General features: G+C 45.5%; 2 protein-coding genes and 1 non-coding gene across 5 annotated transcripts; 1 reads left to right on the forward strand and 2 right to left on the reverse strand.

The window, feature by feature from the left end:
- Positions 1-324: 324 nt before the first annotated feature.
- On the reverse strand, positions 325-20,333 carry C5H1orf158 (chromosome 5 C1orf158 homolog). 3 transcript variants are annotated; one of them, XM_007663278.4, is made up of 4 exons: positions 20,048-20,333; positions 12,398-12,511; positions 4,616-4,789; positions 325-642 (listed from the first exon to the last, which is right to left on the reverse strand). In XM_007663278.4, the coding sequence occupies exons 1-4, from the start codon at positions 20,150-20,152 to the stop codon at positions 604-606; spliced, it is 432 nt and encodes a 143-aa protein (XP_007661468.1). In that variant the 5' UTR covers positions 20,153-20,333; the 3' UTR covers positions 325-603. The 3 variants fall into 3 exon arrangements, with proteins under 3 accessions (XP_007661468.1, XP_001519752.1, XP_007661467.1); XM_001519702.6 differs by having other exon boundaries at positions 4,612-4,789; positions 20,048-20,328; XM_007663277.4 differs by lacking the exon at positions 12,398-12,511 and having other exon boundaries at positions 4,612-4,789; positions 20,048-20,331.
- Positions 20,334-25,508: 5,175 nt separating this feature from the next.
- On the reverse strand, positions 25,509-43,039 carry LOC100090696 (arylacetamide deacetylase-like 3). Its single transcript, XM_029065963.1, has 4 exons — positions 42,863-43,039; positions 36,200-36,416; positions 31,635-31,698; positions 25,509-26,280 (listed from the first exon to the last, which is right to left on the reverse strand). Exons 1-4 carry the CDS (start codon positions 43,037-43,039, stop codon positions 25,509-25,511), a joined length of 1,230 nt encoding a protein of 409 aa, XP_028921796.1.
- Positions 43,040-50,357: 7,318 nt separating this feature from the next.
- On the forward strand, positions 50,358-50,495 carry LOC114812702. Its single transcript, XR_003760353.1, has one exon. It is a non-coding gene; the product is annotated as a small nucleolar RNA SNORA7 (small nucleolar RNA).
- Positions 50,496-71,492: the final 20,997 nt, after the last annotated feature.

Consider the following 71,492-nt stretch of genomic DNA (forward strand, 5'->3'; position numbering starts at 1 on the left):
GCCCCACCACATGTCTGCTGTGTGAACTTGGGCAAGTCACTCAACTTTTCTGTGCTTCAGTTATCTCATCTGCAGAGTGGGGATTAAGAACATAAACTCCATTAACTTGTATCTACCCCAGTGCTTAGAACAGTGCTTGGCACATAGTAAGTGCTTAACAAGTGCAATTACTATTATTATTCATTCTAAGGAATCAGGGACCTGGAAATGGTACCTGTGCTGCCTAGTTCTGTGCCCTACATACACTGGATAATGGAAGAGAGGCTTGAGTTTCAGAGAGTGACATGGAGAGTTGTCCAGACCTAGAGAAGAACATTCGAGGTATTCGGCTGAGGCAGGGATTGTTCTATTCTCGATCATGACCAAAGGCTTCACAGGGAGACAGGAGAGACAAGATTGCCATGGTTACGGTATCCTCCCACCTCCCGCCTCCCCCACGGAAGCAGATCGGGGAACCAGAGGGTCACAGGATGCTCTGCCCTTACAGAGAGGAGTGACTGGAAGCCATGAGGTTCCAGAGGGAAGGAGTGGAGTATGTGGGCCTGACATACGACACCGTGTAAATGCTTTTCATTGGGTCAAGCGCTGAAGAACTCCATCTTTTCAGCTGTTTCTCAAATAGGCCATAATTGTTGGGAGGTTCTGCAATAAAGCACAGAATCACACAATGTCAACATAGGGTAAAAGGATCGCCACAGTAGCCCCCCTAGGGTGGGGAGAGGGTGTAACCACCTAGTGGCTTAGTGGGAAGAGCACGGGCTTGGGAGTCAGAGGATGTGGGTTCTAATCCCAGCTCTGCCACTTGTCTGCTGTGTGACCTTGAGCAGGCCTCTAAACTTCTCTGTGCCTCAGTTACCTCATCTGTAAAATGGAGATTAAGACTGTGAGCCCCACGTGGGACAACCTTTTACCTTGTATCTACCCCAATACTTAGAACAGTGTTTGGCACATAGAAGGGTTTAACAAATACCATAATTATTATTATTATTAATTAAGCACAGTCCTAGAGTTGCTCCTGCTTTGGGCAGAGTCTGCCTTTAAAGCACGGAAGCAGCATTGCCTAGTGGATAGAGCACGGGCCTGGATTCTAATCCTGGCTCTGCCACTAGTCTGCTGTCTGACCTTGGGCAAGTCATTCAACTTCTCTGTGCCTCAGTTACTTCATCTGTAAAATGGGGATTAAGGCTCTGAGCCCCACATGGAACAGGGACTGTGTCCAACCTGATTAGCTTGTGTGATGATGATGGCATTTGTTAAGCACTTAATATGTGCAAAGCACTGTTCTGAACACTGGAGAGGATACAAGGTGATCAGGTTGTCCCACCATGAGGCTCACGGTCTTAATCCCCATTTTACAGATGAGGTAACTGAGGCACAGAGAAGTGACCTGACTTGCCCAAAGTCACCTAGCTGACAAGTGGCGGAGTTGGGATTAGAACCCATGACCTATGACTCCCAAGCCCAGGCTCTTTCCACTGAGCCACACTGCTTTCTCTCCACCCCAGTGCTTAGAGTTTGACACGTAGTAAATGCTTAACAAATATCATCATCATTCTCATCAAAACCAATAGTCCGTGAAGAGGAAAGTGAGAAGTTCACACCATCCTGATCCAGTTTGGGGGTTTCTGGCTATCTGCAGTTCCCACATTGGGAAGAATGCCTTTGGGGTTCCAAGGGCAACCAGGGGTCAACTTGTGGATGAACCAAGGAAATGTGTCTCAAATTTCAGTACAGACCTTTTCCTAAAGAGGGAAGAGGTGAGACTCAAAAGAGCGGGTTGGGGACACCTTTCTGGATCCCTGTGCATTCTCCACCTACCATCCAGTCTTCCCACTTCCATTCCTGTCCAAACTCTTCAAACCCACTGTCCTCATTTTCTCTTCTACAATCTGGTTTCCACCCTCTTCACTACACTAAGACCACCCTCTCCTAAGCCTTCCGTGACCTTCCTCCTTGCCAAATCTAATAGACTCTAACCTTACCCTCTTCATTGTCTTTGACCCTGAGGACCTCTCCCTTTTCCTGGAAACATTACCTAACCTTCGTTTTACAGATTATATTCTCTTCTTGTTCTCCTCTCACCTCTTTGGCCACTCCTCAGTCTCTTTTTTGGCTCTTCTTCCACCTCTCATCCTCTAACTGTAGGTTAGAAGCTCAACTAAAGGCTCAATTCTGGGTTTCTTTCTCTTCTGATTTTACACTCTCTCCTTTTGGTAGCTCATCAACTCCCATGGCCTTAACTATTACCTCCATGGATGGCTCCCAAATCTACCTTGAGAACTCCAAAATCTCTCCAAACCTACATTTTCTTGGAGTGTCACGTGGCACTCATATCTCCACTCTTCCAAACCCTCCCTTCACTTCCCACATCCTTCCAAATCAAACACTCCTCACACTCGGCCGTTAGTTCTCAACCAACTCACTCCAACTTATGTCTCCTTTCTTTATCCCTTCCCCCCAGCTCATTCTCTTTGTTTCTCTCAAGCTAACATTACTGTACCTCATTCTCACCTCTTCTGTCTTCATTCCCTTGAACTACACTGGTCCCCCCTGCCTGGAACTCCCTCTTTCTGTAAATCCAGGAAACATTGAGCTCACCACATTCAATATCCTCTTTAAATCCCACCTCTTATAACAAGCCTACTCCTTGTAGTTCCCAGCATCCCAAGTCATACATACCCACCAGCAATCTCCAGTACTTGTGCACTTATTTACACCCACCTTGAGCAATTGTGTATATATGTTATTCAATTGTGTATTCAATTACTTCCTTTGAGTCCTCTATTTGTAAATATTTTCACACCTTTTACTCTCTTTAGAATGTAAGCTCCTTGTGGGAAGGGAATGTGTCATTTGCTTATTTTACACTTCCCTAGCCCTAGGTTCATTGCACCTAGTCAGCTTGATAAATACCCTCACCACTACTACCAGTTTCACATTTCCTCTTGCTTCTGTGACATCTCAATATGGATACCCTGCTGACACCTTGAGCTTGAGCTAAATCTGCAAAAAATTGAATTCCTCATTTTCCCATCCAGGTCCTCTCCACCTAATTTCCCCAACACAGTTTATAGCAATACCATCCTCCCCATCTCTGGAGTATGCAATCTTGGAATGATATTTGACTCCTTCCTTTCTTTCATCCTCCATATTCCACCTGTCACTAAATCCTGTCAGCTTTTCCTCCACATTGCCCAGATCCATCCTCTCAATCCAATTATCAGTAGTCATATCCTCGCTTGACTACTGCTTCAGCCTCTTCATTAATCTCCCTGCCTTCAGTCTCTCATCTCTCCAATCTATACTGCTACCTGCATCCTTTTTCTTAAACACTGTTCTGCTCACTTCTCCCCATCCTCAGAAGTCTTCAGTAATTAGCTGTGTGACTTTGGGCAATTTATTCTCTCTCTTCTCCCACTTAAGTGTTCAATAAATGCTTTTCAGTTAATCAATCAATTGAAAGCATTTACTGAACACTTGCTGTATGCAGAGCACTGTTCTAAAAATAATAATGATAATGTTGGTATTTATTAAATGCTTACTATGTGCCAAGCATTGTTCTAAGCGTTGGGGTAGATACAGGGTAATCAGTTTGTGCCACGTGAGACTCACAGTCTTAATCCCCATTTTATAGATGAGGTAACTGAGGCACCGAGAAATTGTGACTTGCCCAAAGTCACAGAGCTGACAGGTGGTGGATCCGGGATTAGAGCCTATGACCTCTGACTCCTAAACCCATGCTCTTTCCACTGAGCCACAATGTTCCAAGTGCCTGAAAGAATACATTATAAAAGTTGATAGATGCACTTCCTGATCAGAAAGAGCTTAAAGTCTAGAAGGGGAGACAGACATTAACTAATTGATTGATATCAGTCAGAGAAAATCTTGGTCCAATCAAGGGGCACCCAGAAGAAGACCACCCCCCAGTCAAAAAAAGTCTGTCTACATGAATAAGATGAGATAGATATTGGTTCTTTGGTAAAATCTGCAATTAAAAGCTCCAATCAAATCGCTCCCTGTTTTTGGCTTGAGAATGTAAACACTCCTTCAGTGATCAGAAAATCAAACTTTGAGGTATCATGAGAAAATCTACACTGAGGAGTTTCAGTCATGGAGGGCTCCTCAAGGCAGCTCCTCAAAGCTCCTCAGAGCTCCTTAAGGCATTCCCCAGTCCCTTACCCAGATCTCCACCTCATCCTACTACTCCCACATCCTGCCAGGCCCATCCCAAGAGTGGCCACAGAATAGAGAAGCAGTCTGGCCAAGTAGAAAAAAACATGGGCCTGGCAGTCAGAGGACCTGGGTTCTAATTCTGGCTCCATCACATGCCTGCTGTGTGACCTTGGGCAAGTCATTTAATTTCTCTGTGCCTCAGTTTCCTCATCTGTAAAATGGGGATTTAATACCCATACTCCTTCCTTCATGTGGGACAAAGACTGGTCCAACCTGATTATTTTGTATCTCCCCCAGTGCTTAGTCTAGCCCATAGCAAGCCCTTAATAAATATCATTATTACTATTATTATTATTGTTATTACTGTCATTATTATGGGGAAGAAGAAGGGAAGCATCCCCCAGGACCCGCAAGGGAAGAACACAATGGGAAACACACCTACAATAGGGAAGTCTGATTTTTCCGGCAGCCATGCCATCTTTTGTACATTCCATTGACGAAGCAGCGGTAGATTGGGATTGTGGCCATGATGGTTGAAATGGTCATCGTAGGCACTGACGAAATTCCGGTGCTTTGGCTCCTCCTTGTGAACAATCAGGTGCTTGTATGGCAGGCCCTGGAATCCAAGCACAGAGCAAGGCATTTCTGGCCTCCACTGACCAATCCAGGGGTCCCTTAGAGATCAAACATAAGGTGGGTATGGGGTCTTCCAACTCTATTGTACTCTCCCAGTTCTCCGACCACCACAAGCACTCGGTAAATATGGGTGATTGACTGACAAAAGCTTTCCAGTTGCATTTTCAGAATCAATGGAATTAATAGGGCAGGAGTGGCAAAGCCAATGGGACACCTGGAGTGATTGCCCTACAATCCCTGGCATTTGGGAGATGATTGGAGATTCTCAGAGACACATAAGCCTATGGCATTTCTGATGAAGGAACTGTGGGTATTTTCAGAGTCATGTCAAATGCTCAGAGTTTGAGTAGATTCTAGCCTCAGGACCACAGCTGGATTGATATGCCCTGAGAGGTGGGTGGAGTGGGAAGGTTTCAAATGATTTGTGTGTTTGCTCAAGCCACTAAGGTAATGATTCAGGCAGAATTCCCCATCAGCTCATGGCTAACTTGGCTTGCTCAACCCCCAAACTGCCTCTTCCCAGCACCAGACCTTAAAGCACCTTCCCCCACTCATAGCCTTGTTTCTCTTCAGAGCAGCAACTAATTCTGAGAAGCATCATGGTCAAATGGAAAAAGTATGGGCCAATAGTCAGAGGGCATGGATTCTAATCCCACCTCTGCCAATGCCAGCTGTATAGCCCTGGACAGGTCACTAAATGTCAATGTACCTCCGTTTCCTCAACTGTAGAATGGAGATAGAATACAGAGACAGTGAGCCCCATGTGAAACGGGGACTGTGTCCAACATTTCTTCTTTTTCTTTTTGGTTTTGTTTTGTTTTAATTGGCATTTTTGAAGTACTTACTCTATGCCAGGGACTGTTCAAAATGCTGGGGTATATAAAAGCTAATAAAGATTGTACACTGTCCATGTCCCCCGTGGGACTCACAGTCTTAATGCTCATTTTACAGATGAGAGAGAAGTTAAGTGACTTGCCCAAGGTCACACAGCAGACATGTGGTGGAGGCAGGACTAGAGCCCAGGTCCTCTGACTCCCAGGCCATGTGCTTTCCAGTAGGCCACAGGACTTCTCAATTTGACAACCTGATTACTTTTTATCTATCCCAGCGATCAGAAAAGTGCTTGGCACATAGTATGCACTTAGTAAATGCCATTAAAAAAAATCTGGTGCTGGTGGATTAACACTGGTTTAGAGGAACACAAAATGAATCCTTATAAACTGACAGAGTGAAGGTCAACCCTCTCTACACTGAACACCTACCCTCACCACTCTTTTGGGCTCTGAATTCACATCTCCTGGGCCACTCATGGATTTTCCTGAAAATCAGGGCTGACAAAGGTTTCACTTAAGCCCGGGGGAAGATACTTCAAAGTATCTTAGCTTCTCCACTTGGGTTTTCAGTTGGTGACTGAAGACATATCTAACTCCAAGAGGCCTTCCCTGACAGAGAATCAGCTATGCCTAGTGGATGGCACACAGGCCTGGGAGCCGATAAGGCCTGGGTTTTAATCCTAGCTCCACCACAGGTCTTCTGTGTGACCTTGAGCAAGTCCCTTAACTTCTCTGCGCCTCAGTTACCTCATCTGTAAAATGCAGGTTAAGACTGTGGTCCCCATATGGGACATGGATTGGGTCCAACCTGTTTAGCTTGTATCCACCCCAGTGCTTAGTACAGTGCCTGGCACATAGTAAGCACTTAACAAATATCATTACCTATGCAGATGGGTCTGTTTCCCTCAAGTACTTTTATACTCATCCCATCCCTAGCCCCACAGCACTTACGCTATATATCCTCATATTCTGCTGCTTCCCCTTTCTGTAGTTTATTTTACTGTCTGTCTCCCCTACTAGTCTGTGAGCTTCTTGAAGGCAAGGATCATGTGTACCAACTCTAAGGTACTCTCCCAAGCTCTTCATACAGTACTCCGAACACAGTAAGTGCTAGGTAAATGCCATTCATTGATTGATTGAGAGGGGTAACCTTCTATAAATTGCCAGATGAGTTTCAGTTGAAATCAGGAGAAGGGTTGTTTAACAGAGGAAAATTAGTGCAGAAAAATTGAAGAAAATCAAATAAATCAACCCCTACTGGATTTGCCAGAATCTGTGAGGTTTCTAAGCAAATGTATCTTGGGCACATAATAAGAACTTAAAAAATACCACAATTATCATTATCATTATTATAGTCCTGCAGCCCAGACTCCAGCTGACTGCCTGCACCTGGGACTTAGCTCACTTCTCTCCTTTGGCCTTGGGGGATGGGAAATTGCCAAGAGTGACTGATTTGGGTAATGTGCTGAGGAGGAGATTCCCACCAACTGGACAACTGTCTAGGCTTTTGGACCAATAAGATCAGTTAGAAGGTAATAGCTGGAAGATGGAGGGAAAAGCCAACTAGAAGCAAGGAGGGGAGGATGAAGAGATGGGGAAAGTTTACTGTTCCAACAACTCCAGTGTAACTAGAGTGATGCTTAAGGATCTTAAAGATCAATCATTGGTATTTATTGACTTCTTACTGTGTGCAGAGTACTGTACTAAGCACTTGGGGGACTACAGTACAACAGAGTTGGTAGATGTTTTCCCTCCCCACAACAAGCTTACAGTTTTGAGGGGGAGGCAGACATTAATGTAAATAAATAACTTATGGATATGCCCCCAAAGATGCCCCTCACCCCCATATGATAATAATAAAAATAACAGTAATGATGATTGTGATAGTAGTTAAATGTTTAATATCTTTTAAGCCCTGCTCTCAGCACTGGGACAGGACAAAATAATCATATCAGATTCAGACTGAGAGCTCCATGTAGAACAGGGACTAAGAGGGAAGGAGGACAGAGATTTCCATTTTACAGATGAGGAAACTGATGCCCATCTGACTTGCTCAAGGTCGCATAGCAGGGAAGTGGTGAAACCGAGACTCAAACCAGATTTCCTCACTCCTAGGCCCAGGCTCTTTCCACTAGGCCAGACTGCTTCTCCAAGAAAGGAGGTGAGAAAGCTGGAGGCGGAAACTATCATGGAAACTTGCTTCACTCCCCAGCTAGCGAGGCGTTATCCAGAATCCTTCTGGATTAATGCCTGAAAATTATTGCTGACCAGTTATTCCCATGGTTGTGATTATCACAGCCAGCCAGATGCAACAGAAGTTCCCGGAACAGTATCAAGACTTCCCTAAAATCAGCATCTGTTGACCACTGGCTCCCCGAGGGGTTTTGTTTTTTGTTTTTTGTATTTTATAATGGTATTTATTAAGTGCTTACTAAGTGCCAGGCACTGTACTAGATACAAAATAATCAGGTTGGACACAGTCCATGTTCCACATGGAGCTCATAGTCTTAATCCCCACTTTACAGATGAGGTAATTGAGCCTCAGAGAAGTGAAGTGACTTGTCCAAGGTCACACAGCAGACAAGTGGCAGAGTCAGGATTAGAACCCAAGTCCTTCCGCCTCCCAAGTTCCTGCTCTTTCCACTGGGCCACACTGCTACCTAATCCTGAAACTATTCTGCAGTGGTTTGATTGGTTGTGTCAGAGTGAAGATGTCTGTTTTTCCCCATAAACCAGTAAACCAGCTTAGGTAATCGAGTCAGTATTACAATGATAACCGTGGTATTTTTAAGGATGTATTATGTGTCAAACACTGAGGTAGATGGTAAGATGCAATCAGATTATTCCAGCAGTCTCAAATGGGTTTCACAGTCTGCGAGGAGAGGGAGAATTAATGCTTAATACCTATTTAACAATTGAGGAAACAGAGGTACAGAAAAGTTATATGAATTGCCCAAAGTGACACAATGGGGAAATGGCAGAACTGAGATTAGAACCCAGACTCCCTGACTCCCAGGCCCGTGCTCTTTCCTTTAGGCCACGCTGCTTCTCACTATCCTGCCATGGCTAACGTGACAAAAAAGGAAAAATGTTGGTATTTGTTAAGCGCTTACTATGTGCCGAGCACTGTTCTAAGCGCTGGGGTAGACAGAGGGGAATCAGGTTGTCCCATGTGGGGCTCACAGTCTTAATCCCCATTTTACAGATGAGGTAACTGAGGCACCGAGAAGTTAAGTGACTTGCCCAAAGTCACCCAGCTGACAAGTGGCTGAGCCGGGATTCGAACCCATGAACTCTGACTCCAAAGCCCGGGCTCTTTCCACTGAGCCACGCTGCTTCTGCTCAGTAAAATGATGGAGTAATGCTCAGTAAAAATGATGGAGGGTTGGCATTTAGAGCTCTGGAAAACCCTCTCGTCTCAACAGGCTACTGGAATGGAGAGTCCTTGAATCAACCTGGGTGTGGCTTCATGCTCTGTGCTCTGAAAGCAGTCTCCTCTCCTCCCTCCTCCCCCGCTCCCACCACACGCAAAGAGATATGCCAGTGAATTGCAGCTAGAATGAGCAAAATTATCTGGACAGGAATAAGCCTGAAGAAAGCCAAGGTTATAAAACATCCCAAAGTTTAATGAGTGTATGAGAAACCACATGAACTGGAGGGATAATTGGCTTTGCTTCCCTGCATTTCAAGGTCTACATTGTTCTAGCTCTCTTGCCAGATAGGTATGTATGCTTAGTTTCTCAACAAGTGTTCTTGGTACATTTCATCTTAGGGCACCTTAATACCCACCCGATCTGCCTCTCCTGGGCTTGATTTGTTTATCCCGGTGCCTGGAGAAGTGTTTTGTTATTCACCATTCTTGATGTATCTTTCTCCAGTCTCTTCTCCCCACTTATACTCTTAGATTGTGAGCCCCCCGCAAGAGACGAGGACCATGTCTAACTCTCATTTGTGATTTCTCTTCCAGCACTTGGTACAGTGGTCTGCCCACAGTAAACTCTTAATAAAAAATATTACTATCACTTCTTAATAATGGTGGTATTTATTAAGCACTATGTGCCAGGCACTGTACTAAGCACTGAGATGGATACAAGGATAAGAAGAAGCAGCATGGCTTAGTGGAAAGAGCACGGGCTTGGGAGTCAGAGATCATGGGTTCTAATCCTGGCTCCTCTGCCACTTGTCAGCTGTGTGACTTTGGTTGTCACTTCATTTCTCTGTGCCTCAGCTACTCAGCTGTAAAATGGTGATTAAGACTGTGAGCCCCACGTGTGACAACGTGATGACCTTGTATCTACACCAGCACTTAGAACAGTGCTTGGTAAATATCATCATTTTTATTATTACTATTACAAGCAAATTGAGTTGGACACAGTCCCCATCCCATGTAGGGCTCACGGTTTCAATCTCCATTTTACAAATGAGGCAACTGAGGAACAGAGAAGTCAAGTGACTTGACCCAAGTCACGCGGCAGTCAAGTGGCAGAGCCAGGATTAGAACCTATGACCTCTGACTCCCAAGCCCGTGCACTATCCACTACGCCATGCTACTTCTTTGCCACTAGACTTTCTTTCTATCTTATCCTTCCTATTTTGCAGGCTAATGGTTTCTTTCCCCTTTTACATCCTGATCTAATTATTTCCCTTTGACAAGGAACAAATCAAAAAGGACATCTGCCCTTATTGATTCTTCCCCTTTCTGCCCTCATCTCAATTAAAAGCGCGTGCGGGAAGATGTGGGGCCAGCAGGCTGTTCTTCCCAGTCAGAAGCTTGGAGGACAGCGGGAGTCACTTGGAGACTGGTTCAAAAATGGAAGTGTCACACTGTGACCCAGGACTCTCCTACCTGGTCCGAGAGGCCACTTGCTTGCTCAGAGAAATGTGGCCAATTGGAAGGAGTCAGAGGACTTGGCTTCTAAACCCAGGTCTGCCATTTGCCTGCTGGGTGAACTTGGGTAAGTCGTTTAAGTTCTCTATGCCTCAGCTACCTCATCTGTAAAGAGAGATTACATAACTGTTCTCCCTCCCATTTTGACTCTGAGCCCCATGTGGGACAGGGACCATGTCCTACCTGATTCATTTACATCTACGCCAGTGTTTAGTACTGTGCTTGGCACAGTGAACACTTGAAAAGCATCACAATGAAGGAGCCATCTGGAGCCTTTTAGGAGGAAGGTAGAACAAAGCAGAGAGGATAGGGCTTGTCAAACCCTCCCCCACCATACACACACTCACACACACAGAAGCACACACACACGTGTCCTGGTAATGTATAGTGTGTTGTCATCACTGAACCCTCTCCTCCCAGTGTCTCAAAGCTTGGTTTCTCCATGAGTGGGAGAGAGAGAGAGAGAGAGAGAGAGATGAGGCAGGCATGGCCAAGCCTTGACCAATGAGGGCTCAGGGGACTTTGTGCCCGGCACTGTACTAAGTGCTGGAGTGGATACAAGATAATTGGGTCAGACACAGTTCCTGACCCACATGAGGCTCACATTCTAAGAGAGAGGGAGAACAGATACTGAATCCCTATTTTACAGATGAAGAAACTGAAGCATAGAGAAATTAAGTGTCTTGCCCAAGATCGCATCTGAGCAGGCAAGTGACAGAGCTGGGATTAGAATCCATATCCCGACCTCCCAGATCTGTGCTGTTTCTACTAGGCCACACTGCTTTTATTGCAGCCCCACTGCCTGATTTATGTATAGAATCCAAACTGATCTTGAAGGTGCTCAACTGAAACTACTTAGTCTTTCGAGGTGGAGATCAGAACTGCTTCCAAACCTGTCCTTGCATCTCTTGGCCCTAGAACAAGACTTGTCACCTCTAAAGAGGTCTGATTATATAGAGGTCTGATCATGGAAGCAGCATAGCCTAATGATTAAAGCAGGGCCCCAGGAGTCAGGAGGACCTGGGTTCTAATCCCAACTCTGCCACTTGTCTACTGTGTGACCTTGGGAAAGTCATTTATTCCTTCCTTGTACTTCAATTACCTCATCTGTAAAATGTGGATTAAACTCTGAGACCTATTTGAGACAGGGGCCATAGCCAACCTGATTATCTTGTAATAATAATGATAATTGCGGTATTTGTTAAGCATTCATTATGTGCCAAGCACTGTTCTAAACACTAGATTAGATACAAGATAATGATGATGATGGTATTTTTAAGTGCTTATTATGTGCCAAGCACTGTTCTGAGAGCTGGGATAGATTCAAGATTATCAGCTTGTCCCACATGGACTCACAGTCTTAATTCACTTTTTACAGATGAGGTAACTGAGGCAGAGAGAAGCAGAATGACTTGTCCAAGGTCACAGAGCAGACATGTGGCAGAACCAGGATCAGAACCCATGCCCTCTGACTACGAGGCCCTTGCTCTTCCCACTAGACCATACTGTTTCCCCCATGCTTAGAACAGCATTTGACACATAGTAAATGATTAACAAATAGCATCATTATTGTTATGTATCTATCCCATTGCTTAGCGCAGAGTTTGGCACTTAAGGGAACATATAATACAAACCATTAGGTATGACCTGCTTCTCACTATGAGCTTGTGGTGGGGCAAAATCTAGAATCCAGGCATCCTCCTTGCCTGCTGTGTATTGAGGGAGGGAGGGAGGGACTGAGACCCAAGCTCTGTATTTGGGAACTCTTTCTCCCAGCCATCAAAGGCTTGAAGGTGACCAAAGCTTGGAACCCGAGCAAGCCTCGCCCCCTACCCCCACCCCCGGGCCCCAACCCAACACCATTTACCTCGGTTTTCCTCAGTGCGTGCTTCCTGGAGAGCTGATCCGGCTTGTGGTCTGGGAAGTGGACATAGTCTCTCGTATAGGTACTAATGGGGACTGGCCCAGAATATCTGATGAACTGAAAAGAGAGTCCAGCAGCAGGTGGCTCAGAATCCCCACCTCCGCCCTCAGCCGCACGCTTGTACTTGTTATGGTACTTGTTAAGCGCCAAGTACTGTTACGTGCCAAGCACTATACTAAGTGCTGGGGTAGATCCAAGAAAATCAGGTTGGCTATAGCCCCTGTCCACATGGGGCTCATAGTGTAAGTAGGAGGGTGTAGGATGTAATCACCATTTTACAGATAAGGAAACTAAGGCATGGAGAAGTTAAGTGACTTCCCCAAGGTCACACAGGAAGCAAGTTGCAGAGCGGGGATTAGAACTCAGATCCTCTGGCTCACAGGCCTGTGCTCTTTCCACTAAATCACACAAGCTCTGGATGTTCCCGTCCATTGCCTGAAGATCACCTGAGGAATATTGGGTAGATGTCTTTCTCTGGCCCCACAGGCTTCCATAAAGGGCAGTTTGAACCTGACACCTACAGGTGTGTGAAAGAGACTCAGTTTCCCCCCAGACCACTACTAACGGCCAGCCCGGGGCAGAGTGCAGGCTCTGTGAACCACAGCCTGAGATCACACCATCCCAGGATGAATTTGTCCTTCAAAATTTAGGCCAGTTCCCCTTCTTCTTATCTGTCCATTAGATTGTAAATCCTCTGAGGACAGGGAACAAAGTCATTCATTCATTCATTCAATCTATTTATTGAGCTCTTAGTCTGTGCAGAGCACTGTACTTTGCACTTGGGAAAGTACAATTCAACAATAAACATTGACATTCCCTACCCACAAAGACCTTACAGTCTAGAGCTGAGGAGGCAGACATCAATACCAATAAATAAAATTATAGATATGTACATACATTCTGTGAGGCTGGGAAAGAGGGAGAGCAGAAGGAGAAAGTCAGGGCAACGCAGAAGAGAATGGGAGATGAAGAAAATTTTCCCTATATTTTCCCCTCCTTCAGCCTCCAGCACTTACGCCCACATCTGTAATTTATTTATTTATATTAATTTCTATCTCACCCTCCAGACTTGTAAGCTTGCTGTAGGTAGGGAAAGTGCCTACCAACTTTGTTATACCATACATTCCAAATAATTTAGTACAGTGCTCTGCACTTAGTCAATGCTCATAAATATGATTGATGGATTGATTGTTTGATTATGAAAAAACTGGGAACAGAAGTAAAGGGTGGGAAGTTGAGACCAAACATGCTCAGATCTGGAGGGCCTTTAGGCTTGCCTATAACAAGGGCCAAGAGAGTTGAAAGCTCCTGCTTCTTGAAAGCAGGGTGGCCTAGTGGAAAGAGCCTGGACCTGGGAGTGGAAAGACCTGGGTTCTAATCCCAGTTCTGCCCTTGTCTGTTTTGTCACCTTAGGCAAGTCATTAAACTTCTTTGCACTTCAGTTTCTTCATATGTAAAATGGGGATTATGACTGTGAACACCATGTGGGACAGGGACTGTGCACAACCTAATTTCCTTGACCCTATCCCAGAATTTAGTATAGTGCCTGGTACTTAGTAAACTCTTAACAAATACCATGATTATTATTACTGGAGCAGAGGCCCTAGGCTGGCCCAAGAAATGAGGAGCTGCAGGCAGCACTTGGTGAAAGAGTAGAAATGGCTAAGGTGGCTGGAGGCAGGTTGTTGTGGCTTTCAGGTCTGAAGATCTTTCCCTTAATAATAATCATTTTTATTATCATATTTGTTAAGCACTTACAATGTGCTAAGTGCTGGGGTAGGCCCAGTACAATCAGACCTGACCCAGTTCATTCATTCATTCATTCATCCATCCATTCATCCATTCATCCATTCATTCAATCGTATTTATTAAGCGCTTACTGTGTGCAGTGCACTGTACTAAACTCTTGGAAATTACATTTCAGCAATAAAGAGAGACAATCCCTGCCCACACCGTGTTTACAGTCTAGACTGGGGAAGACAGACATCAAACAAGTAAACAGGAATCGATATAAATAAATAGAATTATAGATATATACACATATTCATAAGTGCTGTGTGGCAGGGAGACGGGAGGAAGAGCAAAGGGAGCTAGTTAAGGTGACACAGAAGGGAAGGGGAGCTGAGGAAAAGGGGGGCTTAGTCTGGGAAGGCTTTTTGGAGGAGTGAGCCTTCAGAAGGGCTTTGAAGAGGGGAAGAGTGATTGTTTGGAGGATTTGAGGAGGGAGGGAGTTCCAGGTCAGAGTTAGGATGTGCGCCCGGGGTTGATGGTGGGACAGGCAAGATCGAGGGACAGTAAGGAGGTTAGCACCAGAAGAGCGGAGGGTGCAGTCTGGGCTGTAGAAGGAGAGAAGAGAGGTGAGGTAAGAAGGGCAAGGTGATGGACAGCTTCTAAGCAAATAGTGAGGAGTTTTTATTTGATACAAAGGTTGATAGGCAACCACTGGAGATTTTTGAGGAGCGGGGTGACATGCCCTGAAAGTTTCTGTAAAAAGATAATCTGGGCAGCAGAGTGAAGTTTGGACTGAGTGGGGAGAGGCAGGAGGTTGGGAGGTCAGAAAGGAAGCTGATGCAGTTATTCAGTCGGGACAGGATGAGTGATTGTACTAACTTGGTAGCAGTTTGGATAGAGAGGAAAAGGCATATCTTGGTGATACTCTGAAGATGAGCCCGGCGGGATTTTGTGATGAACTGGATATATGGGGTGAATGAGAGAGTTGAGTCAAGGATAATACCAAGGTTGCAGGTTTGTGAGACAGGAAGGATAATTGTGCCATCCACAGTGATGGGAAAGTTTGGGACAGGGTTTGCGAGGGAAGATAAGGAGCTCTGTCTTGGACATGTTGAGCTTTAGGAGGCGAGAGGACAGCCAAGTAGAGATGTCCTGAAGACAGTAGGAAATGCGAGCCTCTTGTTCCAAATGGAGTTTACTGTCTACGGAGGGGGAGAGCAGCATGGCCAAGTGGAAAGAGCATAGGTCTGGGAGTTAGAAGATCTGGGCTCGAATTCCAGCTTTGCTACTTGCTTACTGTGTGACCTTGGTCAAGTCCCTTAACTTCCTGTGCCTCAGTTTCCTCTTCTATAAATTGGGGATTAAATACCTGTTCTCCCTCCTGTTTAGACTGTGAGCTCCATGTGGGACAGTGACTGTATCCAATCTGATAAAATTGTATCAACCCCAGAGCTGGACACATAGCAAGCATTTTACAAGTATAACAATAATAATAAAAGAACAGACATTTAATTCCCATTTTACAGATGAAGAATCTTAGGCCCAGAGAAGTGAGGTAAAGTGAGGCCCAAGTTCACTCAGCAGATGAGTGGCAGAGCCAGGATTAGAACCCAGGTCTCTGACTCCCAGATCCGAGCTTTTTCCACTAGGCCAAGCTTCTTTCTACAACCTACCCAGAACCCTCAGGAAGCTCCACTGCCTCTCAGGACCCCTGAGATCTTTTGGGCCACCACCCATCTGCCAAACAGCCTATTCCCAGCAAGCTCCACCCTGGAGGCAAAAACAAGTCAATCAACCCCAGAAGCACACACCCTCACTCACACCCTCACTCAGTTTTAGGGCAGGGATCCCTCATACTAGCTCTATCGTAGGCACATAAATTTCACATACAAATGTCTATCTATAAACACAAGTTCCCCTGCAAAACAGGAAGGCAGAAGAGTAAAACCTTTACAATATCACCAAGATCTGCCCTTTCCTCTCCACCCAAACGGCTACCTTACTGCTACAGGCTCTCATTATATCCCGTCTAGACTACTGTGTCAGCCTTCTTTCTGATCTCCCTTCCTCCTCTCTCGCACCGCTCCAGTCTATTCTTCACTCCGCTGCCCGGCTCATCGTCCTGCAGAAACGATCTGGGCATGTCACTCCCCTTCTTAAACACCTCCAGTGGTTGCCTATCAACCTCCGCTCCAAACAAAAACTCCTCACTATAGGCTTCAAGGCTCTACATCACCTTGCTCCTTCCTACCTCTCCTCTCTTCTCTCTTTCTACCGCCCACCCTGCACACTCCGCTCCTCCGCCGCCCACCTCCTCACCGTCCCTCGGTCTCGCCTATCCCGCCGTCGACCCCTGGGCCACGTCCTCCCGCGGTCCTGGAACGACCTCCCTCCTCACCTCCACCAGGCTAATTCTCTTCCCCTCTTCAAAACCCTACTTAAAATTCACCTCCTCCAAGAGGACTTCCCAGACTGAACTCCCCTTCTCCCTCTACTCCCTCTACCGCCCCCCCTTCACCTCTCCGCAGCTTAACCCTCTTTTCCCCCCATTTCCCTCTGCTCCTCCCCCTCTCCCTTCCCATCCCCTCAGCACTGTACTCGTCTGCTCAACTGTATATATTTTCATTACCCTATTTATTTTGTTAATGAAATGTACATCTCCTTGATTCTATTTAGTTTCCATTGTTTTTAGGAGATGTTTTTCCCCTTGACTCTATTTATCGCCATTGTTCTTGTCTGTCCGTCTCCTCCAATTAGACTGTAAGTCCGTCAAAGGGCAGGGCCTGTCTCTATCTGTTGCCGACTTGTTCATTCCAAGTGCTTAGTACAGTGCTCTGCACATAGTAAGTGCTCAGTAAATACTATTGAATGAATGAAAACAGAAATGGACCATGGTTTGCAGAAACAGCAAGATGTGAGAGGGGCTGAAACTTTCAATTCATTCTACCGACTGGAGAATTGGAGTTCTAGAAAGAACTGGAACCTGGCCAGGAGCCACATGAATGTTCTGCTTTTGAAAGTGGACTCAAGAGAAAGAGGGGTGTTTATTCAGAGAGGAGTTGTGTAATAGAGGAAAGAAGAGTGTTTAGTTTGGGATTGATCTGTGAGGAGAGTGCATTTAAGGGTTGGCTGAAGAGGGAGCAGGGACCGACAATTAAGAGAGACTTGGAAGAAAAAAGTTGTCAGGGGCAGATTGAGTTTATCCCAATCATTGCATGAGTAATTGATAAGGGAGCTGCTCTGCCGACTTTTTTAATGATATTTATGTGCCAGGCACTGTCCTAAACACTGGAGTAGGCACAAGTTAATCAGGTTGGACACAGTCCCTGTCCCACATGAAGCTCACAATCTTAATCCCCATTTTACAGATGCGGTAACTGCATGTGACTTGCCAAAGGTCACACAGAAGACAAGTAGTGGAGGTGAAATTAGAACTCAGGTCCTTTGACTCTCAAGCCTGTGCTCTTTCCATTAAAACCCTAAGGAAATTAGGGACTGAATAATAGCATTGATTAATCAGTGTCAAACACTGGGTATTTTATGTTTTATTTTATTTTAAATTTACGATGGTAGTTCTTAGGCACTTACTAAATGCCAAGCACGGCAGTGAAGCCTGAAGTGGATACAATCACTATTAGAACTGATTGTCTTGTATTGGTGAAGGGCTAACTGTATGCCAAGATCTAAGGTAGATAGAGGATAATCCAATTAATCAATCAATCAATCATATTTATTGAGTTCTTACTGTGTGCAGAGCACTGTATTAAGTGCTTGGGAGAGTACAGAATAACAATATAACATATTGTTATGTTATAGAATAACAATATAAAAGATGCATTCTCTGCCCACTGTGAGTTTAGAGTCTGCATAATCCCTGTCCCACAAGAGGCTTATATTCTAAGAGGAAAAGCAAATGTACTGCATCTCTGTTTTCCAGATGAGGAAACTGAGGAACAGAACGGCAGCATGGCCTAGTGGAAAGAACATGGTCGAAGGACCTGGTTCTAATCCCGCCTTCTCCGTTTGTCTGCTGAGTGACCTTGGGCAAATCACTTGACTTCTCTGTGCCACAGTGACCTCAACTGTAAACTGGAGATTAAGACTGTGAGCCCTATATGGAACTTGGACTATGTCCAATCTGATTAGCTTGTATCTACCCCAGCACTTAATACAGTGCCTGGAGCATAGTAAGTGCTTAACCAATACCGTAAAAAAATAAATTTAAAGTCATTCAACGAGAAAGTGGTAGAACCCGGGCCTCTCTTGACTCACTCCCTTGCTCCTTCTACTAGGCCACTTGGTATCTGGTCATGACTAACTCAACTGTCATTGAATTGAATGTTAATATTATTATTACTAATTATAATAATAATAATTGTGGTATTTGTAAGCACTTACTACGTGTCAAGCATTGTTTTAAATGCTAGAGTAGATACAAGATAATCAGTCAGATATGGCCCCTGTTCCACACAGGACTCACAATTTAAGTAGGAGGGGGGAAAGGTATGGAATCCCCATTTTAAAGACGAGGGAAGTGAGGCATAGAAAAGTTAAGTGACTTGTCCAAGGTCACACAGCCAGCATGTAACAGATCTGGGATTAGAATCCAGATCCTCTGATTCCCAGGCCCATGCTCTTTCCACTAGGCCATGCTGCTCCTCATTTAGACACCAGTATCAAGTTCAAACCCACAAGGGACCTTTTGCAAGACCACCTGAATGGTGGCTCCTTGAAAAAGCAGCCCCTAGAGAGAAATACCAAGCTCCCTATTTCCAGCTAGACCCGGGTTCTTGGTAACCAGAAGTAGTTGGAAGTAGTAATGGCATTTACTGAGCACCTATTGAACGCAGTGGACTGTACTACATGCTCAGGAGATACAACAGAAGCCCAAGATAGGTAATCAGCCTTCGAGGACCTTATGCTCTGATGGAGGAGACAGGCATAGAAAAATCAAACATATGTATATACACACCTATATCGGGGATGGCCAGATAAATATGAAGAAATATATCTGGTGTCAAAGGGAGCTGAAGGTTTGATAAGAATCACGGTTCTGATAATGATAGAAAGATTTGCAGGAGGAGTTGGGATTTTAGGAGGGTTTCGAAGATGGGGAGGGCTGAAATATATCTGATTAAGCTGGGGGAGGGAGTTCCAGGCCCTGAGGGTAACGTGAACAAGAGGTCAGATATAGGAAAGACAAGAGTTGAGAGTTATCAGGAGAGGGGCTTGTAAAACAGTATAAACCATGGAGCAGGGAGTGAGGAGGGAGATAAGGAAGTTGAAGAAACCTGGTGGAAGACCTGGGTTTGGAGGGGAAAGGAGATGGGTGCTGTGTGATGTTTCAGAAAGTTGATCTTCTGGGCAGCAGTGTGAAGGATGAATTGAAGTGGGAAGAGACTGGAGTCAAGAAGATCAGCAAGGAGGTCAATACAAAAAGTCCAATTGTGTTATGATGAGTTCTTGAACCAGGATTGTTGAATCAGGCTGTATGAATGAAGAGGAAAATATGGCTCTAATAAAGTGTTTCAGAGGACAAATTGGCAAGTTTCAGGAGTAGATTGGAGGGGAGAGCAGAGTGACAGGGAGGAGTTGAAGATGACACCAAGGTTGGGGGCTTGAGTTCCAAGGAGGATGATGGGGATGTCAACAGAGATGGGGAAGTTGAGAGGACAGAGGATTTAGGAGAGAAGAAGAGAAGTTCAGTTTGTGCCACGCTGAGTTTGAAGTACCAGCAAGTCATCCAATGGAGATGTCCTGGAGAGAAGATGGTTCCCGTCAACAAATCTCAGCTTATTCCTTCTTTGACCACTCTCAGTTCCATCACAAGTCTGTCTTTCTCCCTCCCTCCACTCACCTTACCTTTTTTCTTTCTTCCAGCCAGTTTCCAATGAGTACATTGGAGGAATATTTGGGCTCAATCCGCCAGCTGGGGGTAGACCATGCTTGTAACTGTCTCTCAGTCATAGTCACGTTTCCCAACAAAACTGATGCTCCCCAGCTTTACCAAATTGAGTATTCCCCTAAGGTTGTCTTTTTCCCCACTTCCCTCTGGCAGGAGGCTCACCCTCTGTGCCCAACCTCGGATTAAAAATGTTCCCTAGAATTCTCTCCCTTTATAGACTGAGCAAGGGCTGAAAGGGATCATTCTCATTTGTTGATGGTCTCCATGGCAATAGAACATGGGTATCAATGTGCTCTATGAGGACTTGGGGACAATGGACGGGGGGAGAAGAAAAACCCTTTCTGATTCTCTTAAAAAATACAAAGTCCAGAAGACCAAAGTTTCCTGTTTAAATAGCAGATCAGGAGTTTCACATATTGAAATATGACTTCATCAAGTCTCCGTTACAGAAAGGATCAGGTTGTTTCAGTATCAGCGACATAGTTTGTCTCATGATCAAAAAATTGTATTTGTGCTCCTCTCCCCTCTGCCAACACACAAGTACACTATTCATATTTAATTGCAATGTGCCCTCATAACCTCTTTTAAGCAATCTTTTGATGGCATCACTAAAGATTCCAGGATTGGTTTTTTCCACCTTTCATTTCTGATGATTGACTCTCATTATAACAGACGTTTGGGTGTGCTCAACTGAGTGGGTGAGTGTATAGCTGTCAATATGCCATTCTTGAGCACCCAATAAGGAATTTAGAAGCGGGGTCAGAATATGATTCATTTACTCTGAGGAACTCTTCCAGTTTAGCTGCCTAAGAAAACCTTTGAAAACCCTATCATCAGTCATCTGTCAACTGTTCTGATAATGGAGCCTCCTTGGAATGATAATGAGCGTCAGCCCTGAGACTTCAAGTTGGAAGTCTACATGAAGGAATTGAATATGGAACTAGTGACTTTCCCAGCACCGCCTGCACACTCTCATTTCTCCCTGCCAGCCGTTTTCCCCTTGGAGCCCATAGTGCCGTAGACAAATAAGCAGGTAGAAGTGCAGTCAGGGCTGGATCTATACTCTTCAGGCTCCTAATGGCTCCTTCCCTTCTGCCTTCAAACACACTGATGTCTCCCTTAGTCTAAAAAAACCCTTTTCTGGATCCCACTGCACCATCCAACTACTGTCCCATCTCCCTGCTCCCATTTTTCTCCAAACAGAAGCAGTCTGGCATAAGGGATAGAACATGGGCCTGGGAATCAGAAGGTCATGGGTTTTAATCCCGGCTCCTCCACTTGTCTGCTGTGTGACCTTGGGCAAGTGACTTCACTTCTCTGTGCCCGCATCTGTAAAATGGGAATTGAGACTATGAGGCCCACACTGGACAGGGATTTTGTCCAACACGATTTGCTTGTATCCACCCCAGTAGAGTGCATGGCACATAGTAAGCACCTAACAAATACAATAATAATAATTATTCAGCGCATAGAACAGTGCTTGACACATAGTAAGCACTTAACAAATACCATCATCATCATCAATCACCTCAAATGTGTTGTACATACCTGCTGCCTTCACATCTTATCCTCAAACTCACTTCTTGACTCTCTACAATCCCATTTCTTCCCTCTTGAGTGAATGTTGTGTACAAAGCACCGTACTAAGTTCTAGAGAGAGTACATTTGAGAGAAGCGACATGATCGCTGTCTTTTTCTCCTTCTATCTGCAAATTATTTTAGTGTCCACCTCCCCAACTAGACTGCAAACTGCTTGAGGGCAGGGATCATGTTGCTTTACTCATTCAGTCTCTCTAAGAACAACCTAGCCATCTTGATTCAGTTTTCTACCTCTTTAACCTGGTATCCCTGAGCAATCTGCTGTCTGAGTAATGGAATTGGGTGACGCCATCTAATTTTGTGTCATGGATGAAGATCCTGGCCTGTGGTTTTGCCAAATGTTGGCTGGTAAATGGTCTTGGTCTTCTTCTGGCTAATTCTAAGAGAATGTAGCACTTTGCTTATTTTGAAGACTGGTTCTAATGAGACTGCATGCTTTGTGTGTGGGCTTCTTGATAAGAGGCATTCAGTGTAAAGCAGCTGCTTTTGGTCCAGCATAAAGAATATGACTCTGGGAATCAGGAAACCTGAATCCAGATGGCTAGGTTGTTCTTTGAGAGACTAAATGAGGCTGTGGAACCAACATAGCATCAAGCTTCTGATAAAACCAAAACACTTTATGTTCACCCCACCTTCAGCACCACAGCACTTAAGTATGCATCTGTAATTTATTTTAATGTCTGTCTCCCTCTCTAGATGGTAAGCTCCTTTTGGTCAGGGAAAGTATCTACCAGCTTTCTTGTATTGTACTCTCACCAGTGCCTAGTAGAGTTCTCTGCACACAGTAATTGCTCAATAAATACCGTTGATTCACTGACTGAACTCTCTTATTTTGGACTCTCCCCAGTGCTTAGTATAGTACTCTACACACAGTAAGTGCTAAGTGCTCCATAAATATGATTGAATGAATAAATACTCTCTTATTTTGGACTCTCTCAAGCACTTAGTACAGTAAGCACTAAATAAATACCACTGACTGACTGGTTTAAAGAGCAGTTGTCAGGCCTTATATTTTGTGTGGGAAGCTTGGAGTTTGCATGGATGACACTGATTCCTAGGGTAGTTCCAAGAATATCAGCTGAGCACCATGAAAATTAACATCAGATGGAAAGACAAGATCACAAACAATGAGGACCTGGCATACAATCAGTCCATCAGCCAACTAAGCCACGCTCATTGCATCATACCTTCACTGGGCGGGCTGTGTGAAGAGCCTTAGAGAGGGCAGATCCCCATCAGGGTGAACTGAAGTGGCGTGAGAGAGGGAGAAAGTGAGAGGAGATGTGAGAGGGAAAGAAAGAGAGAGAGAGAGAAAGAGAGAGAACGGTGGTGAGAACTGGCTTCAGGGAAATACAGTAAAAGGCCCTGAAAATTTTAAAGCTCTGATCTCTTTAGTCGGGACCCTGGGACAGGCTCCACCACCATTTTGTGGTTTGGGGAGCACTGCATGGGCATGTGGCAACCAAAAGCTGATGGGAAAAGGGTCAGGAGGGTTGGAGGGGATTTATCTCTAGGCGATGATGAGGGATGGTGGCTACCCCTACAGACAGATGAAACAGTCACAGATTTACGATCCACCTGGAGCCAACGTGCTGGCAGTAGCAGCACTAGACATGCTTGCTCATGCTCACAGCAGGCCTGGAGTCAATCACGTAGGCCAAAGGTCTGTGGTTAAAATGATTTAATATTGTCAGGTGTTTGCAGAGGTGAACTGCACTGACCCCTGACATCTCCCAAACTCTTCTACTACTGGTTTTCCCTTTGTTTATGATAAAAATGTTTGGAGCACTTTTGAATGGCTACAGAGAGCTAATGCTGATTTGATAATAATTCATCTTCCATGATCACACATGAGCAAACCCTTTTCAAAATGAAGGAACTGAGGCTCAAGACCAGCCAGGGCACTTGCTAGAGCTCCCCGCAAAATGTTTGCTGCAGTTCTGGACCTAGAATCTGGAACTTCAAAAGAACTAGACCACTGACCTAGAACCCCTTCTCCACTGACTTTAGCCTACTTACTAAACTACTAACCTAAACTCAGTGCTTTCACCTAGCCACCACAGCACTGACTTAGAATCCAGGGTGTTGGTTCAAAGTGCTGATCTACTTGCTATTCTCCTGTTACAACCCAGCCCACATATTTCACTCCTCTACTGTTAATTTTCTCACTGTATCTCGATATCGTCTATCTCACCATCAACCTCTCGCCCACATCCTACCACTCACCTGGAACACCCTTCCTCCTCAAATCCAACAGACAATTACTCTCTCACCCTTCAAAGCCTTATTGAAGGTACACCTCCTCCAAAAGGCCTTCCCTGACTAAGCCCTCCTTTCCTCTTCACCTTCTCCCTTCTGCGCTGCCCTGACTTGCTCCCTTCATTCATCTCCACCTCCCAGACCCACAGCACTTAGATACATGCCTGTAATTTATTTATATCAATGTCTGTCTCTCCCTCTAGACTGTGAGCTCGTTGTGGACAGGGAATGTGTCTGTTTATTGTTATACTGTACTCTCCCAAGCACTTAGTACAATGCTCTGCACACAGTAAGCGCTCAATAAATATGATTGAATGAATGAAGGAATGGTCTGCTCTGGAATCTGGAGCAGGATGTCAAATTCATAGAGACTGTGAATTTAAAAACTGAAGTTTTCACCCAGTTCACACTGAGGTACTGAACTAGAAATTGCAAGCCTGTCACCCTCCTGTCATACCCCTTGTCTCCCCAATATTTCTGGGTTCCAGACTAATCTGAAAATTATCCAAGAAAGCCCAAAGAGAATGACACCCTTCACCTCACCTCCCTGTAATCTGAAGCCCCAACTTTCCATTGCACTGATAGGCCCCCAAGGCTACCTCGAGGGCCTTTCATTCAGACTTCGATCCAAACTACTCATTCAGTGTTTTAGCTGACCCAGAAGAACATGCAATGTCTACTGTCCCTGGGGTCCCGTCCCCCCGCTGCCTTCCTGGATTTCACACACTCAATCAGCTTTACAACAAAGGGTAACTTCCACCATCTCCATCCACCAGTCCTCCAACCCAACCATCTTTAGTACCCCCAGGAATAGGAAATGTAAGTGCAATCAGGAAGGATGGGAAGTATGGGCTTAGTGGAAAGAGCACAGGCCTGGGAGTCAGAGAGCCTGGGTTTCAATCTCTGCTCTGTCACTTGGCTGCAGTGTGACATTGGGCAAGTCATTTAATGTATCTGTGACTCAACTGTAAAATGGGGAATCAGTACCTGTTCTCCCTTCTACTTTGAGTATTAGCCCCATGTGGGACAGGAATTGTGTCTGACCTGATTAAATTGTGCCCTGTGTTAGAAGTGACAAGTACATAGTAAACACTTCACAAATACCATTTTTTTAAAGCAATCAGCATTTCTTCCAGCTAGAGGAAGTCATCTTTACTCACCATATCTACCCCAAAGTGGGTAATGATAGGGACAAGCTGAACATATTCAGGCTAGTAAATTATATGGCAGCTGGCTAGGATTTATTTATGATGTCAAGGGTAGAATTAAAAAAAAAACCTAAACAATCCCTCTGGACTGAAGAAAATCTTCTCCCAGTCAATCCTAGAAGCTTAATTAGATTTCCCCTTTCCATTTGCACAACTCCATTTCCTTATCACCTCTTAAGCCTGGCCCTTTAATGCAGGGGCACAATCTGGCTGACCCCTGGCTGACCCATCCTGCTCTGGATTTCCTGACCACCTCTCTGAGCTCAGGACAAAGTTCCAGACCCCCTCCCAATCACTTGCTTGTCCTCTGGGAGTGGGGGAAGATGCCCAGAGAAAAAGAGGAGAGAGTGAGTCACAAGCCCTTCACGAAGCCAACCACAAGATCCAAGATTCTCTTTCCGCAGGGTAAAGAAGCCAAACCAATGTCAAAGGTGTTAATGACCCCGTGAAACCCGTCCTCCATGTGATGCCAAGTCAGAGGCACACCGTGGTCCTCCAACCTCTTCTTATAGAGCAGCCCATCATCCCTGAGGCTGTCAAATTGACAGCTGATCAGGCAGGTCTCTGGGAGCTGGGAAATAATGTCGTCTTCAGCCAGCAAGGGAGAAATGGTGGAAGCAAAGACTTGTTTGACCACCTGGTACACGTCCTCTCTGAATGGGGCGGGGCGTGGGGGCCGGTAGCCCTTCGTAAATTTCTCTGGGAGGTTGTCCATCCCCAGCCACCTCCTAAGCTTGGTCCGCATCTCGGGAGACACGTGGGCACCCTTGGAGACTGCTTCGATCAGCGTTGAGTCCACTCCCAGATAGGTGGTGACACAGTAGACGGTTAAAAACTGGTTGAGGGGAGGGACTGACTGGTTCTGCTGAAAGGAGGGCAGCTGAAAATCCACCCCCTGCAGAAATGGGTAGATCAAGACCTGGGCCCGCAGCCTGGGGAGCCCGGGCCGGCATACGAAATCCTGGCAGATGGCTGTGGCCAGGGACCCTCCAACACTGTCCCCCATGGCAACTAGGCGGGCTGGGTCTACATCATAGTCCTTTAGGGTCTTCAGGAAATGTTCAGAGGCCCTGAGGCAATCCTCCAGCCCGGTGGGACACTTGTGTTCTGGAGACAGTCGGTATCTGGAAACCAAGAGCGACGGCCATCCGTTAGTTAGATCGTGAGTTTCTTGAGGACAGGGAGCTTTTTTTAATGGCATTTGTTAAGTGATTGCCAGTCACTGTCCTATGTGCTGGGGTAGATACAAAGTAATCAGGTTGGGTAAAGTCCAAGTTCCACATAGGGCTCACATTCACAGTTTTAATCCCCATTTTACAGATGAGGTAACTGAAGCACAGAGAGGTCAAGTGACTTGCCCATGGTCACAGAGCAGGCAGGTGGAGGAGCCAGATTTAGAACTAAGACTGTGCTCTATCCACTTGTCCATGCTGTTTCTCATCACTTGTAGTGCTAATGGTATTTACTGAAAATCTTTACTTGCATGTCCTCCTATCACCTCAAGCTTAACATGTCCAAAACAGAACCCCTTAACTTCCCACCCAAACCCTGTCCTCCCCCGACTTTCCCATCCCTGTAGATGGCACCACCATCCTTCCTGTCTCACAAACCTATCACTTTGGTATTATCCTTGACTCCTCTCTCTTTCAACTCACATTTTCAATCTATCACTAAAATCTTGTCAGTCCCACCTTCTTTGTCTAAAATCTGCCCTTTCCTCTCCATCCAAACTGCTACCATGTTAATAAAATTACTCATCCTATCTCACATCGATTACTGCATCAACCTCCTTGCTGACCTCCCAGCTTCCTGACTATCCCAACTCCAGACCATACTTCACTCTGCTTGCAGAACATGTCACCCCGCTCCTCAAAAAACTCCAGTGGTTGCCCATCCACCTCCTCATCAAAGAAAAACTCCTCAGCAGTGGTTTTAAAGCAGCCCACCACCTTGCCCCCTCCTACCTCACCTCGCTTCTCTCCTTCTACAACCCAGCCTGCACACTTTGTTCCTCTAATGCTAACTTTCTCATTGTGCCTAGATCTAGCCTGTTTCACTGCCAACCCCTAGCCCCTGTCCTGCCTCTGGCCTGGAATGCCTTCCCTCTTCCACTCCAACAGACAATTACTCTCTCTCCTTTCAAAACCTTATTGAAGGCACATCTCCTTCACGAAGCCTTCCCAAACTAAGCCCCCTTTCCTCTCCTCCCACTCCTTCTGCGTCACTCTGACTTGGTCCCTTTGTTCTTCCCCCCTCCCAGCCCCAAAGCACTTATGTAAATATCTGTAATGTATTTATTTATATTGATGCCTGTCTCCCTAACACTAGACTGTAAGCTCGTTGTGGGCAGTGAATATGTCTGTTTATTGTTATAATAATAATGTTGGTATTTGGTAAGCACTTACTAGCTGCAGAGCACTGTTCTAAGCGCTGGGACAGAATCAGGGTAATGAGGTTGTTCCACGTGAGGCTCACAGTTAATCCCCATTTTACAGATGAGGTAACTGAGGCACAGAGAAGTGAAGTGACTTGCCCACGGTCACACAGTTATCTTTATATTGTACTCTCCCAAGATCTTAGTACAGAGCTTTGCACACACTAAGCTCTCAATAAATATGATTGAATGAATGAACACCCACTGGGTGCAGTGCCCTGTTCTAAGTGCTTGGCAAAGTACAAGAGTTGCACAACACATTCCCTGCCCTTGTCTTGTCTTGTCTTCTACTGTGGAGTCGTCTCCGACACATAGTGACTCCAAGGACACATCTCTCCCAGAACGCCCCATCTCCGACTGTAATCGTTCTGGTAGTGTATCCACAGAGTTATCTTGGTAAAAATTGCCTGCTGCACAGTAAACTTGAGTCTCCACTCTCGGCTCTCTCCCATGATGCTGCTGCCCAGCACAGGTGAGTTTTGACTTGTAGCAGATTGCCTTCCACTTGTTAGCCACTGCCCAAGCTAGGAATTGAATGGGTGTGCCTTGGCTTGACTCTCCCTCCCGTAGTCGAGACCGGGAGAGTACTGAAACTCTCCAAGTGCCATACTGACAGGGTATTCCCTGCCCAAGGAGAGCTTATACTCTGTGGCATCTTGCCTCTGTTGTACTCTCCCAGGTTCTCAGTTTAGTGCTTTACACTTAAGCAATCAGTGTAATTTATCGAGCATTTGCTATGTGCTGAACACTGTACTAAGCACTTGGGAGAGCACAATCAACAGAATTAACAGTCACTTTCCCTGCTCATATTGAGCTTATTCAGTTGGGTTCAACAAACACCAGTGATAGATGAATGGTGATGGGCTATCCCAGGGTCTTAGGGACCTTTGGAAACCACTAAGGTAGTGAGTGAGAGTTCCACTGGAGCAGCAGGGATTGTAGTGCCCGGTTCTCTGAGTTTAGAGTATTCAAAACCCAAGATTAAACTTGGGCTAACAATGGTTGCTCTCCTGGGTTTCTGGCCATAGAGTTGTAGAGATGATAATTATGGAACTGGTTAAGTGCTTACTATGTGCCAAGTACAGTACTAAGTGCTGGGGAAGATATGAGATAATCCACTTGGACACTGTGATTTCCACCTGGGGTCCACAGACTAAGTAGGAGGGAGTAGGATTTAATCCCCATTTCACAGGTGAGGAAACTGAGGCACAGGCAAGTTAAGTGATTTGCCCAAGATCACTCTGCAAATGGCAGAGCTGGGATTAGAATCCAGGTTCTCTGACTCCCAGGCCCATGCTCTATCCACTAGGCCACACTGCAACTCCCAAAATACCAGATGGGCTAGATTCAGTATTTGAAGCTTAATGTCTCTCTGCTCCCTTTGCAGCTCCAAGACACCTCTTAAGAGGAAAGGCAGGGCCAAAGCAAGAGAATGGTTCCCAGCTCAGGTAGAGGTGCCAGGAATAGGAGTGGACAGTGTGTCTAACCCAAATTGCTTGTACCTACCCCAGCGCTTAAAACAGTGCCTGGAAAATAGTAAGTGCTTAACAAGTACCGTAAGTATTAGTCTGGACTAGGCTGGGGCTGAGGAACAAGAGTTGAGGTGTGCAGGGAAAGGTTGCAGCAGTGGAAAACTCGTTAAGTGGCTGGGCTCGCCACACCTCACACTGAAACGGTGAGGAGGAGATAGAAGCAGCATGGTACAGTGGCTAGAGCACGGGCCTGAGAGTCAGAACGTCATGGGTTCTAATCCCGGCTCTACCATGTGTCTGTTGTGTGATCTTGGGCAAGTCACTTCACTTCTCAATGGCTCAGTTAACTCATCAGTAAAATGGGAATTGACACTGTGAGTCCCATGTGGGACAGGAGCTCTGTCTAACCCAATTTGCTTGTATCCATCCCAGAGCTTAGTACAGTGCCTGGCACATAGTAAACACTTAATAAATATCAGAATTATTCATTATTATTATTATAGAATGGAGAAGGTGATGGAATTGATCTCTCTCTCTCTTGCTGCATCTGAAAGACAAATGAGTATCCTTTTCTTGAGGTCTGATCACCTTTGGACAAATGGGCCCCTTCCCTGAGGTGCTGGCCTCCTGGCTCTCCCCTTCACCCTTAATAGGAAAGGAGCTCATTCGCTTACACTCCCCTCCAGTGACCACCTGAGCCATACAACTGCCTGCCCGCACATGGGACAGATTTGAGCATATACAAAGTAAATGCATGGGAAGCAGTATGGCTTAGTGAATAGAGCATGAGCCTGGGAGTCAGAAGGTCATGGGTTCTAATCCTGACTATGCCTCTTGTCTGCTGTGTGGCCTTGGACAAGTCATTTCATTTCTCCATGCTTGTTATCTCATCTATAAAATGGGGATTAAGACCGTGAACCCTAGGTGGGACAGGGACTGTGTCCAGCTTGATTTGCTTGTAACCATCCCAGAGCATGGTATAGTACCTAACATATAGTAAGTGCTTATCAAATACCATAATTATTATTTTTATTATGGAAGTCTTTTTCCCGCCTCCTTCCACTAATGATAATAATAATGTTGGTATTTGTTAAGTGCTTACTATGTGCAGAACACTGTTCTAAGTGCTGGGGTAGATACAGGGTGATCAGGTTGTCCCACGTGAGGCTCACAGTTAATCCCCATTTTAGAGATGAGGTCACTGAGGCCCAGAGAAGTGAAGTGACTTGCCCACGGTCACACAGCTGACAAGTGGCCGAGCTGGGATTCGAACCCATGACCTCTGACTCCGAAGCCCGGGCTCTTTCCACTGAGCCATGCTGCTTCTCTACCTTAGTGCTTAGAACAGTGCTCTGCACATAGTAAGAGCTTAACAAATACCAACATTATTATTACTCTCTCTCTCTCTCCACCTGCCCACCAGGGAAGCAAATCTGTTCAGCAATATTTATTCGGTCCCTGAATATTTCAACAAGGTAATACAAAGAGCAGGGGAAGCATGGAAGGAGGGAAAGAGTCAGATGATGGGCTGTTGATTTTTTTTTAATCCAAAATCCCATCCGTGGGACAAGAAGGAGGGTTGCAGGGGGGTATGAGCCCCTGGGAGGTTCTCAGCTGCAGCCTCTAATCCCACTCAGATGTCAAGAACAAAACATGTTCAGCCAGGTAAGTCCTCGGGTCTTTTAAACTGGACTCTGGCCTGGCCAGACCCTGTAATTTTGACCCACAAAGGGCTCAGTCTGGTGCATTGGGTCACTCTTGAGCCAAGTGCCCGCTGTCCCCCTGATCTATCCCTGTCCAAGCTGCCAAAATGTGTGAAGGGAGGGGTGGATTGTCTGCCAATCTACAGATTATCTCAACTCAGAGGAGCCCAGCCTTCCATTCATTCATTTATTCATTAAATCGTATTTATTGATCACTTACTGTGTGTTAGCACTTGGGAGAGTACAATATAACAACAGACACATTCCTGCCCACAACTAGTTCACAGTCTAGAGAGAGCTGAAAGCAGGAGCCATGCCCTATATGCAGAACCTCACCTTAGCTGCTGAGGGGGTGACTGAAGAAAGAGATGTGATTTTTGCCCATTGGGGCCCAAGAATCAAAGGAAGTTCCAGAGAAGGGAAGAAGGAGATAAACACATTGAGCACAAGTTATGGCTGTTTATGGCTGGGACCTCAGGACATTAGGAGTGGGCAGAAGCTGGTGGGCCTTGGAGTGGAGAAAAGGCTGTAGCCATCAGTAATCACCTTGCCCTTATTAATAATGATGATGATGATGATGATGAGAATAATATATGCTAAGCTTTTACTTTGTGCTGGGCAATAAACTAAACACTGGGGTATAGACAAGATAATCAGGTTGGACACAGTCCTTGTCCCACATAGGGCTCCCAGTCTTAATCCCCACTTTATAGATGAGGTAACTGAGGCAAAGAGAAGTTAAGTGACTTGTCTAAGGTCACACAGCAGGCAAGTGACAAAACAGAAGCCAGGTCCTCTGACTCCCAAACCTGCGCTCTTTCCCCTAGACTACGCTGTTTCTCTCCTCACTCTATCCAGAACTCACTCACCCAATGGATAGGAGCACAGCATCACATTCCCGAGCCAAATAGCAGCATATCTTTTGGTAGAAATCTGGAAAACAAATAATTGTCAGCTGCCACATGGCATTAACAGGGGTAAGAATGATTTTTCCCATCTATCTCAGCCACAGTTTTCAACCGGTGCCCAAACCCCCAGGAAGTGCTGCTCTCTGAACAGAGAAAATGGATATCCAGAAGTGGAAAATGATTCAATTAGACCAGTGAGTCTTTAGGTGCCAACAGGTAGAGGATTCTAATTCCAGCTCCACCACTTGGTTTCTGTGTGACTCATTTAACTTTTCTGCGCTTCAGTTACCTAGTCTGTAAAATGGGGATTAAATCCTCCTCCCTCTGACTTAGAATGTGAGCTCTACCTGGGACAGGGACTTGTACTTTTCCAAGCGCTTAGAACAGTGCTTGGCACAGTAAGCACTTAACAAATACCAATAAAAAGAGGATAGTGACAATGTGGCACCAAACTTTCTCCAGACCAGCTTCTAGTGGCCACTTTCTCCATGCCTGCAGCAACTGGACCAACCACAGTCCAGGGCCTCACAACTTGCCAAAATTCTGATGTTATCAAACACCATGCCATATGTGGTCATGGTTGGGTGAGCCTGAATCCCATGGCACCTCTGGGACTACCACAGACTACCCAGGGTTTGAAAGGGTTTGGGGGAACCAGTTTAAGATGGCAGATTTCTAATGGGGTTCATTCTGGTTTGGGGACTCTGACTGGGATGATTTGGGAGCCTTCCCAGAATCCCCTGGTCTTTTGGTGCAGAAGAGATGCCTGAGGATCCTGGTTTGGACTGGAACTGACAAACCCAGTGTTTCACCTAAGTGTCCCATGGGACTTCCCAGAGCAGGGGCTAAGCTAGATCCAGCCTGGATACCCCCAAGAGGAACACCTATGGCCCAAACCCAGTGTCCCAAGCTCATACAGATCCCAGGGACAACCCCAGGACTTCCCCCAACCTGCCAGTAAGTTTGCAGGCAGCCTTGGAATTGTCCAAGAGCTGGCAGAGTGGCTTAGGAAAAAATTCTATCCTTAACTCCACACCGTGGATAGCCAAAGTGATCAGCTGCACTGAGGTCTGAAAAGTGATTCGCTCACCAGCACTTAGGCAGGCAGGCAGGGAGAATGAACAACAGGGGACCAAAGCGGCTGCAGAAAGAATTCCCAACGAAGGGAGTAGCAGGCGGGGAGGACAGTTTCAATATCTTAAAGCCACAGTGAGACACAATCTCAAACATCCTGGCACCGTGTTTGTCTGTTGGAAGACAACAGCGACAGACCAGCTGCCAGTCAGAAGGGAAAGGTGGTGTTTTCCTAAGCCTGAGATTTCAGGAGGCTTGTGACACCAAGCAATATAGTGCAAGATGCTGCAAAGGCCAAAAACACCAATAAGGAAAGAGCATGGAGCTGGAAATCTCCATCCTCGGCCTGCCATGTGGCCTTGGACAAGTCACTCACTTGTGCTTCATTATCTTCAAAATAATAAAAAATAGTTTCTCTATATTTGTTAAGTGCTTACCACGTCAAGCCCTGTTCTAAGCACTGGGATAGATACCAGTTAATCAGGTTGGACAGAGTTCCTGTCCCACTTGCGGCTCACAGTCTGAGTAGGAGGGAGAGCGGGTATTAAATCCCCAGGTTACAGATGAGGAAACTGAGGCACAGAGAAGTTAAGTGATTTGTTCAAGGTCACGCAACAGGCAGATAGGGATAAATTACTCTCCCAACCTCTCAGAGTATGGGCCTTTGTGAGATGGGAATTTTGGGTCTGCTCTGATTATTTTGTATCAGCAGCATGGCTTGGTGGATAAAGGGTGGGCCTGGAAGTCCGAGGACCTGGGTTTTAATTCCTGCTCTGCAATTTATCTGCTGTGTGCCTGTTGACAAGCCATTTAACTGTTCTGTGCCTCAGAAAATTGGCTTGTATCTACCCCAGTGTGCACAACAGTGCCCGGCACATAGTAAGCACTTAACAAATAAAAACTAAAAAAGAATCTATTCCAGTGCTTAGCACTCTATTTGGCACATAGTAAACACTCTGTAAATACCATAATTGTGTGCCCAGTTTTAGAAGGGGCAGTAGCATGGTCATTGCTCTGTAGCTGTCACTGTTTTCACAAGTATTTCTCTGGGTTGTTGTGTCTGTCTTCATTTAGAAGCAGCATGGCCTAGTGGATAAAGCATGGGCCTGGGAGTCAGCAAGTCCTGGGTTCTAATCCCTGCTCTGCCACTTTCATTCATTTGTTCAATCAGATTTACTGAGCTTTTACTGTGTGCAGAGCAGTATATTAAGTGCTTAGAAAGTACAATTCAGCAATAAAGAGAGACAATCCCTGCCCACACTGGGCTTACAATCTAGAAGGAGGGAGACAGATATCAAAACAAGTAAACAGGCATCAATATAAATAAATAGAATTATAGATATGTACATATATACATAAGTGCTGTGAGGTGGGGAGACAGGGGTAAGAGCAAAGAGAGTGAGTCAAGGTGACAGGGAAACGAAGGGGAGCTGAGGAAAAGGGGGCTTAGTCTGGGAAGGCCTCTTGGAGGAGGTGAGCCTTCAGTAGGACTTTGAAGGGGGTAAGAGTAATTGTTTGGCTGATTTGAGGAGGAAGGGAGTTCCAAGCCAGAGGTAGGACACAGGCCAGGGTTTGGCAGTGAGACAAGGGAGAACAAGGCACAGTGAGATGGTTAGCACCAGAGGAGGGGAGTGTGTGGGCTGGGATTTAGAAGGAGAGAAGATAGGTGAGGTAAGAAGGGGCAAGGTGATGGAGAGCTTTGAAGGCAATAGTGAGAAGTTTTCATTTGATATGGAGATGGACAGACAAGCAATGGAGATTTTTGAGCAGTGGGGTGACATGCCCTGAACATTTCTGCAGAAAGATAATCTAGTCAGCAGAGTGAAGTATGGACTGAAGTGGGGAAAGGCAGGAGGTTGCGAGGTCAGAAAGGAAGCTAACGCAGTAATCCAGTCAGGATAGGATGAGTGATTGTATTAACATAGTAACGGTTTGGGCACTTGTCTACTGTATGACTCTGTGACTGTGGACAAGTCACTTAACTTCTCTGGGCCTCAGTTACCTCACCAATAAAATAGGGATTAAGATTGTAAGATCCATGTGGGAAATGGACTGTGACCAACTTGATTATCTTGTATCTACCCCAGCACTTAGTACAGTGCCTGGCACATAGTAAGCACTTAATAATACTGTATTTTTGTAAAAAGCATGCTGCTGTTGGTAACTAAGTCTGTTTAACTTGCTCTTTGGAGTGACCACATTTACACTATATGCCAGGAAGTGCTTGGTCGATATTTGGGTTTCTGTGGGTGAAGGAGGGTCAGAAGCAGCGTGGCTCAGTGGAAAGAGCATGGGCTTTGGAGTCAGGGCTCATGAGTTCGAATCCCAGCTCTGCCACTTGTCGGCTGTGTGACTGTGGGCAAGTCACTTCACTTCTCTGTGCCTCAGTTCCCTCATCTGGAAAATGGGGATTAAGACTGTGAGCCCCACGTGGGACAACCTGATTCCCCTATGTCTACCCCAGCGCTTAGAACAGTGCTCGGCACATAGTAAGCGCTTAACAAATACCAACATTATTATTATTATATACCCAGATATGGAAGAACTCATGTGATTCTTTTTGGTACTTGGACTCTAGATTATAAACTCTTCTGTTAGACTGCAAGCTCCTTGAGGGAAGAGAATGTGTGTTTTGTAGCTGCTGAACCTCCAAGTGCTAAGCACTTAGTAAACTCTCTAAGAAAAGCAGTGTGAGCTAGTGGACAGAGAATTTTCCTGGGAGACAGGAGATGTGGGTTCTCATCCCAGTTCTGTTATTGGTCTGTTGTGTGACCTTGAGTAAGTCATTTAACTTACCTGTGACTCAGTTCCCTTAACTGTAAAATGGGAATTAAAATACCCATTCTCTCTCCCAACTTGGACTGGGAGCTCCATTTGGCACAAGGACTGTGTCCATTTTAATCATATTGTAACTACCCTAACACCTAGTCCTATGCTTGGCATATAGTAAGTACTTAGAGAAGCGGTGTGGCCTAGTGAAAAGAGCCTGGGAGTCAGAGGACCTGGGTTCTAATCCCGGCTCCACCACTTACCTGTTGTATGACCTAGGGAAGTCACTACATTTCTCTGGGCCTCAGTTCCCTCATCTGCAAAAGGAGGATTCAGTACCTGTTCTTCCTCCTATCTGGGCTGTGAGTCCCATGTAGAACCTGATTCTCTTTTCTCTACCCCAGCACTTATCACAGTGCTTGGAACATAGTATGTGCTTAACAAATTCCACTATTACTATTATTATTATAAATATTGTTATTAACAGATACTATTATTATTTGACTCCCCATAAATATAGTTGATTAGTTAATCTCAATGAACAGGACCCAAACAAGCTGAGCCTACATTGAGCTGGACCAGGGAAGATCTCAGAATGGAGAACTTCTCCTCTCTTTAAACCATCTGGAGCCTAGTCGGTGAAAAGCTGACTTTTAGCATGGTTGGGTTGGTTTCTTTCTTACCAAGACTCCCGAGCACGATGCCTCCTCCATGACAGAAGATGATGCCACACCGTGGGCCTGGAGCACGTGCCTTCGGCTGATACACTCTCACTGGCACGGGCCCGAAACACGTGTTCGTGATGTGGAGTGCAGGATCCTGCCTTCTCACATTCAGATCATGCATGAAGCGGGTGAATTTAGCCATACTACAGAGCCCCATTTTCTCAAAAATCAGCCCCTGCAAGGAGAGGAGAAAAAGATGTCCATCCTGTCATGTCTACCCTGCCATCTGCAGGCACAGGCCATCCTTTTTTTTTAATGGTATTTGTTAAGAGTTTACTATGTGCCAGGCACTGTACTCAGCATTGAAGTAGATACAAGGTAATCAGATTGTCTTACAAGGGGCTCACACTGTTAATATCCATTTTAAAGATGAGGTAATTGAGGCACAGAGAAGTTAAATGACTTGCCCAAGGTCAACATGGGAGACAAGTGGTGGAGCTGGGATTAGAATTTAAACCCTTCTGACTCCCAGGCCCATGCTCTATCCTCTAGGCCACACTGCTCTGTGGTGAGGCCACAGCAAGCTGCCTTATTAGTGACTGTTGGTGATCCTGTGAACCAAAACAAGGAAGAGACTCTTGAAGTGATTAATGGGCTCTGTCTAAAACAGATGATTGCTGGCCTCTGGGGGTGGAGCATGGAAGGAGGTGGGGCTTTCTCTCCCTGTTCTATCCAGTAACATGCCTAAGGCTGATAAAAAGTGGTCATTTTGAATTGTGAGGAAAGCATCTGGAGCAGAGACACACAGAGGAGAGGCAAGAAGGAAACACGCTGAGAGCATCACTGCAGCAGAAGGCAGCAGCACTGGGAACAGTGCTCAGCGCTTAGAACGATGCTTGGCACATAGTAAGCGCTTAATAAGTACCGTCATCATCATCACTTGGAAGCAGAGCGAAGAAGCATTGGCAGAATGGGCTCCCTTGACCAGCGGACTGGTATTGGACCCTTGGTGGAGTGAGTGGGTGAGTGTGTGTGCATGGATCACTCCCTTGCACATTGGTAAAACTAAATAAAAACTTTCCACAGTAACCCTGATGATCAGAGGTGGAGTTTGACTTTACTAGATGTCACGGAGGCTCCCCCGGTCCAGGGAGATCCTGGTTGGTACGAACCAGGGGCTCGTGACATGCTTGAATCCTGGGAAGTGTCCTTGCAGAAGAAACCATGAAATGACCCCACCTCTGGGCTGGCTGCTTCAGGGTTTCCCCATCCTCATCACCACCGAACTGGTGCCTGCAAAAGATTGCAGACTCCTTGCTGGCAGGGAACATATCTATCAATTCAACATGGCCTAATGTATAGAGCATGGGCCTGGGAGTCAACAGAACCTGAGTTCTAATTTCAGCTCCACACATGTCTGCTGTGTGACCTCGGACAAGTCACCTCACTTCTCTGGGCCTCAATTACCTCATCTGGAAACTGTGAGCCCCATGTAGGACATGGACTGGGTCCAACCTGATTATCTTGTATCCACCCCAGCACTTTAAACAGTGCCTGGCACATAGTAAGGGTTTAATAAATACCATCATCATCTTCATCATCATCACTTAGTACAGTGCATGGCATACTGTAAATGCTCAATAAATACCATTGATTGTTTGACCAATGGAAGCAACAGTCAGTCAGTAGGTTGTATTTATTGAGTGCTTATTATGTGAAGAGCACTGTACTAAGCATTTGGGAGAGTTCGCTATAACAATAAACAGGCACATTCTCTGCCCACAATGGGCTTACAATAACTGGGGGTTGGTGCAGGCTGAGGAAGGATCTAGAGCATGGAGGGGGCGGGGCTTCGAGAGCAGCAGTGCAGCCAGGAAATCATCCTCACCCACCTTGGACCCTGGAAAGTCCAAGAAACTGGGGCCCTACCAGCCCCAGGACTGCTCTGCTGCCAGCACTTATCAGAGTGAACATTCACCAGGCTTGAAATCGGGCTGTCCTGTTTCCAGGAAATTGGTGGTATTTATTGAGCAGCTGACTGTGTGTAGAGCACTGTACGAAGCATTTGGGAGAACACAATACAATAGAGTTGGTAGACACAATCCCTGCCCTCAAGGAGTTTACAATCTGGTCAGGGAGACAGATTATTAAAATGTTAGAGATCGGGGAAGCAGCAGAGGTGAGGGTTGGGTGAGTATCAGAGTGCTGTGGGATTATATTATTTATTCATTCATTCAATCATATTTATTAAACTCTTACTTTGTGCAGAACACTGTACTAAGCCCTTGGGAAAGTACAATAAACAGTGACAATCCCTGCGCACAGCGAGCTCATATTCAAGTTGGGGAGACAAACAGACATCAATACAATAAATTCAATTACAGCTATATACATAAGTCCTGTGGGGCTGAGAGGAGGGGGAAGAGTAAGGGGAGCAAATCAGGGCGATGGGGAAGAGAGTGGGAAATGAGGAAAAGTAAGACTTAGTCTGGGAAAACCTCTTAGAGGAGGTGTGCCTTCGATAAGGATTTGAAGGAGGGGAGAGTAATTGTCTGGCAGATTTGAGGAGGAAGGACATTTCAGGCCAGAAGTCTGACGTGGGCCAGAGGTCAGAGGTGAGATGGCAAGATGGAGGCACAGTGAGAAGATTAGCACCAGAGGATCAAACTATGTGGGCTGGGTTGTAGATGGAGAGAAGCGAGGTGGGGTAAGAAGGGGTAAGGTGTTGGAGTGCTTTAAAGCCGAAGGTGAAGCGTTTTTGTATGATGCGGAGTTGGATAGGCAACCACTGGAGATTTTTGAGGAAGGGGGTGACATGTCCTGAACATTTTTGTAAAAAGATGATCCGAGCAGCGGAGTGTATGGACTGGAGTGGGGAGAGGCAGGAGGCTGAGAGGTCAGCAAGGAGACTGATACAGTAACCTAGGCAAGATAGGATGAGTGATTCTATTAACTTGGTAGTAGTTTGGATGGAAAGGAAAGGGCGGATTCTAGCGATGTTGTGAAGGTGGGACCAACACAATTTGGTGACGGACTGAATATGTGAGATGAATGAGAGAGAGGAGTCAAGGATTTTGCCAAGATTACAGGCTTGTGAGATGGGAAAGATTGTGGTGCCGTCTACAATGATGGGAAAGTCAGGGAGAGGACAGGGTTTGGGTGGGAAGGTAAAGAGGCCTGTTTTGGGCATGTTAAGTCTGCGGTTCATTCTTTCATTCATTCAGTAGTATTTTTTGAGCGCTTACTATGTGCAGGGCACCATACTAAGTGCCTGGAATGTACAATTCAGCAACAGATAGAGACGATCTCTGCCCAATAATGGGCTCACAGTCTAAATAGGGGAGACAGACAGCAAAGCAAAGCAGAACAAAACAAGACAACATCATCAAGATAAATAGAATAATGGAGATATACACCTCATTAACAAAACAAATAGGGTATTATATACAAATATGCACAGTGCTGAGGGGAGGGGAAGGGAAGCGGAGGAGGAGCAGAGGGAAAGGGGTGCTCAGTCTGGGAAGGCCTCCTGGAGGAGGTGAGCTCTCAGTAGAGTTTTAAAGAGGGGAAGAGAGTTAGTTTGGTGGATGTGAGGAGGGAGGGCATTCCAGGACAGGGGTAGGACGTGGGCCAGGGTAGACAGTGGGACAGGAGCGAGCGGGGTACCGTGAGGAGGTGACTGACAGAGAAGCGGAGTGCATGGGGTGGGCAGTAGAAAGAGAGAAGGGAGGTGAGGTAGGAGGGGGCAAGGTGATGGAGAGCTTTGAAGCCAAGAGTGAGGAGTTTTTGTTTCGTACAAAGCTTGATAGGCAACCACTGGAGGTTTTTGAGGAGGGTAGTGACATGCCCAGAGCGTTTCTGTAGGAAGATGATCCGGGCAGTGGAATGAAGAATAGACTGGAGTCAATAGACTGGACTGGACTGGACTGGAGTCAATAGACGCCACTTGCCTGCTATATGACCTTAGGCAAGTCATGCAATTTCTCTGTGTCTTAGTTATCTCATCTGTAAAATGGGGATTAAGACTCTAAGCCCTATGTGGGACAGGGACTGTGTCCAACCTGAATATCTTGTGTCTACCCCAGAATTTAGTATGTTGCCTGGCACATAGTAAGCACCTAACAAATATCATTTAAAAAATAAAGTAGACCTGATACCTGCCCTTAGCGAGCTTACAGTCTAGCAAAGGAACTTACAATCTATATTGTTTTCCATGTCCAGGCTCCGCCATCCTCAGCCCTTGCTACTGAGTCCCCCATCCCAGAAGCGATCCCAGGTTCCTTGGTGCTTGGGAGAGGAATGCAGGGGTTCAGGAGCATGGCAGGGAGGCGGTTATGACCTCATTTTGCTGAGCTACATGCCCAGCATAAAGCAAGTAACATCACAAGCCTCTCCATGTTTGGTACTGTTGGAAGCTGGCAGGGGCCGCACCAAAACCAATTTGTCAATTCTGGGGCACACAATGTTGCCAGACTGTGAGCCCATTGTGGGCAGGGATTGTCTCTATTTGCCGCTGAATTGTACTTCCAAGCACTTAGTACAATGCTCTGCATTTGTTAAGTATTTGTTATTTGTTAAGTATTTGTTAAGTGCTTCTTATGTGCCAAGCACTGTGTTAAGCACTGGGGTAGATGCAATCAGAACAGGCACACTGTCCAACAGTCGAAGGCTAAGACTAAGTCCTATAGTCTTTTCTGGGCCAGTAAATCACTTAAGAGCCCTTGTAGACAGTTGTTTATCTTTGCTACAGAGAAGCAGCCAAAGTCAAGGGAAATAACATGACCTGCAAGTCAGAGGACCTGGCTTCCAATCCCAACTCCTCCACTTGCCTACTGTGTGACTTTGGGCAAGTGACTTAACTTCTCTGTGCCTTAATTTCCTTATATGTAAAATGGGGATTTAATAAATGTTCTCCCTCCTACTTAGAACGTGGGACTGTGTCTGACCTGATTATCATGTATCTAAGTCAGCCTTCGATACAGTGCTTGGCATACAGTAAGTGCTCAACAAATAGAATTATTATTATTACTGGCAGGTGGACAGTAAATCAGCATTCTATATTGAGAACTCACTAAACACAGTCCCCTACAGGCAGTGATGGAGGAAACCCCAGACCTAAGCCCTGCCCCCTAGGGGAGTGTAGAACTGAACAAGACAGATAAGAAAAGTAGAAGTTGCCAAACAGATAAACTAAAACCAGGATAGGAACAAGTGGAAAGCAATACTTTCTGTTCTGCCAGAATGAGGTTTTTCACTTCATTTCTTGGCTAGGACACTGTTAGGTAATTAGGGAGCAATATTCCAACAATTTGAGTCTGGATACAGTTAGAAGAAATGATTGGTGTGTTCAGGTATGGATTCAGATGTGAGGTGACCAATACTGGTCGACCAGATAGTTGAGTGGTGGGGGAAGGAATGCTGGGGGTGGCAGGGAGCGTTTAAATCAGGGGACAGGATATGTGTTTTTGGAAAACCACCAGCACTGTCCCCTGGGATAGCCCGCACTCCATTCATTCTTTCTTTCTTTCTTTCTTTTTCTTTCTTTCTTTCTTTCTTTCTTTCTTTCTTTCTTTCTTTCTTTCTTTCTTTCTTTCATTCACTCAGGGCTTCAACCTAATATTTATTTTCCAACTCATAGTAGTCTTCCCACATGGCTTATTTTCTTTCTCAACATTAAATTGATCCTCTCAACCCATGCCCTCCATGACCATGTCAGAAACAATCCGTTGGGTTTCTATTTCTGAAACCAGAAAAGTGGCTTGGCCTGGTGGAAAGAGCACAGGCCTGGGGGTCAGAGGGCCTGGGATTAAAACTCAATCTGACCTTGGGCAAGTCATTTAATTTCTCTGGGTCTCAGTTCCCTCATCCACAAAATGGAGATTCAATCCCTGTTCTCCCTCCTACTTAAACTGTGATCCTCATATGGTTCCTGTTTATCTTGTATCTACCCCAGCTCTTAGTACAGTGCTTGGCACATAGTAAGTTCTTAACCACAGTTATTATTAAATCGATGGCCGGATAGAGGGATGGATAAATACTGTTGTCTATCAGCCTACCCTAATCTTTACTCAGTTGGAATGAATGCCATGCTGCACCATGCTTTATGATTCAGGTGAGTGTACAGCAATGTCTCCTGCAGTACAGAACTGACAGATTCCCCGTTCGGTCATCAGAGGCTTACCCACTCTCCCATCCCTGACACTTGCCCGTCAACCATTTGTCCCTACCTGCTCTTGGCTCCCAGGGTCAGGGCACATAGTAAATGCTTAACAAATACTATTGTTGTTATTATTATTATTATTATCCAGCTACTCCTAGGATCTGATAAGCCTCCAGAACTCGAGACCCAGCCCAATTCTCAGGCAGGTGTTGCTACTTAGTCAATCAATCAATGGTATTTATTAAGTACCAACCATATGCAGGGCACTGTACTACGTTTTTGGGAGGATAAAATACAATAGACCTGGTAGACATGATCTCTGTCCTCAAGAAGCTTTCGACAACTGGCCCCAACCAGACTCTCCAAGGCAATTCTAGAGAATCTCAGACAGAGGGTGCCTCAAAGACTGAGGGCGCCACTCTGGATCCCCATGGGAGCATGGGTCCTGTCTCTGACCTCACCTGCTTTCCCCTAGCTTTCTCCTGTGCTCCATGATACGACAGATGAGCAGGGACACTTACCCAGCAGACCACAAGCAGACAGACACAATGAAGGAATCGAAACCTCAGCGGGTGGCCAATCTCGGGGGGGACTCGAGCGGTGGCCACGTGATAGCCGATCACTGCCACCCCCACTGCCAGGCCGAAGATGCACCAGGCCAGCAGGAGGATGAGCAGGAGAGTCCAAGCTGGTCCCATGCCAAGATTCCAGGGAAAGACCCAAAGAAGGGATGACCGCTCGTCGGGATTGGCAACTGGGGAATCTCCTTTCAGGGGGTGTCTGAGTTAGTTACAGGCTCTTGCCTCCTCCTCCTCTCCTTCTTCCTCTTCCTCCTCTGCTAAACCTTTCCCTGCATGTGGAACTGCCTGTCAAGCTATCTCCTAGATCCTCAAATGGGACTGAGGCAAGGCCCTGGACTGGAGCAGGCAGGCTACATAGCTGGGGATTGTACAAGTCTGTGAGGAAGATGCAACACCCAGGCACTCCTGGAGTAGCAGGCTCCACTCCCCTTACCCAAGCAAGGGGAAGGGCTGCCAAACAACAGACTAGAAACTCAGGTTCTGCTCATCACGCTACCTCTGAGATGCAAAGGGAGCTTGGGCAAGACACTTTTAGCACTCAAGGCTGGTTTTTCCATCCTCTTGGCCAAATCAAAGGTAGCTTTGCCAAAGGGATAAAGTAAAAACTGCTGCCATCCCAGCCTCTACCTTCCCCTATATCTAATAATAATAATAATAATGTTGGTATTTGTTAAGCGCTTACTATATACAGACCACTGTTCTAAGTGCTGGGGCAGATACAGGGTAATCAGGTTGTCCCACATGAGGCTCACAGTCTTCATCCCCATTTTACAGATGAGGTCACTGAGCCACAGAGAAGTTAAGTGACTTGCCCACAGTCACCCAGCTGTCAAGTGGCAGAGTCAGGATTCAAACTCATGACCTCTGACTCCCAAGCCCGGGCTCTTTCCACTGAGCCACGCTACTTTTGCAACACCCCCACAGTTCTATCCCCAAGCCTGACCCTGAGCTGTTGCAAGCTCATCAGTAGGGTCCTTCATGTCCTCTGCCCTGCTTTTTCCCTGCTCAGTAGCCCCTGATAAAAAAGAAAGCAAGGAGAAATTGAAGTTCTTCAAAGTTCCTTGGGAGCAGCTCAAGGAAAGGTGGATGTAGAGAAGGTTGAAACCAATGTAGGTGACTAGGAGTCCCTCCCACATCAGAAAGTAGACATAAAGGCCTGAAAATCCTGGTTTGGGAGCATGGCAGTGGTGACAGAGGGGATCATAGCGTGGAGCAGGTGAGAATGGTAAGGCTAAGAGAAATAGCTCTGCCGTACATGCCCCCAGGTTCCCCACTTTTTTATGGTATTTGTTAAGCACTTACTATGTACTAGTCACTGTACTAAGCACTGGGGTAGATACAAAGTAATCAGGTTGGATACAGTCCATGTCCCATATGGGGCTCATAGTCTTAATCCCCATTTTCCAGAAGAGGTAACTGAGGCCCAGAGAAATTGAGTGACTTGCCCAGTGACACCCAGCGGACAAGTGGCAGAGGCGGGATTAGAACTCAGGTCCTTCTGACTCCCAGGTCTGTGCTCTGTCCACCAGGCCACACTACTTCTTCACTGTTGCTCCCAGCATTACTTCAGGATTATCCACTGCTACCCAATGCTCAGCCTGAAGGGAGCAGAGACAGGGAAGAGGGACTGAGCTGTTTCTCTGCTCTTAGTCGCAACATTTCCAGCCTGCCCCAAACCCAGAATGGTGAATAAGTGCTTAGGCAGCCATTTGTGATTGCCCTGATATCATCATTTTTCTGGGTGCTTGAGAATCTTTCATCCCTCCTGTGACACTCAATACAACCTGGTATTTTAATCCAAGAGCTCCGGCATTTTAAAATATGTCTGTGGCATCGTAATTCTTACTGTTGTCTGACATCACCAGTTGGGTGATTGAAGCCATGGGCTCTAAAAGCTTTAGAGAAGGGCTCAGTATGTAAATAGTGCATTCTCAGAGAAGCCGTTGCTTAGAATGAACCACCCATAAAGACTGGGGTAGGTGAAAAGGCCAGTGGTCCACAAACCCCGGCTGCCCATTAAAATGGCCGTTTGCCCTCCTGATGCATTTCCCGTTTGAGGCACCGAAGAAGCCTTATCTTGGAATCATCACCTTCCTGAAGTTTGTGTTTGTGGTGTTGTCATTCTCTCAGTCTGTATTGAATAAAGCCTAAGCCTGGGAGTCAGAAAGTCATGGGTTCTAATCCCGCCTCTGCCACTTGTCTGCTGTGTGACCTTGGGTAGTCACTCCACTTGTCTGGGCCTCAGTTACCTCATCTGTAAAATGGGGATTAAGACTGGGAGCCCCATGTGGGACAGGGACTATGTCCAACCTGATTACCTTATATCTACCCCAGCACTTAGAACAGTGCCTGGTACATAGTAAGTGCTTAACAAATGCCATATTCATCATCATTATTATTATTATTATTCTGCTGTCAGTCTTGCCTGCCTCTCGTCTTTCATGTCTGCCTGTCTGCCTGTCTGTCTGTTATAATATTCCAGCTTTGGAAAGTCCAAACTCTATTTGTTGCTCAGCCTCAGTATTTCAGCTTATGCTTCTTTTCTGTCTCTAATTCATAATTGCTCAACTCTGGGTATTGTCAAATACCACAGTGTCCCTACTATACAGAGGATTGTGAGGACTGTAAAAAGAACACAGGGAAAAAGGAGAATGCCCCACCTGATTCTAGTAATCACTTATGGATTTATACCCACCTTCAGCACCTATGTGTACATGTATGCTCAATTTGTGCATTCTGCCAAGTGCTTAGTACAGTGCTCTGCACATAGTAAGCACTCAATAAATACGACTGAATGAATGAATGCATTCCTTTTTACTATAACATTTCATCCTAGCAAATTAGTTCTACTCCCTCTCTCTTTTTTTAAAATAGCATTTATTAAGCACTTACTATATGCCAGGGACTGTACTAAGTGCTGGGGTAGATACAAGGTTCCACCTAATCCATGTCCCACATGGGGCTTACAGTTTTAATGTCCATTTTCAAATGAGGTAACTGAGGCACAGAAAAGTTAAGTGACTTACCCAAGGTCACACAGCAGACAAGTGGTGGAGCAGGAATTAGAATCCAGTTCCTGTGGCACACAGGCTCATACTCTTTCTGCTAGACCACACTGCATCTCTAGTACTTTGTCTTCTCACTGTTACCACACTGTTGTGTTTGTCTGTGTCTCCCATGAAATTATAAGATCTTTGTGAGTTTTGCTTCTGTAGTATTTTCCCAAACACTTGGTACAGTGTGTTGCATTCGGCAAGCACATATTAAATACCATTATTATTCAGTCATTCAATTCAATAGTATTTATTGAACACTTACTATGTGCAGAACCCTGTACTAAGTGCTTGGAGTGTACAATTCGGCAACAGATAGAGACCATTCCTGCCCAATAACGGGCTCCCAGTATTACTACTACTATTACTTCTTCAAAAGAAAAAGCAATCAGTGACTTGTTAAGAGGGTCTTGAAGCTGGGAGCAGGTGTGAAGGGGGAGGGAGATCAAGGTGAGCTTGGGAAGAGTGAAAAGTGAGCTGAGATGAAGTGGGAGAAGAGAGTGAAAGGAAAGTAAGGAACTTCAGGTGAAGATTATTTTAATCCACTGGTCTGAAGCTTCTGGTTGTTGTGGAAAGATATGGATAGCCATTGGAAAAGGAAGAGAAGAAGCAGGAGGAGGAAAAGGAGGAGGAAGTAGAGAAAGGGGAGGGGGAAGAGAAGGAAGAAGAGAACTGAAAATTCCTGGAGGGAAGAGATTGTGCCTACCAACACAATGAATCAATCAATCATATTTATTGAGTGCTTACCTTTTACAGAGCACCATACTAAGCACCTGGTAGAGTACAATCCAACAGAGTTGATAGACACGTACCCTGCCCAAAATGAGCTTACAGTCAGATATTAATATAAACTAATAAATTATGGATATATACATAAGTGCTGTGGGGCTGAAGGAGAAGTGAATAAAGGATGCAAATCCAAGAACAACTCTATTGCATTCTACTATCCCAAGCACTTAGAAGAGTGCTCTGCACAAAGTATGTGCTCAATAAATTCACATTGACTTATTGATTGATTAGATTGAATTTGAGCTACAAGGATATATGACTACCCAATCACAATGTGGCTAGGAGAGTACATTTTCATCATCATCAGAAACACTTCACCAGGACTTCTCTGTGAGAAACACTGCACTAAGTGCTGTGTGGGTGTGTGGAAATTGATTTGGAATGCTCAGTCAGTCAATTTTATTTATTGAGCGCTGTGTGCAGATTAATGTACTAAGCTCTTGGGAGAGTACACTATAGTAACAAACACATCCCCTGCCCACAAGAGCTTACAGTGCAGAGGAGGAGAGAGATATTAATATAAATAAATAAATTACAGATATATACAAAAGTGCTGTGGTGGGGGGGTTGAATAAAAAGAGCCAGTTAGGGTGATGCAGAAGGGAGTGGGAGAAGAGGAAAGAAGGGCTTAGTTAGTAAAGGCCTCTTGGAGGAGATGTGCCATCAGGCTTTTAAGTGGGGGAGAGAGAGAGGAGACCCATTAGGGTCTCCCAGCCTGAATGGAGGAGAACCAATATGTAGAGAACAGTCTATAATCATAATGCAAACCAGAACCCCAAGATACCAGCTTAAACCAACAATTCCAAAGTGTCTGGTGCCAGAAGTATAACAGTGCTTATTGCTTGCAGGGCACTGTCTCCTGGCCCCGCCCTGCATCAGGCCCAACCTTCTTTAGTGAAGTTGCTGAAGCTAAGCAACCTAGGAGAGGAACCCTAACTTGCCTCATTCTGACTGGGACTATGAAAGGCATTTAATAAGAAGAAGAAGAATTATGGTATTTGTTAAGTGCTTACTATGTGCTTGTTTTGTTTTGTTGTCTGTATCCCCCATTTAGACTGTGAACCCGTTGTTGGGCAGGGATTGTCTCTATCTGTTGCCAAATTGTATATTCCAGCACTTAGTACAGTGCTCTGCACATAGTAAATGCTCAATAAATAAGATTGAATGAATGAATGTGCCAGGCACTGTACTAAATGCTGGGTTAGATACAAGCAAATAGGGTTGGACAGAATCCCTGGCCCATATAAGACTCAGAGTCTTAACCCTCATTTTGCAGATGAGGAAACTGAGGCCCAGAGAAGTGAAGTGACTTGCCCAAGGTCACAAAGCGGACAAGTGACTGAGGCGGGATTAGAACCCATGACCTTCTGACTCCCAGCCCCATGCTCTATCCACTATGCCAAGCTGCTTCTCATTTAGTGGCTGTAAACCATCATTCTCCAAAGGAATGATTCAGGCAGATGCACTGGGAGAGGAATTGATGAATGACTCAGGGGGAACACAAGGCCAGTCAAAGGACTTCTTTTTCTTTTCTCCCTCTGTGGCCTGGGCAACCTGCCATAGACTATAATAGCCACCCATCTGGTTTTACCCCAGTTTCCAGCTTGCTGTCTCCTGGCCAGTTGGGATCTGGCACCAGGCACCATTATGCTGGAATGTTAACTTTAAATACCCAGACCCCCTCCACCATTGCCTGTGGTGCTAAATTCCATGACTCGGGAGTGGTATCCCAGGAGGTGAAAGGAATGGGTCTGCAGAGAACAAAGTGGGTGAATGAAGGGTCCACACGGAGAAATGCTGATTCCCATAAAAGGTGCCAAATAGCATCATTATGTGGGTTGAGGAACCTGTGGCAATGCCCTTAAAATGATAAAAGTCTCTATTTCTGGGTCAGTAAAGCCATGTCTGGTGTCCACAAGTGCCCTTGATGCCCACTCTGCCCCAGTTTATTGCCATTGTTCTTGTCTGCCTGTCTCCCCCGATTAGACTGTAAGCCCGTCACAGGGCAGGGACTGTTTCTATCTGTTGCCGACTTGTACCTTCCAAGCGCTTAGTACAGTGCTCTGCACATAGTAAGCGCTCAATAAATACTATTGAATGAATGAATACTCAAGCTAAGAAGCTTCACTTTGTCTCTTTCTCAGGATTCTAACAGCTATGCCAAGGTAGATTTGGCAGGAAGGGGGATGGAGGGTCAATGTACTTTACCATAACCACAGGAATTTCTGCTACAACCCATTATGTTGCTGCACCTGGATAAGGAACAAACCTATTGCTCCCAAAGAGAAAGAAATTTCTAAAAAGGTGTGTATTCATCAGATGATCAAATATCCTCCTTTGACCTATGAAATCTAGGGTGTCATTCGGAAAGGATCACCAGATTTTACCTCCCAACTATACCTCCCAACTCCTCATTCAAAGCTACCCCAGCACCCAGATTCAAGATTTTCATTCATTCAATAGTATTTATTGAGCGCTTACTATGTGCAGAGCACTGTACTAAGCGCTTGGAATGAACAAGTCGGCAACAGATAGAGACAGTCCCTGCCATTTGACGGGCTTACGGTCTAATCGGGGGAGACAGACAGACAAGAACAATGGCAATAAATAGAGTCAAGGGGAAGAACATCTCGTAAAAACAATGGCAACTAAATAGAATCAAGGCGATGGACATTTCATTAACAAAATAAATAGAGTAATGAAAATATATACAGTTGAGCAGACGAGTACAGTGCTGAGGGGATGGGAAGGGAGAGGGGGAGGAGCAGAGGGAAATGGGGGGAAAAGAGGGTTAAGCTGCGGAGAGATGAAGGGGGGGTGGTAGAGGGAGTAGAGGGAGAAGAGGAAGAAGAGGAGCTCAGTCTGGGAAGGCCTCTTGGAGGAGGTGAGTTTTAAGTAGGGTTTTGAAGAGGGGAAGAGAATCAGTTTGGCGGAGGTGAGGAGGGAGGGCGTTCCGGGACCGCGGGAGGACGTGGCCCAGGGGTCGACGGCGGGATAGGCGAGACCGAGGGACGGTGAGGAGGTGGGCGGCGGAGGAGCGGAGTGTGCGGGGTGGGCGGTAGAAAGAGAGAAGGGAGGAGAGGTAGGAAGGGGCAAGATGAAGTTGGGCCTTGAAGCCTAGCATCTACTTCCAAGTAAAGGAGAAGTTATGGACTGACAGGGTACTTCTTGGCCTGCAAAAAACCAAACAGTGAATGGTATTTACTGAGCACCCACTGGGTGAATGCACTGCAGCAGCATCATCATCAGTGGTATTTACTTAGTGCTTACTTAGTACAGGGCACTGTACTGTGGCACTGCAGCCAGTTTTCACTTGGAGCTGGGTAATCCAGGGGCTCTCCAGAAAGCAGTGCCTCTGCTTTAGACTGATTTTAAGTAATAATAATTAATAATAATTTTAGGTGTGTCTGTTGTGCAGACTCCCCCAGTCCAGCTCAGCATAAACCAAAACTATGTGGATGGGGGGGTTGTATTATAAACTGCTTCACCCCAAATCCTATGGCAGTGATTGCTTGACCCCAATAAAATCCTTAACTCAGAGAGAATGAACAGATACAGAAACCCTTAATACTGTGGTCCTACAACTCTCACTGCCCCTCTCAGGATCGCACCTGGAGTGTTTCCAGTACTCTACCAGTCTCGGCTACGTGAGGGAGAGTCAAGCAGAAGCCTACCCATTCCATTCCTAGCTTGGGCAGTGGCTAGCGAGTGGAAGGCAATCTGCTACAAGTCAAAATTCACCCATGCTGGGCAGCAGCGGCATGAGAGAGAGTCGAGTTAACTGAGTGGAAGAAGACAATGGTAAACCACTTCTGTATTTTTACCAAGAAAACTCTATGGATACACTACCAGAACGCCGGCAGATGGAGAGCGGGGTGGTCTGGAAGAGATGTGTCCGTGGTGTCACTATAGATAGGAAACAACTCGACTGCATAAAACAAGACAAAACAACTCTCACTGGGTTTTGTCTCTAGGATCCCGGCACCATTTGGCTACAGTGTCCCTGCTTCTTAGGCTTGGGTCAAGACGAGGATATCCAGGATCCTATAATAATCCCAACCGTCTAGTTTTCAGATGGCCTATCCCAGGCCTGGTTCTGAAATGTTTCCTGATGCTTTTATATCCAGTTTTTAATTTTCAGCAACTATCTTTCCTCCTCCATGGCTCCCATGGAGTTTTCCCCCACTAGACTGTAAGCTCATTGTGGGCAGGGAATGTGTCTACCAAGTCTGTTATATTGTACTCTCCAAAGTGCTTAGTATAGTGCTCTGCACACATTAAGTGCTCAATAAATATGATTGATTGACTGATTGATCCTATGAATTCCATGACCACTGTCGGACCAGATTTCACATAGACCTGGGAGAGAAACATGAGAGCCTTGATCTCCCCAAGACTTCCCCAACACTGTAGACCACACTACTGTCCTCCCTGTCTCACAAGCCCGTAACCTCATCATTATTTTCTACTGATCTCTCTTATTCAATCCACACATTCAGTGTGTCACCAAATACTGTTGGTTCTATCTTCACAACATCTCTAGAATCTTCTCCATCCAAACTGCCACCACATTGGTCCAAGTATCTGTCATATAATAATAATAATAATAATAATAATGGTATTTGGTAAGCGCTTAGTATGTGTCAAACACTGTTCTAAGCGGTGGGTAATAGTAATAATGATGATAATAATAATTATGGTATTTGTTAAGCACTTACTATGTGTCAAGCACTATTCTAAGCACTAAGGTAAATACAAGGTAATCAGGATGTCCTACGTGGGGCTCACAGTCTTAACTCCCATTTTACAGATGAGGTAACTGAGGCCCAGAGAAGTTAAGTGGCTTGCCCAAGCTCACACAGCAGACGAGGGGAGGAGCCAAGATTGGAACCCACATCCCCTGACTCCCAAGCCCACGCTCTTTACACTAAACCATGCTTCTTCTCGTTCTAATCTCGACTGTTGCATCAGCCTCCTCTCTGCCCTCTCTGCCCTTCTGTCTCTCCCCTCTGCAGTCCATACTTCTCTCTGCTACCTGGATTATTTTTCAAAAAAAACCACTCAGTCCCCACCTCTCCCCTCCTTGAAAACCTCCAGTGGCTGCCCATTTACCTCCATATCAAACAGAAACTCCTTATCATCAAGATAAAGGCCCTTAATAAGCCCTCCCACTCCTACCTTACCTCATTGATCTCTTACTACACTCCAGGCCGCACACTTCACTCTCTAGTGCCAACCTACTCACTCAACCTCTATCTCATCTGTCTCACCACCCTTGTCTACATGCTTCCTCTGAGCTGGAGGTCCATACTTCTTCATGTCTGACAGGTCACTACTCTCCTCATCTTCAAAGCCCTATTTAAATCATATTTCCTCCAAGAGGCCTTCCCTGATTAACCCTCATTTCCCCACTGTATTCACTCTCTCCTTTTCGTTGTCTATGTCCTTGGATGTGTACCCCTTAAGCACTTTGATACCCACCAAACCACCATACCCAAGGCACACAGGTACCTATCCTTATGCTCTGCTGCCTCTCGTGTGTGTAACTTATTTTAACATCTGCCTCTCCATCTAGACTGTAAGGTCCTCCTGGACAGGGATCATGTCTACTAACTCTATTGTATTGTACTTTCACAAGCACTTAGTAAGCACTCAATAAATGCTATTGATCAATTGATTAATGGGAGGATCAGGATATCCCAGAGAAACACTCTAGGTTCAGGACAATTCTGGCAGAATTAAGCAAATGACCTCAAAATGGCATCTATGTGACATTTGTATTAATAATAATAATACTAGTAATTGTGGTATTTGTTAAGTGCTTACTCTGTGCCAAGCACTGTACCAAGTATAAGCAAATAGGGTTGAACACAGTTCCTGTCCCATGAGGGACTTATAGTATCAATCCCCATTTTACAGATGAGATAACTGAGGCACAGAGAAGTAAAGTGACTCACCCAAGGTCACACAGCAGGCAGCATTATCACATGTTGGGAGCCCAGGTTTAGTTCTTTGGAATGCCATCACTGGCCACCCTATCCCAAACCTCCAGATACTGTGGTTTTCTAGGTATTCCACTTGGGAAGCTAAGTCCTTTGATTGACTGACTCCTGGTTCCTCCCCGGGTCCTGTCCTTGAAGCACCAGGCCACAACAAGTTATTTGAAGGGAGGATCTCAACAAGTTTGTCATTCCCTTATGCTGACATAAAGGGAATGTGGTGAGAGATGGAGAGGCAGAGGTGGCTGAGGAGATCTTCCAATGCCTCAGGAGAGAAAGGCCAACGCCTGCAGAAGTGAGCGGGAAGAAGTCATCTGGTTGTTTAGAGGTTGCCTTGGTTGTTTTAATAACCTGAACTCAAATGGACAAATATTAACCTCCTGCCAAAGATTGACAGGTAAGATGAGAGTGTCCAAATGGCCTGCCAACAGGGAGAGGCAATCTATGTTTACCACTTGCAGACTCTACTGTCATCAGTGATAATAATAATAATAATTATGGTATTTGCTAAGCACTTACTATGTGCCAGGTACTGTACCAAGGCTGGGGTAGATACAAGCAAATCAGGTTGGTCACAGTCCTTGTCCCACATAGGGCTCACAGTCTTATTCCCCATTTTACAGATGAGGTAACTGAGGCACAGAGAAGTGAAGTGACTTGCCTAAGTCACATAGCAGAAAAGTGGCGGAGCTGGATTTAGAACCCATGACCTTCTGACTTTCAGCCCTGTGTTCTATCCACTACAGCTGATGATCCAATGAATCAATTAAAAGCCCACTGTGTGAAGACCACAGTCCTAAGTACTTGAGAGAGAACAATAAAATTAGTACACATGATCGCTGTCTTCAAGGAGCTTGCAATCTAGTGAGGGAATCATACAAAAAAATAAATTACAGAAGGAGGAAGTAATAGAGAATAAAAAATATACATAATAAATCAATCGATGGTATTTGCTGAACACCTACTGCTTGCAAAGCATGATACTAAGCCCTGGGGAGAGTAGAATATAACAAAGTTGATAGACATGTTCCCTGCCCACAAGGAGCTCTCAGTCTAGAGAGGGTGACAGACACGAATATTAGAAAATAAATTAAGGATATGTACAGAAGTGCTTTGGGGCTGAGGATGGGGTGAATAAAGGGTACAAATCCTACCTCAAGGGTGACACAGAAAGGAGACAAAGTAGAGGAATTTCTAGATCGTGAGTTCATTGTGGGCAGGGAATGTGTTTTGTTATATTGTATTTTCCCAAGCACTTAGTACAGAGCTTTGCACCCAGTAAGCGCTCAATAAATACGATTGAGTGAATTGAATGAATGGGAAATGAGGCCTTAGTCTGGGATGGCTCCTTGGAGGAGATGGAATTTTAATAAGACTTTGAAGCTGAGGAGAGTGATTGTCAGATATGAAAGGGAAGGGAGTTCCAGGCCAGAGGCAGGATATGGGCAAGGGGTCAGTGGTGAAACGAATGAGTTCAAGGTACAGTGAATAGATTGGCTTTAGAGGAGTGAAGTGGGTAGGAAATCAGTGGGGTAAGATAGGAGGGGGCAAGGTAATAATAATAATAATTGTGGTATTTGTTAAACGCTTACTATGTGCCAGACACTGTACTAAATATTGGGGTGGATACAAGCAAAATCGAGTCAGACACAGTCCTTGTCCCATGTGGGCCTCGTAGTCTCAATCCCCATTTTCCAGATGAGGTAACTGCGACCCAGAGAAGTGAAGTGATTTGCCCAAGGTCACATAGCTGACAAGTAGCAGAGCCAGGATTAGAACACATGACCTTCTGACTCCCAGGCCTGAGGTCTCTCCACTATGCCTTGTTACTTCTTTAGTGATTGTGCTTCAAAACCAATCAGTAGTTCACAGGTATTACTAGCATGTGTGAGTACCCAAGGGTTTTGAGTGATGTGAAAGTGCTGAAGTGAAAGTTGATGGGGATATAGGCTAGGAGATGAGAGATTAATAGGGAAGGTCTCCAGGAGGAGACTGATTTCAGTAGGGCTTTGGGAGAGCAATGGTCTGTCAATGGGAGAAGTTTCAAGGAGAGGAGAAGGGCTTGAACCAGAAGGGAGACAAGAGCAGGACACAGTGAGCACGTTAGTTTTAGAGGAACAAAGAATGCAAGCTGGGTTAGGGAGGGAGAAAAGGGTGAATAAAAAGAGAGAGAGCTAATTGAGTTCTTTAAAGCTGATAGTGCTGAGTTTGTACCTGATGTGAAGAGGAATGGACAATCTTGAGGTTTATAAGTGGGGACATGAGCAGAATAACATTTTGGAAAAAAGATCAGGGCCGAAGAGGAAAGTATGGACTGGAGAGGAGAAAGATTGGAGGCAGAGAGGTCTGTAAGGAGACTGACTCAATTGAGAAGTTGAATATGAGAGTGTCTGAACCAGCACAGGGGTACTTGGGTAAAGAGGCAGAGGCAGATTCTGGAAGTGTAGTGGAGGAGGAAACATAGGATTTGGCGATGGTCTGAGAACAGGAATGTGAAAGAAGGAGTCAAGAATAATGCCCAGATTATGAACTTGAGTAGTGGGGAGGATGGTGGTGTTGTCAACTGTGACTAGAAAGTTAGAGGAGAGGATATGGGAGGAAAGGTGAGAAGTTCAGTTGCTGGAATGACATTTGGAAAGAAAGTTATCATGAAGGAAAGTTAAGGAGGAAGGGGGAGAAAGGAGGAAAATGGAATCAAAGAAGCTCATTAATTCATCCCCAGAAACCTCTTCCCCTTCTTCTCAATTTTCTCAAGACTTGAAGATGTAACACCCCCTCCCTCAGCCCCTTGGTGCCCAACAGCTGAGCATTCAAGGGGAATGGCAATAGTCATGTCAATAGACTGTATTAGACTATAAGCTCAATCAATAGATTGATTAGACTGTAAGCCCATCAAAGGGCAGTGACTGTCTCTGTTACCGATTTGTACATTCCAAGTGCTTAGTACAGTGCTCTGCACATAGTAAGCGCTCAATAAATACTATTAAATGAATAGGGTGACTCTTGAAGAACAAAGGTACCATAGCAATGTAAGAAGCAGTGCAGCCTAATGGATAGAACACAGGCCTGGGAGTCAAGACCTGCATTCTCATCCCAGCTTTGCCACTTTTCTTTTGTGTGACCTTAGGCATGTCACTTCACTTCTCTGTGCCTCAGTTACCTCATCTGTAAAATGGGAACTAAGACTGGGAGCCCCATGTGGGACAGGTTCTGTGTCCAATCTTGTTTGTTTGTATTTGCCCCAGCACTCAATACAATGTCTGGCAGAGAGTAAGCACTTCAGAAATATTAAAAAAAAATAGCAGCACCTGAGACCCAGAAGCAGCATAACAAACAAGAGCCACCACCACAAACAAAGGCCTACAGAAAGAACAGTGATCATGCAGCAGTCATTTATTCATTCATTCAATAGTATTTATTGAGCACTTACTATGTGCAGAGCACTGTACTAAGTGCTTGGAATGTACAAATTGGCAACAAATAGAGAAAGTCCCTGCCCACTGACGGGCTTACAGTCTAATCGAGGGAGACAGTCAAAAACAATAGCAATAAATAGAATCAAGATGATGTACATCTCATTAACAAAATAAACAAGGTAATAAAAATATATACAATTGAGTGGTTGAGCACAGTGCTGAGGGGAGGGGAAGAGGGGGGGAGGAACAGAGGGAAAGGGGGGAAAAGAGGGCTTAGCTAAGGGGAGGTGAAGGGGGGGTAGAGGGGGAGCAGAGGGAGCAGAGGGAAAAGGGGAGCTCAGTCTGGGAAGGCCTCTTGGAGGAGGTGAGCTCTCAGTAGGGTTTTGAAGAGGGAAAGAAAACGAGTTTGGTGGAGGTGAGGAGGGAGGGCGTTCTAGGACAGCGGGAGGACGTGGGCCAGGGCTCGACGGCCGGATAGGTGAGAACGGGGGACGGTGAGGAGGTGGGCGGCAGAAGAGCGGAGCGTGCGGGGTGGGCTGGAGAAAGAGAGAGGGAGGAGAGGTCGGAGGGGGCAAGGGGATGGAGAGCCTTGAAGTCTAGAGTGAGAAGTTTTTGTTTCATGCAGAGGGCGATAGGCAACCACTGGAGGCTTTTAAGAAGGGGAGTGACATGCCCAGAGCGTTTCTGCAGGAAGATGAGCCGGGCAGCGGAGTGAAGAACAGACTGGAGCGGGGAGAGACAGGAGGAATGGAGATCGGAGAGAAGGCTGACACAATAATCCAGCCAGGATATTATGAGAGCCTGTACCAGTAAGATAGCCGTTTGGGTGGAGAGGAAAGGGCGGATCTTGGAGATATTATAAAGGTGAGACCGGCAGGTTTTGGTGACGGATTGGATGTGTGGGGTGAATGAGAGAGAGGGGTACAGTCACTCCTGTACCCCAACACCCCAAATAACCACTGGATGTGACAACTCAAATTAAAACAGCAGTGAGTAATCTATAGTATGGGATCCTTTTCCCTCCACTGCCCTACATTCTGTTCTCTCCATTGGCTCGCCATTGGCCCTGACTTTTTTACTTTGGTCAGCGGCGACCCCTGGTGGCTCCTTGTCCTGGAAACTGACTTCCCCTGGTTTCCTGACTCCCTGAAAAATTGGGTAGTAATGATATTAAAAGCACTTACTGAGTGCAGAGCATTGAACTGAGGGATTCTCCGACTGGCAGCGATCCCTAATGCCCAAAACCGATAGGCAGTTGTCATAGGTGAATTAGAGTAAAGCTCTGCCAACTAAGGAGTCTCTCAAGATTCAGGAGTGGGTCCCCTTCTATTCTCCATCTACTCTCTTTCCCATCTAGCTGGAAAAGAGTTATATGGGTGACAATTACAAGAACCCTGCCTTTCATTTGGCTTACAGTCTGTGCAGGGCCTTGCAATCTTTAGGCAGTGGCCACTGACGGCCCACGCCAATATAGGGCAACGAGGTGTGGGAGATGTCACACCCACTATCCCAGGCATATGTACTTTGAATCAGTCAATTAATCAAATCAATTGTTTTTATTAAGCACTTACTGTGGTCAGATCATTGTACTAAGCACTCAGGAGAATACACTATATCAGAGTTGGTAGACACATTTCCTGCCCACAGTGAGCTTACGGTCCAGCTGGGGAGGCAGACATTAATATAAATTTAAAAATTATGGATATGTATGTACGTAAGTACTGCGGGGCTGAGGAAAGAGTGAACAAAGAGAACAAACCCAAGTGCAAGAGTGAAGCAGAGGTGAGTGGGAAAAGAGGAAGTTCCTTTTGGGCAAGGAATGTTTCTGTTTTATTGCTGTGTTCTTCTTTCTCAAGCCTTTAGTACAGTGTTCTGCACACAGTAAGTGCTCAATAGACATGATTGATTGACTGATTTTAAGGCCTCTTAGAGGAGATGTGGCATCAATAAGACTTTGAAGGTGGGAGAGTGATCATCCTATGAAGAGAGAGGGTGTACCAGGCCAGAGGTAGGACGTGGGAGAGAGATCAGCAGTGAGATAGATGAGATCGAGTTACACTGAGCAAGCTGGCATTAAAGGAGCGAAGTGTGTGGGCTGGTTTGTAATAGGAACGCAGTGAAGTAAGGTAGGAAGGGGCAAGGTGATAGAGTGCTTTAATGTCTATTTTAAGGAGTTTCTGTTCAGTGCAGAGGTGGATGGGAAACACTGGAGGTTCTTGAAGAATAGGAAAACATGGACTGAATGTTTTTATAGAAAAATGATCTGGGCAGCAGTATAGTCTGGAATGGGGAGAGACAGGAGGCAATCAATCAATCAATCAATTGTATTTATTGAGTTCTTACTGTGCACAGAGCACTATACTAAGAATTTTGGGAAAGTATAATGTAACAGAGCTGGTAGACACATTCCCTTCCCACAACGAGCTCACAGTCTCGAAAGAGAGACAGACGGGAGGCCAGCAAGAAGGTTGATGCGGTAATCAAAGAGGAATAGGATAAGAGTTTCGATTAACACTGGAGCAGTTTGGATGGAGAGGAAAATGCGGATTTTAGTGGTGTGAAAGTTGAACCAACGGGATTTACTGACAGATTGAGTATATGGGTTGAATGAAAGAGATGAGTCAAGGATAATGCCAAGGTCATGGGCTTGTGAGACAGGAAGAATGGTGGTGCTGTCTACAGAGACAGGAAAGTTGGGGTAGAACAGGGTTTTAGTGTAAAGATAGGTGTTTCATTTTGGACATGGTAAGTTTGAGGTGCTGGTGGAACATCCAAGTAGAGATGTCCTGAAAGCAGGAGAAAATGAGAGACTGTGGAGATGGAGAGAGATCAGGGCTGGAGATGTAGATTTGGGAATCATCGACATAGAGATGGTAGTTGTAGCCCTGAGAGTGATTGAATTCTCCAAAGGAGGGGTGTAGATGGAGAATAGAAGGGGACCCAGACCTGAATTTTGAGAGACTCCTTAGTTGGCAGAGTTTTACTCCAATTCACCTATGACATCCTCCTATTGGTTTTGAACATTAGGGATCACTGCCAGTTGGAGAATCCCTCAAGAGCCCTCGTCTTGCCCCTAGGGAAGCAGTGGGGTCTAATGGAAAGAGCACAGGATCGGAAGTCAGTCCGGGCCACGTTAAACTAATATTAGACATAATTAGTTAATGTGCATTTCCTCCTCTAGACTGTAAATTTGTTGTGGGTAGGGAATGTGTCTATCAACTCTATTGTACTGTAATCTCCCAAGCATTTAGTAGAGTGCTGTGCACAAAGTAAGCACTCAATAAATACCACTTGATGATAACCTTGTATCACATAATAAGTGCTTAAGAAATCCCATCATTATTTGGGTGTCAATGACATTTATGACTAAGGAATGGAAAAGGGGGTTGAGGGGAAGAAGGAGGAAAAGAAAGATGAGGGGAAGGTGAAAGAACGAGAAGAGAAGGAGGGAGAAGAGGAGGAGGAGGAGAAAAAGAACCAGGAGGAGGTGGGGAAACAAAAGGAGGACATGGAAGATGTTGTTTCTTCTAAAGTGAGAAGCATGGTGGCTTAGTGAAAAGAGTATGGACCTGAGTGTCAGTGGACCTGAGTTCTAATCCTGGCTCTTCCATTTGTCTGCTGCATGATCTTGGGCAAACCACTTAACTTCTCTCCTCAGTTACCTCCGCTGAAAAATGGGGATTAAGACGGTGAGTGCTGCATGGGACAGGGACTGTGTTTAACCCAGAAATAATAATAATAATTATCTTATATCTACTCCAATGATTAGTACACTGCTTGGCACAGAGTAAGCTCTTAACAAATCCCTCCCCTCCCCACCCACCCTCTGCTCTTCCTCCTTCCCCTCCCCTCAGCACTGTGTTCATTTGTATATATTATTTATTACCCTATTTATTTCGTTAATGAGATGTATATCTCCTTGATTCTATTTATCTTGATGATGTCTTGTTTTTGTTTTGTTCTGTTTTGCTTTGCTGTCTGCCTCCCCCATTTAGACTGTGCGCCTGTTATTGGTCAGGGATTGTCTCTATCTGCTGCCAAATTGTACATTCCAAGTGCTCAGTACAGTGCTCTGAACATAGTAAGTGCCAATAAATACTAATGAATTAATTAATTAATAAATGAATGAACAAATACCATTTTTTTTAAAAAAGAAAGAAGTTAGGGACTGGTCTGTTTTGAAATCTGATCTCTGAATCTTTGTTGGAAGACTGTGATGTAATTGATCAAATCTAGGGGCAAAGATCCAGGAATCCCAACTCTGTCTCACTGGATAGATTCGCTCCAGCTCTGGGAGTGGAGGTTTCTGGGCTCTGAGGGCATCTTGCTGTTCCTAACTCTCTGGTGGAAATGTTTTCCTGCTCCCCCAGCAGCCTACATCCACAGGGCCAGGCCTTAACCATCACTCTTAAGGGCTGACCTCTTCTAACATGGCCGCTTCAACCTTTCTCTAATCGCTCCTCTGCTCCTAATGACTTCTGGGTCATCAGTATCCACACTGTCCAGTCATATTGGACACCTCACTGAGTTCTCACCTGGTACAAAACTTCATCCTGCTGCAAATACTTTGACCTTCTGCCTCCTCATACCTTCCGCCTTGTCCCCATCTTTGCCCCTCCTATTCCCCTCCTCCCTCCCCTTTTCCCAACCCCAAGCAGAAATTAGACCTGAGTGAGCACCTGTCTTCTCACAGATTTGTTAATCTGGGACACTCCAGGCAAACTGAGAACTGTCCCCAGGAAACAGCCACCCAACTGCCCTCACACCCTTATCTGGTTTGCTCTCCTGGCAGGGGACTCTTTTCTCAGCCAGCTCCTGGGACTCTGGAGGGTGAGTGCCCATTCATTCATTCATTCATTCATTCATTCATTCATTCAATAGTATTTATTGAGCGCTTACCATGTGCAGAGCACTATTCTAAGCGCTTGGAATGGACAAATTGGTAACAGATACAGTCCCTGCCCTTTGACGGGCTTACAGTCATCTCAGGACCAGCATGGATGCAGCCTTGTTGGCTAGCACCTTGCCTGCTAAGCACCATCCCCGGGATCTACCTTCTGGGAGTCCCTAAACTTTATGGCTCACATTACTTTTTCCAAACAATTCCCAAGGCAGCAGAGCCTAATAGCCTGGGAGTCAGAAGGACCTGGCTTTTAATCCCAGATCTGCCACTTGCTTCCTGTGTGATCTTCCAGCTCTGCCACTTGCTTCCTGTGTGATCTTGGGTGGTTCACTTGACTTCTCTGGGCCTCAAATGGGGATTCCATACCTATTCCCCTTCCTATGGGGAAGCAGCGTGGCTCAGTGGAAAGAGCCTGGGCTTCGGAGTCAGAGGTCATGGGTTCGACTCCCGACTCTGCCACTTGTCAGCTGTGTGACTGTGGGCAAGTCACTTCACTTCTCTGTGCCTCAGTTACCTCATCTGTAAAATGGGGATTAACTGTGAGCCTCATGTGGGACAACCTGATTACCCTGTATCTACCCCAGCACTTAGAACAGTGCTCTGCACCTAGTAAGCGCTTAACAAATACCAACATTATTATTATCACTGTTACTTAAACTGGGAGCTCCAGGTGGGACAATAATAAGTCTTTAGTTCAGTGTTCTGAACACAGTAAGTGCTCAATAAATATGATTGGCTGATGGCTTGATTGTATCTACCCCAGGGCTTAGCACCTAATATGTACTTTAAAAAAGGCTGTAATTATTATAACCGGGCCATAATTTGGAGAACTGGGTTACCAGGAAGAGTCTTGTGCCTGGAGTCAGATGATCTGGTGTGAGTCTAGATTCTGCCTTTCCTGAGCTGGGTCATCTTGTATAAATCTCTTAACCTCTATGGACCCCAGTTCTTCCATCCAGTAAATGGGGAAAACAGTGTTCATAATGACTTCCCAAGTACGTACAGTACAAAAATCAAGTAACAGATGCGACCTCCTCTAAGGTCTTCAGAGAAAGGTGCCACATAACTCCAAGGAACAAGTATTCCAGACCTGTCAGGATTTCTCACCTAACTTCAGTGAAGATGGGGAAGTAGGGATGGATAGCCTCATTTTGTTTTCCATTAGGGAAACAGGCTCAGATGTTGATAGAACTGCACAAAGTCACACAGCACATCAGTAAAAGAACGAAGCCTAGAACCCAGTGTTTTTGCCTTCTACTTCAAAGTTTAAAGGCCTAATCTCTGCTGGCAACTCAGGTCTAATATATTGTGCTTGTTTGGCAGGACAGTGCTCTAGTAGAGAAAACCCAGAATGCATTTTATCTGTCCCTACTCCTTTTCTCCCTGTGGAATTCTTTCTTGAATCAATCAATCAATCAGTAGTTTTTATGAGGGAAACTAGGGGCAATCAGATCTCATCCAGAACCTCCCAACTCTTTTTTTCCCCAATAATTGAGAATTGGAAAATTTCAACTCTCACAGAGCACATCGAAATTGCCACTAGATTTCTCAAGATTCAGAAATGGATTCAGAATTAGGGGAGATAGGTAATCTTGAGACAGGTGTTCCATTGGTGCAGATGGCCCTCATATTACCAAGGAAACCCAGAAGTTCAGAGAACTACCAAGAAAGGCAGAGGATGCTGGTCACGATCCAGAGAGTTATATATGTACATATCTATAATTCTATTTATTTATATTGATGTCTGTTTACTTGTTTTGATGTGTATATATCTATCATTCTATTTATTTATATTGATATCTGTTTACTCATTTTGATGTCTGTCTCTCCTCTTCTAGACTGTAAACCCAGTGTGGGCAGGAATTGTCTCTCTTCATTGCTGAATTGTACTTTCCAAGTGTTCAGTGTGTGCTTTGTGCTTTGCACACAGTAGGCACTCAATAAATACAATTGAATGAATTGAATGAATGAACGTAGCAACACTACATTCAGGGTTTTGCCATAATTTGGAAAGTTACATACTTACACTACAAGCTTCTACTTGGGAAAAGCCTGTGCCAAACTTTCTGATACGGTATGGGTGCTTTCTAAAAGATAGGCATACATTTGTTAATTCCTTCTTGGGAACTGGAAGTTGGGTTTTGCCAAAAGGAAATGAACTTGAGTGCTGGAGGGTTTGAACTGAGTTTGAAATTCACAAAAACCACAAAGTTCAAGTGTATTTCATCGCTTCCAAGAGGGCCCTCTCTTCTTTAATGATGTGGTTTGGTTTCCGAGGACAAGTGGACTAAAGCTGATGGTTAGTAGTCTGCAATCATCCTTCATGAGAAATCCTACAATAGGGAGGGATCCATGAGGATAGGTAAGCAGGTCTTCCCAGGATCTAAGCTATCTCTGAGTCATGCGGACACAGCTGGAAATAGAATGAACTTTTTCAAGTGCCAGTGGCTTGGATGGGTAGAAGCAGTGGAAGCTCTAGCCCCATCTGAGCTTAACATTTAATAGCAAATCCAGGTTTCCTTGGTTATCGTGAGCAGACAGGGTCAGCTCTGATGGTAAGTGAGAGAGGCAGTCGCCTCAGGGTGATCGCCTAAAGGGGGTGTCCTCAGGGCTGTAAAAGCACCCAGCTCAAGTGGGAAATGGCACCTGTATGAACAGGAACCTGGGAGGGACTTGCAATGTCTTTGGGATAAGGAAGAGAGTCAAGTTCTCCCCCACCCACTAAAAACACTTTAAGTTTGGGCATTCAACAGGCTTCTGAATACTGTCATTGTGTTTAGCTATGAACACATATGACATAAAGTAACATCATCCATGGAACACTGCATGCCCAAGCTGCACAACATGATGACATTGTATGGAAGGGGAGGAGACGGGAAATTTTTCCTCACCTCAGGGAAGCCAAATATCTGAATTTGATCCTGTGAGCATGATGCATAGGAATCAATATGAGAAAAGTTAAGGTGGTATTTTACCGAATGACAGAAAGGAATAATAGGGTTCAGAAAGGAATTCCAAAGATCATCTAGGCCATCCTCCTGCCTCATGGCATGACTTTCCCACAACTTTCCCAGGAAGCTTTTATCATCATCCTCATCATTTGTCACATTTATGAGGGCTCCCTTTGCACAGTGCTCTAAATCTAAAAGGCGGGTAAAGAACAGGCACATTGGGAAAGTAATAAATGGGAAAATTCAGTACAAATTTGGGTGAATAGTTATTCTATTTCTCCAGATTTTCCAGGCAGATTTCAATTTGCAGCCTGTTGACTGTGAACAAATGTTACTAAGGAAGAAAAACAGGAGTTGCAGGTGAGCTAACAACCACAAAGTACTAACTCTTGGTACAAATTCTTCCTCTTTCCTGGAGGGCCTTTCACTACAGGAGCCGGACAGATACAATTAGGATATATGGTGTAGTTCAAATGCAAGACTGTTCCTAACAAAAATAATAATAGCGGTATTTGTTAAGCACTTACTGTGTGCTAGGCACGGCACTAAGCACTGGGATAGATACAAGGTAATTGGGTTGGACACAGTCCCTGTCCCATGTGTGGCCCACAGTCTAAATTCCCATTTTACAAATGAGGTAAATGAGGCACAGAAAAGTGAAGTGACACAGCAGACAAGTAGCAGAGTCAAAATTAGAAACCAGGTCCTAAGGACTCTCAGGCCCAAGCCCTAGCTATTAGGCCAAAACCTTGGGACTTTTATAGGGGACAAATGTGTTAGATGTTAGATGTGTGTTGGATCAGTTGGATTAGTCAGTTTTATTAGAAAAACAAGGGCAATCTCAACTACCTGCCTGAATCTGAGCCTCTCTGACTCCTGTTTTCAATTATTCTGCCATCCTAGTCTCCTCTCTCAATTTTGGGGCCCATTGAGGTATGATATTCCTAGAGCTTTCTGCCTTCACCCTATGGGACCCCACCTCCAGCCAAACAGTCATTATGACAACTTTCCTCCTCTCCCCAGCACCTGTTGCCTCTAAACTGGGGACAAAGGCTAGTTGGAGAGGCTTCTCTAAATCTGGAGGAGAATGTAGTGGGAGGAGACTAAACTCTCTTCATCTTCAAAGCCCTCCTAAAGTCCTCCCTTCTCCACAACACCCTCCCTGAATAATTCACAACACCTCACCTCCCCTAATATATTTTTCCCTATCCTCAACCATTATGAACATTTATTTGCATATTCAATTAATTGTTCAACTATTTTATCCCGATATAATTGTACTACATCCTTCTTTATCCTTCTTTATCCTTCTACTTCCACTATTTGTAAATAATTTCTGCCTATCTCCCCCATTAAATGATAAGCTCCTTGAGAGCAGGAATCCTGAATAAAAGAAATACACCATTTTCACAGCCCAGTGGAAGTGGTAAGAGAGGCATCTGGTTGGTTTATGGTGGAGAGGAAGAGGGAACTGTCATGGAAGTATCCCCTTGTTAAAATAGCTTACCTTCCTTGTGGACCTCCTGCAGCCTATGGCTACCAGCCCAGCACCCTTCCTTGACAACCCTACCCTCATAGCAGCCCTACCAGTAATGGCACTTACCTGGAGCACCATCTCGTGCAAGTCACCTGAGCATGGAAAGTAATATCCATTCTCTGAAAATGGTGGAATGGACATCTCTCAATGGGATCACCAGTGGCTTTGCTGGGGTTGATAACCACACATTGAGAACAAGAGGGAGGCATCTAGCCAAAGGGAAAGATCAAGAGAGATGGAGAATTCAATATCTAAATATCACAGATCCCTCAGAGGATCAAACACTTTGGGGCTCTGGGGTAGAGTGTTTGCCCAGGCAAGACTGGGGGAATGGAATAAGAACCCCAAATTTATCCCATACTCCAGAAGAGTCTTCTCAGTGTAATCAACACGGCCTGGTCAATATGGCAATATAAGTTCCCCTGGCAGATCAAAGGGTCAAATAATCCAGGGGTTTATCCAACTACATATATATAGGCAGTGGAAAATATTTTCCAATTTTACTGAAATTCTTATTAGCCCAGAGACTGATTTCTTTTAGGCTTAATCTAATTTCTGTCAGGTGTTGAGCCTATGGATCCAGGCTAGTTTTCCTGTCTCTAATAGATCCCACTGACTCTCTAATTAAATCCTTGCAGTCACCTTAAGGAAAATAAAAAGCTGACACATTGCCTACTGAGGTGTTTTATACACGCTTTCAAAAAGACTTCATTCCAGACAGCTAGGGAGAGGAGCACAGAGGAATTTTCTCTTGCAATATTTCTGATTTGTCTGCAAATTTCTGGAGCAAAATGATCATTAATGGAATTAGCTATGTATGTTATTCTTGTCAGCTCCTCTGTAGAGGTCCTGGGGGATTTCTTTTTTGAGATTTCATTCAAAACAAAGCATTTATTACAGAGAGCATGGAATAATCCCTAAGAACCAAAGGTACCTGATCTCTTATTCTGTCTTTTGAAAGCAGGAAGTCTGCCTCCCCTCAGTCTTTTAGCAGAACTCTCACCTCGGTCTTGCTCATCTGAATGATCCTATTCTCTTGCCCTAGGATTGCTATAGGGTGGAGCTCTGAAACATTGGTTAAAGGAGGCAGGAAAACACTTGGTAAATGACAGTAGTTCCAGTAGGATAGCAACAGCTAATTCTGAGGAGAGAATGGAGAGAGATTTTAGGGTAGCCGTGACAAGCCAAGCATTCTACTAATCTCTGAGAGCCATTAATCAAGATAACCAGATTGGACACAGTCTCTGTCCCACAGAGAGCTCACAGTCCAAGGGGGAGAGAGAACAGGTGCTGAAACTCCATTTTACAGATGAGGAAACTGAGTGAAGTGTAGTGACTTGCTCAAGATCACATAGCAGGCGAGTGACAGACTTAGAATTAGAATCCAGATCCTCTGACTCCCAGGCCTGTGCTCTTTCCACTAGGCCATGCCATCATCAAAAAGCTGTTTGGAGTCACCCCCAAGCACACACACACCTTCTGTACCCCTATCTCCTAGGTTGAACTGTTTGTTTGTTTTTTTTCTCTTGTAGAAATAAAGCCCAGGTAACCTTGTGCCTGGTTATCATTGTCCTTTGCAATCCAAGATGATGCATATGGTAGGAATTACTATTACTAGGTATTACTATTCCATTTGTTATGGTCAGGGAATGTGTCTGTTTATTGTTGCGTTGTACTCTCCAAGCGCTTAGTACAGTGCTCTGCACTAAGCGCTCAGTAAATATGATTGAATGAAACTTCCATCAGTGCAGTACAACCGTGGACGGCAAAGAAAAAGAATGCAGCAGACAGTCTAACTCGGCATCAGTTATTTGAGTGCACACAACGTACATTCAGTCAGATCATGCTGTTCACACCTGGTCTCTTTAACCACATGTTTGCTCTCAGGAAATTTTTCCATAACTATATTCAGAGCAGCCAAGAAAGTCAACTTCCAAACGGGTATATGTGGGTATCGCATATTTGTCCTCGGCTTAACCTGTTATTCAGGTGCCTCAAGAAAAGTATGGGGTTCCATGTCCCCCGAGGGTTTCTCCAGCCAGCCATCGCAGTAGCAGCCAGACAGCAGGGAAGGTGATTATTTGGTTGAAGAACCCTGGCCTGCTTTTGAAGGAAAAGTGGATCCCCACAGCATCAGGTTTCACCATGAAGAAAGCCCATAAATCACTAGGAAATTCATATGAACCACAGTCCGGGCTTGCAAAACTCTAGCCACATCTGGCCCAGGTTTTGAGACTTTGGCACAAAGTGGAACGAGAAGACTTGCTCCCTGGGGTTCCTGCTTGGGGGTTGTCAGACCTATTTTAGGGTGTCGAGGAAACGACCCCTGTGGAGGGAACTCGGCACTGCTCTGCCCACCACGCATGACTCCACGACCCCGCCGGGTCTCCGGCCAGACGCCTTGTCTGCATTCGTCAGGTCTGTGCTGAGCCGACGGAATTTTGCCCCTGGGGCTGTGGTGTCTGGATTTCCCAGCCCAAAACAAATACTCTCCAACAGGAGCCGAACGGAGAGAGCACAATGGCTCCCTGGAATAGGCAACATCTGGGCTTCATTGTGTGCGTTCCGGCTGTTGGAAAGGGCCGGCTGTTGGAAAGGGCCATTCATTTGGGTCTCCACGAGGACTTTCCCCGTGGGCCCCATCCAGGTGTATGGACTAGCTACGAGGGTCATATGGGAATCTGAAAATAATTCACCCAAGCCAACCATCTGGGACAAGTGCACTACTTGCCACTCAGAAGATTCCCCCCCCCCCTTTTTTTAATCACTTCTTTCTCTTCCTTCTCATCCACCCCCTCCCCTGACCAACTCTCCAGCCCCAAGAGACTCAGAGGAGAGATCCACACAGAAGCAGCAGCATGGCCTAGTGGAAAGACCCCAGGCTTGGGAAGCAGAGGACCTGGGTTCTTATTCCACCTCCTCCATTCACCTGCTGTGTGAGGTTGGGCAAGTCACTTAACTTTTCTGTGCCTCAGATCCCTCACCTGCAAAATGGGATTCGTATTCGACCTCCTACTTAGGCTGAATCTAAGCCTCCTATGGGACCCCGATTATCTTGCATCTACCTCAGTGCTTAGTACAGTGCTTGCCACAGAGTAAGCACTTAACAAATACCACAGTTACTGTTATTATGATTAGAAGATGTTTCTAAGGCATAGCTGGAAGGTTTTAGCAATAGACTGAATGCAAAAGGAGAATGATAAAGAGGAACTAGGTTATAGGCTTCTGTAACATAGATGATCATGGCACTGCCAGTAGAAAGGAGAAATTTGGAAGGAGAGGGAAGATTAGTCTATAAGTGTCCTGGTGGTAAGAGAGTATGGGGGATCGGATAGCAAGGTATAGATGAGGGCTAGATAGGCAGAATTGTGAGTCATCTACATTATCCTTAACTCTTCTCTGTCTTTCAATCCCTGTATTCAGTCTGTTGGCAAATTCTGTTGGTGTTTCCTCCACACCATTTTCAGGACTTGCCCCTTCCTCTCTAACCAAATGGCCACCATTCTGGCCCAGGCACTTATCATGTCTCAGCTTAACAAATGCATCAGCCTCCTTACTGATCTCCCTGAATCCAGACTCTCCCCTCTCCTGTCCCTACATCACTCTGCTGCCCCAACCTTTTTTCTCAAAAACAATTTGTCCATGTCTCTCCACTCCTCAAAAACTTCCAGCGAATCCCCATTCCTTTTTTGCTTCAAGCTGAAACTCCTGACAGCTGGATTTAAGGCACTCAATCAAGTCTTTCCTCTCACACCTCACCACTCTCTTCTCCCACTGCATCCCAGCTCCCATTCTTCATTCTTCTCAATGCAACTTAATTATTGTGCCCTGTTCTTGTCTCTTTCCCCAGGTTAGTTATCCCTGAAGCTCCCTCCCACTTTAAATCAGACGGACCACAGCTCTTTCCATTTTCAAAGTCCTTCTGAAATCTGCACTTATGGATAATTCTGTAATTTTATTTATTTGTATTGATGTCTGTCCCCCTCCCTCTAGACTCTGAACTCACTGTGGGCAGGGATTGTCACCATTTATTTTTGTATTGCACTTTCCCAAGTGCTTAGTACAGTGCTCTGAATGTGAATGTGAATGTGTCCTGAGGTGGTAAAGAGGAGAATCTGACCTGGGGAGATGGGGATATGACATGTGCAATCCAGGAACACACATTTCCCAGCAAACAAACAGAAATGAATACAGCAGACCCCTGCCATATCTCCACTTAGTCTATGAATAGAGTCTGGGGTAGCATGGCCCCATCTTGGGTGTAAAATTTCCCCCAGGAAATCCATAGCTCCCAGCCCAGGCAGCACCAGGATGCCTGTGGGAAGGACATCCCCAGAGTCAGGTAGGGTTAGGGTAGGGGACTCAAGTAGGGTTAAAGTAGGGAACCTCATAATGATGCATCACCACTGTAAATGGGAGAAGGAAAGAGGAAAGACTTATCAATCAGTCAGTCAGTGGTATTTATTGAGTCCTTTCTGTGTGTAGACCACTGTACTAAGCACTTTACAACAGAGTTGGTGCTTACAGTCTATAGGGGAGACAGACATTAAATGGATTAAGAATAGGGGAAATAGTAAAGCAATGACTGGACTTTTTCTAAATCTTGAGCGTGGGGGTCCTTGCTAATTTTCATGGAGGCAGCGGGCCTCTCTATCTGAGATGGAGACCTAACAGGCAGCCTTGCCTTCAAGCAGGAGCATGGAAGAGATGACCAACCGAGGGTCAATCCTCCTCCAAATTCCTGTAATTTCCCCCTCTGTAGGCCTTGTGGACTTCCTGCTAGACTCCCCTGTAATTGGCTTCCCCTCCTGCTTGAAGCAGACACCGGATACCCAGGACATACCTGGAGAGCACACCAGTGTCCACTGAAACCCAGCTGGCCTGCCGGCCCACATCTGAGTGCCGATCCAATTTCTGCTGAAGCCAGGGAATTTGGTGACCGTTCAAACACAACCGTCTTCCTGCTGATGGATAGCATCACCCAAGCACATAGGGAGAGCTGAGCATGACTAGAGCACCACCGGGAAGTTTTTTTTAAATGGAAAATATTTGGTGGTGGGAGGTAGTCAATGAAGAAACTGGAAAAGGGGTCACTTCAGCTGGGATTTGATTTATCCACTCCTGACAGCCTTGCTTCAGCAAAGAGCAAAATGATCCCAACTGCCAAACTGATGTACATTAGAAGTGAGGTGCATTTTTAATGAGGTTTTTAAAAATCCATGGCTTTCACAGATTGCTGGCCTAGAGCACCCTGAATTCAGCCGATCTCACCGGGAAGAGAATTTCCATCCTGCAAGAGCCCATTTTCCATTCGTCGTCATATTTCCCTTGGACGTGTTGGCAGCACTATATTTGTGATCTCGTATATTTCTCGCTCCTCTGGCCGCCTACGGCACAAATGGCCCCAGCAGACACACAGCCGGCCCCAAGCTTTTCTGAGGAGTTTTTTCCACCGTCACTGACTTTTCACAAGCTCAGCCCCCTTCCCCTTCCCCTCAAACACTGCCTGCTTTTTCTGGACGAGTGAAAGGGACCACTCATGAGCTAGAGCTTGACCTGAGCTGGAAACTGAATGCTGAACCGGTCTGGAAGAAAGCCGAGGACAAACTGGGTGCAGGGAGGAGGGGAGGTGGCAAGTCATTTCTGAACATAATAATAGTAGTGGTATTTATTAAGTGCTTAATATGTGCCAGGCACCGTACTAAGCGCTGGGGTGGATAAAAGCAAATCGGGTTGGACTCAATTCCTGTCCGATGTGGGGTGCATCGTCTCAATCCCCATTTTACAGCTGAGATAACTGAAGCCCAGAGAAGTGAAGTGGTTTGCTCAAGGTCACCTAGCAGACAAGTGCCTTTACTCTCAGAGCCTAGGTGACCTGGCATCCTGCATTAGGAGGAACGGGCATGGTTTTCGGGGGTCCAT

This window comes from Ornithorhynchus anatinus, chromosome 5 (assembly GCF_004115215.2).
Source record: "Ornithorhynchus anatinus isolate Pmale09 chromosome 5, mOrnAna1.pri.v4, whole genome shotgun sequence".
NCBI lineage: Eukaryota > Metazoa > Chordata > Mammalia > Monotremata > Ornithorhynchidae > Ornithorhynchus > Ornithorhynchus anatinus.

Excerpts from the sequence above, each read along its gene's own strand:
- LOC100090696 (XM_029065963.1), bottom strand. The coding sequence starts at position 43,039 with ATGGGACCAGCTTGGACTCTCCTGCTCATCCTCCTGCTGGCCTGGTGC. Across the intron at positions 36,417-42,862 it reads GTCTGCTTGTGGTCTGCTGG|GGGCTGATTTTTGAGAAAAT; the intron begins GTAAGTGTCCCT and ends CTCTCCTTGCAG. Across the intron at positions 31,699-36,199 it reads CATCGTGCTCGGGAGTCTTG|ATTTCTACCAAAAGATATGC; the intron begins GTAAGAAAGAAA and ends TTTGTTTTCCAG.
- C5H1orf158 (XM_001519702.6), bottom strand. The coding sequence starts at position 20,152 with ATGACTGAGAGACAGTTACAAGCATGGTCTACCCCCAGCTGGCGGATT. Across the intron at positions 4,790-12,397 it reads ACGCACTGAGGAAAACCGAG|GGCCTGCCATACAAGCACCT; the intron begins GTAAATGGTGTT and ends CTTGGATTCCAG. Across the intron at positions 643-4,611 it reads ATCAGACTTCCCTATTGTAG|AACCTCCCAACAATTATGGC; the intron begins GTGTGTTTCCCA and ends GCTTTATTGCAG.